We start from the raw sequence: 72,089 nt of genomic DNA on the forward strand, positions 1-72,089 counted from the left end.
AATTTGTCCTCAATGTCCGTATTGTGGGAACTCTATTTTTGTACTAATATTGTGTTTTTATGTATTTTTAGAAAATAAACATTTTTGGAAAATTCGACTTGAAAAGTTGATTTTGGCACCCGGAGGACAAGTGTTATTCGGACTCTCGCTTTTGGATAAGGGGTAACCTAATTACTAAGGGGCACCCCAGGTCACCCCCAAGGCAGCTGCTATTCGCACCCCTACTCTGGATAGGGGGCTACCAGTTTCTTCCCCATTTGAAACGATTTTGGCGGGAATATTGCATGCAGACGTTGCAGATTTTGGAGTTGAATTCTCTGGCTGTTTTAACGAGATTCAATCGCTGTAAATGATTGGGTTGGACTTGTGTTGATCAAACAAAGTTAGTTTGGGCAGTTTAACTAATCAAAATGGGCTGGATAATCTGTTGGAGGAAGACAGCGTCAACAGCAGGAGCGTGAACATATTTCGAAGATATGGTGATTAATCAGCAGAAGATATCATAAGATTTGCTTCTATCATATCTTAACAAAGTTTGGAAAGTTATTAAAAACCAAATATATGCTATTAACGAGAAATCAGAGTCCACAGGGAAAGAAATAACGGAAGAGGCCGTGAAGAATGATAGAAGATATTCGGGATTAAACCAAGAGATTTTTGGGCCTGTCGAGTATAAAAAGTCCTGTGGGAGTTCAGAGAAGCTTTATCAAGAGTTTGGGGAAGGTTTGGGACGCAGAGGAGCGAAGAAGAAGGATTAGCAGCAATTCCCGCCTGCTGCTGCTGCTGCCATTAGAGGACCTTGAAGATCACGAAGAACAGACTGCACAGAGCAGTCTTATTTTCCGCAGCATCAACAGCAGCAGCGGAGTATCGTTACTTTACTGCAGTTCCCTGGTATCGTTCTTCTCTGGACGCTTATAGAGGGTCGTAGTTTCACTGTTTTATATTTTTCACTCTTTTAATCATATTTTGAGCATCAAGTATGTATTTTGAGAACATGATTATTATGAGTAGCTAAACCCCAATACTGGGATGATGGAGGAAGCTGTTTTTCAGCCATGTGGTTATTTAAATAATTCTTAATTCACTTTTTGCACCGATTTTAATTGATTTATGATTTCAATTAATTACTTATGATTTTGTTTGATGGAACATGCTTAGTCCTAGGGATTATTGATGTGCCATGCTTATAATATACAAGTAATATTTTCTGGAATCTAATTTGGCAAAGATAGAGTTAATATTTGTTTTATTTTGAGCTATAATCGCCTAGGATTATTTTCTGAGCCACTTGAATATGAAACACATTGGAATCCTGAGTCCTGGTTCCTCTTGATCTTGTGACATATTTTCTGTATATATCTTTATTTTTAAATCTTTACAAGTCCGAGCAACGAACTCTTATTTACCGCATTAAAACTACTATAACAGTAGGCTTCCGTACGATCTTGCCCAGGCGAACCTTGGTTGTCCTGAGAGTCTTGAGAGTAATCACATTAGAAGACGCTCCTGTGTCGATAAGGGCCCTCTTGAACTCTGAATCCTTGATGCGTGCGGTAACATGTAGGGCGCGGTTGTGACCTTTCTCTGGTTGATTGCAGCAAACGTCTCCGCCCGCTGATTCTTCGAGAGGTGTAAAAGTTCGCATAAACTTTCCACTGAAGTCACTTCCTGATCTACCGGCCTCTGGTTCATAGTGAAACTATTGACTTGAGGAGGATCGTTGTGAGGATCAGTCCCCAGTGTAGGAGTCTCCATGACAGGACCACTCATATATGATGTCATCTTGATTAGGAGATCGAGTATGCCGTTTATCTCTTCTTTGATCAGGTTCATGTAGGCCCGCGCCGCTGAAGTACCTTCTCCGGGTGCGTTGAATGCGTTTCTTGTTGGCTCCAGCGGATGTCGCGGCTCTTGTGGCAATCGATCAGTTAATGTCTTAACAAAAGTGAGTACCTCTTTCTGAGTTGTAGCCATGTCTGCTTGGTCCCTAGCGAGAACTTGTTGTCTCTCCATCAAATCCACCATGGTAATAGGGGGTTGTCCTCCTCTGGCTCCTCTAGATCCTCGTCCCGATGGAGGAGTGGCAGTTGCTCTGGTGACGGCTGGAGGCGTTACACTTGAAGAGATGCCATGGTTTGCGGCTGCTCTGGCTCTGGTGATAGGAGGTGTCACACCCAATGAAATATATCCTCCTGCTCCGCTGGTGATGGTAGTAGAAGAAGTAATTCCACGAGATACATTGATGGTATTGACTGGATGCACGGTGACACCACTGATTGGGATATCAACACCGAGAGTGTTGTCAGCGCTAGTCCCGTCAGGATTGGTTGCTGATCCAGACCTAAGATACACCATTTTCTAAATCAGTAAAATTGAATTGGTATTGAAGAAATTGACTTCACAACCGAGAGATTAATCTCCCATTGTGGTCGCCAATTGTTTATGGGTGAAAAATGTTTCTGCGGTTTTTGGTAAATTTGGGTTTGTGTGGATGAGAAATGAATATAAACCCTAAACAAATGCACTGCACGGGAGTGCTTTCTGATTCGAGAGATCAATCTGTACAATTCTGGCGTAAACCAAGAAATGGCCATTCCAGACTTGCTTCGGTCATAAAGTGAAGGAGATGGGTTGATCTTAGGGAGGGAAGCGAAGAAAGTGCTGAGATTGTGAAGGTGTTGGTTGTTTATGACTTGTATCAGAATATCGAACTGGCTTGCAATAATGTAAGCAATCATCTCTGGGTGTTTGAATACGTTGTATCAACACTTGATTTCTGTCTATTCTGGAAATAGAGAGGAGAACCTATTTATACAAGTCATTTAGCCTAACACTCGTCTCTCGTGGGAAGTGGAGGAAGTGGAGTGATGGAGTAGTGGAGTCGTGTTAGTGTCTCACGATCAGTCTTGGCCCACTTCTCCCATCATCACTAATTGTCCATGTCTTCCTGACACGTTCTTGTGTTGGCGCGTTGCGCGCTGCACGCCGTAAACCTCCAGACTAATATCCTAGTAAATATCCCCCAGTTTGTAACATGCTTGATGTCTCGATTGTTTGGATCGTGGGACCCACAGAAGTTAGCATACGGTGCTAGGTTAAATAACTAAGTTATTTGGGAAATCGATATTTATGAAATATCGTGTACATTTGATGTATGTAATGCATCGCAAATAATCAGCATGCATGAAGCGTTGATGTCTCGAAGTCTGTCTGGATAAGTCGCGGACTAAGCGTCTTAGAATAGGATCATGTCCAACCATCTTCGAGTGATCGTTTGGAGGCTGCGCAGGCAAGCCCTCCCTTGGCCGATCACTCCATGTGGTAGGGTGACAGATGGTGATTACCACAACATCTTATTGGCCACTTAACTCCTAGGTTGGGCTGTCCGACCAAGCTGGTAGAGTTGGACGGACGAGATGATCTATGACGCTCATCTGCGACCGTTGATAGTGTTTTAGGGTTTTGAAGAAGTGCGCAAGCATCACTCTTCATCTTGGTCGAAACCAAGTAAGGGAGGCGGCAAGACCGACTGGGCATGCGTGTAGACGGCTTGCCGGTGTACACGTCCGTACCTCGTTGTCTCATGAAGGTGCGATCTAGGCACTCAATTTGACCGGTAAAGAGGAGTGATCGAGATCAAATTTCGAAAGGAATCCTATGCCGCAAAGGGTTCATAAAGGGGCGCGACATACCACCTTCAAGGCACACGAATAGAGGCATCCATCCATGACTTGTCTTGGTCGGTCGGACTTAGAGATAGACGGGCCCACAGTGATCATGTAGATACTCTATGGACTTGCTTAGTCTATTCCTGCACCCTTCATCCAAGATGGCAAAGATGGACGCTCGTGATTGATTAACGACAAATGTAACATGCCGCATACCCTAATTAGGGTTTTGGATCGGTCGTGCGCGTGCAACTTTATCCAAACGGTTTGGCAAGCTATGTTCCTCCCTTGAGGAGGTCGATCGTGTGGGGTCCACATTGGGCCGGCGGTGAGCATGTGCGTACTTGTTCCATGGTCTTAGGGGTGATCTAAGACGTCCAACCATGCTTGCGAAGTTGGATGGTCGTGATCAATTTAAGATACTATTGGGGTTTCCACATCTTTTAAAGCATCACGCCAGCCATTTTTTGAGCAAACGTTTATTGATCCATGGCTTGGTAGTGAGGGAGTCGATCATGTAGGTGAAAAGTGGGCCCGCCAATGTGCGTACCAACACTTCACCGATCGATCGCGGGATGATCCAAGCCATCCAACTTGGCTTGCGAAGTTGGATGGTCGCGACTTCTTTGAGACTGTTTTTAACAGCCTTGCGCATACGAGCCACTCCATACCAGCTCGACCATCCTTCTTCAGGGATGGCGTTTGGTGGTTGTTTGGGGGCATAGCATATGTTCGACCGGCCAGGACATAAACGGGCCCGCTGGTGGTCATTGCGGTGATAGCCTGCTCCTGCTGAGGATCGTTTAGGCTGGTTAAATCATGCAGCCAACCTGCGTGGCCGTGATCGTTTCTGAGACTGACATGGACAGTCCAGATTTGCCTTAGGAAATATGCTCAATCGGGCTAGTATAACACACCGAGAGATGTAGCTTGTATGGGTATTTCGTGCATGCCTCACTATTGACACTTGGAGATTCGTGTTACTCTGATGAGAGCAATACTCAGTCGTCATGCCGCACCAATAATGAGAGTTATGTTGGAACAACACAGGAAATACAAGGATAATCATGCATTAATTAATAATGTTATTAATTCACAGAATATCGGGATTGTTGCTACATGCTCCGTTCTAGGTGAATTTTGTGTATTTAATTCATAAAATATTTGGATTGTTGCCACATGATCCATTCTAGGTGAATCAATAAAGCGAAAAAGTATTCATCACTTATCAAATAACTTTATCTTTTGCAAGATGTCAGCGTATTAAATTTGGCTTTTACAATTTTAGCCCTGAACTAAAATCCACCACCAACAGGAGTATACAACACTCAGAAATCACTCGTTAGCTTTCCCATCTGTTAGCTTTCACTTTCTGATGCAAGTCAAACAACTACTCTTCCAGAATCAACTATTTTGGTCTCAACACTCTCTTCGCTTCCCTCCCAAAAACCAACCCTTCTCCTTCACTTTGTGACCGAAGCAAGTCTGGAACGACCATTTCTTGGTTTAGTCCGGATTTGTACAGATTGATCTCTCGAATCTAAAGTACTCCCTTGCAGTACATTGTTTAGGGTTTAAGCTCGTTTCTCACCCACAACACACAAAATTACCAAAACCAGCAAAAACTGTTTTCACCCTCAAACAATTGGCGACCATAGTGGGAAATTGATCTTTCGGTTACAATGTAAATTTTCAATCCTCGATCTCATATTTCGACCCAGACGTCAGGACGGTAGTGGCAAACGATCCGCTCAGGGATCGACGACCCAGCTACCAGACGGCCAGATACGATCCGCTCAGGGATCGACGACTCAGTTACCAGACGACCTGATTACCAGTCATGACACTGCAAGGGGTGACTGGGGACTTCCCAGAGGTTAAAAGCAAACGATCCGCCCGGGGATCGACGATTCGATTATCAAGTGACTCAGGGACGACTGGGGACTTTCCACAATCGCGGTGCTTCCCACAAAACTCGGACTTGCACCTGACTCATTTTTCGTTAGCAGATCCAAAAAATCGAGTAAGTCTTGCCTAGACAAAATACATGGTTTACTATTTCAAGTTTTCACGGGAATGATAAAATCGATAGCCATGTTATGTTTCATCCCATGTCATCTACCGACACGCAACGTTCACGGTTCCATATCTTCCCTGGGATGTTTGTGTCAGTTACAATCATAACAAAAAACGACATCATCCTAAAACAGTTCATCCCGAATAATAATCCAAAACCTTCATAGGTAACACTTGTCTATCAACCCAAAAATACAGAAAATCAAACCATAAACCAAGCGCTTTGTTTGACTTACAAAAAAAAAAAAAAGAGGAATACCCTAACACCCGGTTCTTCGTGGAGTCAATCACCTACCCGTACGTACCCACTTTGCATAATAATGATTACCCGTCACTATTCATGAGGTAGCCGACGCTACTACGGTGATATTCGAAGATGAATTGTTTACGATGAATTATTTCTACAAGTTTATGAAAGGCATCCCTACGGCTAGGGTTTACACCAATTGAGAAGAACAATATTTCTACAGATTTATGGAAGGCATACCTATGGCTAAGGTTTGCACCAACACAAGAAAAACGAGAAAACAAATTGAAAGAGAAACGCTGGAGTACATACCTGGAATATGCTTTCCCTTTTTATTGCTACCGCGCCACGCCAAGCCAGCGCCATGCCAAGTTAGCGCCTTGCCAAGCCAGTGCCCACGCCAAGCCAGCGCCCATTCCAAGCCGATCTAGCGCTAACAGCTTGCATCCATCCAGCGCTAACAACTTTCATCTTTCCAGCGCCAACAACTTGCATCTCTTTCAGCGCTGACAGCTTGCATCCTTCCAGCGCTAACAACTTGCATCTTCCCAGCGCCAGCAGCTTACATCCTTCCAGCGTTGCTCTTGAACGCTCAGTAAAAGGGAATCAGCAATCCAATTTCATCACACGTAGAGATCAGGAACGACTTTTCCAAAATCGAGGCAAGGAGATCAGCAACCCCCCTGAGTTTACAAAGACTCTCTTCCCGTCAGGAGATGCATGATTTCGGGGGACTTCGCCCACAAAATTGTGCAGTCTATGGTGGAACATTTATGAGAAATTTCATATTTTACCAAGGCGCAACGACAAGACATATTTTCAGCCCTCAAAGCGCTGTGCCAGGAAAACATCTATTTCCATCCAAGAAGTCGTTCCCAAAAAACATCTATTTCCAGCCAAGAAGTCGTTCCCAAACCCCTACCTCTCTTGGAAAGCACGATAGATGGAACTGGGGACTCCTAACCACTGTTCGCTTGAAGGGTGTCCAGTTTGACAGCACGCTGATTGACGCAGCCTCTCCGCTTCAACGTCCTCCAGCAGCGGCTCCGCTTCAACGTTCACTTCAGCAGCCGCTCCGCTTCAGCATTCTCTCCATAAGCTGCTCCAGGATCGAAGCTGAAGCTTCAGCGTTTGTCTTCTTAAGTTTCAACATCCTCTCCAAGAGCCGAAGCCGCCTCAACGCTGCTTCCTCCTGCCAAGGATCGTACCGGGGCCGCCACTCCTTCCTGCAAAGGGTCGTACATCCACGCTCCCCATGTCAAGGATCATGATCGCAGCCAGCCAATCTTCGTAGTCATGACCGCCTTTTGATACATCCCGCCAAAACTCATGATCATGGAAAGTTTGCTCGCTTATGCATCCAGCCAATCCTTTTACTTCCATGGATGCCCATACAATTCCAGCTAACCTACTTTGTTACCACGACAATGTAGTCTCTTCTGATTACATCTGGTACCAAGAACTGTTACCACTCATTTGTTGATACCATCCAGAGCTTCACCACAGCAACAATCGCTACAAAGATGAAAACATGTAAACCATACTTGGGGACTGAGGATATATACATAATCCCTTCACTGTCAAAGCTCAGAAGACACAATCAACCAAAAGGCTATAGCCACAACAAGGTCATCTACTCTTCAAGGGTGCAGCGCAAGAATATCATCACCTCTATGTCTAGAAGACGCCTTCAACACTTTGCGAGGCCGCGGAGGATCCCAAGCCTGCTTAGAGGAAAACAACTTCATAAACTAAAGAAAAATGCGACTGGGGATTGCTCATCGCACTCGAAGACCATCAAAAACTCATGAGATAACTCCAGAGACGCGGCTGAAACATTTTCTTGAAGAAATAGAGGAAGCCACGATAAACAACATAACTCTCTCATTTCTACCTCTTTGCTATCCAGAATATTTCGTCCATGTAATATTCTGAGCATCCCAACGTCGCATCCAAAAGAATACAATAAGCTTGTATCAAATCCCGTGGACGTGGAGTCAAGACGATGCAATGAAAGTATGCTACACATGGGAACTACCAGCATGGGACGCTTTCACTCCCCTCAACCAGGTTATTTCTGATTTCAACATCATCACTGTCGAAGTTTTACGAGCCACGGGAATTTCTCAACACAAAGCCGTACATGTGCATTGAAGACTCCAAAAGCACGCCACAGAGATACATTCACATGTTCGGCCGTGCCATCGGATCTAACAGAAGTATAACTGGGGACTGCTCACCGCATCTCATTCCATACGATAGTCCAAGATTCAGAAGATGGTTCGAAGGATGTCTCTTGGAACAAAGTCCTTGAAGACTTGATAGAAGCACGTCGGTAACGAAAAAGTCTCCCAACTCATCTATTTCATCCAGTGGCTCCAGAAGATTTCGACCATACAAGCATCCACAACATACTGTCATCGATCAGAAGGTCCAGGACTGAACAACCTAAAATCAAGAACGGACCGACAATGCAACCACATCCATCCTTCCAAAGAATGCAATGGAGTTTGGTAAATTTTGGAATCCACTGGAGAGACACTGCAGACGAAAGCACGGATCCGGACGAGTGACAGAAAAAAGAAGAAGGTCAATACCTCTTTTCATATGGACGGCGTTTCTAGAGTTTGCATAGAATAAAGTTTCCTTCTTGCTCCATGAACGGGAATAGATGACTCGGCGCGACTATGTTACCCCGGGCCCGCAACATCCCTCCTGAATTCTTCATGAGTTTCACTGTCGGGACGTTTTCACCTCCTAAACAAGATCAAAACCTAAATATTCGCGCGTTAGGAGATAGGAAATTCTGTTCCGGTTAGATGGAGGGGCGGACCGTCAATATACGAGTTCGTACGAGAATTCTACAACGATTTTAGTAAGGAGCGCTAATTAGGGTTTCGGCATCCCAAACCCTGATTTCGACAAAGTTTCCAGGCGTCATCACCACCGTTTGGTGGCCGAAGTTCCAGCGCCATCACCACTATTTGGTATCCGAAGTTCCAAAACCAGTTCCCATCCTTCCACGGAATTGAAGCCAGTCGTCATCCTTTCACGAAACTGAAGCCAGTCGACATCATTCCACGGGCCCGCAACATCCCTCCTGAATTCTCCCTGAGTTTCACGGTCGGGCCGTTTTCACCTCCTAAACGAGCTCAAAACCTAAATATTCCCTCGTAGGAGATAGGAAATTCTTTTCCAGTAAATGGAGGGGCGGACCGTCAAAATCCGAGTTCGTACAAGAATTCTACAACGATTCTAGTAAGGGGCGCTAATTAGGGTTTCGGCATGCCAAACCTTAATTTAGACAAAGTTGTCAGGCGCCATCACTACCATTTGATAACCGAAGTTCCAGCGTCATCACCATCGTTTGATAGCCGAAGTTCTGAAACCAGTTTCCACCATTCCGCGGACCGAAGAAAGTTTCCTCCCATTCCAAGCCGATCGACGCCTACGGCTCCCATTCCAAGCCGACCGACCTGCGGCTCCCATTCCAAGCCGACCAATGCGTACGGATCCCATTCCAAGCCAACCAACGCGTGCGGCTCCCATTCCAAGCCGACCGACGCGTGCGGCTCCCATTCCAAGCCGACCGACGCGTGCGGCTCCCATTCCAAGCCGACCAACGCCTGCGACTCCCATTCCAATCCCACCAACGCGTGCGGCTCCCATACTAAGCCGACCAACATCTGCGGCTCCCATTCTAAGCCGACCAACGCCTGCGGCTCCCTTTCCAAGCTGATAATCTACATCTCACCACTTCACGGTCTAGCCAGCAACACCATAAGTAAAATCTATGCAAGGCCTCCAACACGAGAATCATGAACTCTCCTTACCTCTCGAAAAAGGTTAGCGGGGTCTTCTTGACCATCTTTTCACGACTTGTCATTTCGATTTTGTCCTCGCCTGTCACCATCTTATGCTTACCTCGCAACAATGCTCCTGTTCCGAGATAAGCAGTGGACTTAATGTTGATGGTGGTTTTTAGCTTAGGGTTAAAATCGTAAAACCATACATCTGACATGACGTCACTATGACCATTAGCGCATTTATTGAATCAATCAGCATGCCTACGTAAGAATTACCAGGGTACCTTTTTTTATACATGTGTCATGTTCCACGGCAGAACCCTTAGTATTGACCGACATCATCTTCGTACATACCAAACCCTAATTATCACGCCACCGTGCCAATGACAAACCATGCCAGCCACGTCTCCGCGCCAAGGAATGCCAACCATGCCAGCCACACCACCTTGCCAATTGCAAACCATGCCAGCCACGTCTCCGCGCCAAGGCATGCCAATCATGCCAGCCGCACCATCGTGCCAATGGAAAACCCAAGGAATGCCAACCATGCCAGCCGCACCACTGTGCCAATGGTATGCCATGCCAGCCACGTCTCCGTGCCAAGGCATGCCAACCATGCCATCCACGTCTCCATGCCAAGGCATGCCAACCATGCCAGCCGCACCATCGTGCCAATGGAAAACCATGCCAGCCACGTCTCCGCGCCAAGGCATGCCAACCATGCCAGCTGCACCACCGTGCCAATGGAAAACCATGCCAGCCATGTCTCCGCGCCAAGGAATGCCAACCATGCCATCCGCACCACTGTGCCAATGGTATGCCATGCCAACCACGTCTCCGCGCCAAGGCATGCCAACCATGCCAGCCGCACCACCGTGCCAATGGCAAACCATTCCAGCCACGTCTTCGCGTCAAGGCATGACAACCATGAAAGCCGCACCACTGTGCCAATGCATGCCATGCCAGCTACGTCTCCGCACCAAGGCATGCCAACCATGCCAGCCGCACCACCGTGCCAATGGCAAACCATGCCAGCCACGTCTCCGCGCCAAGGCATGCCAACCATGATAGCCGCACCACTGTGCCAATGGCATGCCATGCCAGCCACGTCTCCGCGCCATGGCATGCCAACCATGATAGACGCACCACTGTGCCAATGGCATGCCATGCCAGCCACGTCTCCACGCCGAAACCGCGCCAAGGCATGCCGACCATGCCACATGTGCCAATGGCATGTCGTGCCGCCACCTTGCCACGCCTAAGCCATGCCATGCCGGCCTTCCCTTCACGGCTGCTAAAAACGAAGGCGTGGGACGATCAATGGCCACCCTTCCATCTTAGATGCAAATCTTAGCCGTCCAAGGTCGCCAAACAACGCACGGTAACCTTTGGCCCAAAACCCTAGTTTTGTCCACGCCAAACCGCGCCAAGGCATGCCATATCACATGTGCCAATGGCATGCCAACCACTTTCCCGCGACATATCATGCCGGCCTTCCCTATGCGGCTACCAAAACGAAGGCGTGCGACGATCAACGACCACCCTTCCATCTTAGATGCAAATCTTAGCCGTCCAAGGTCTCCAAACAACGCATGGTAACCTTTGGCCAAACCCTAATTTTGGCCACGCCAAGGCATGCCGGCCATGCCACATGTGCCAATGGCATGCCAGCCACCTTGCCACGCCATGCCATGCCGGCCTTCCCTATGCGGATACCAAAACGAAGGCCTGCAACAATCAATGACCACTTTTTCATCTAAGATGCAGATCTTAGATGTCCAAGGTTACCAGCTAACGCATGGAAACCTTTGGCCCTAGTTTGGTCGCGCCTAAACAAAGCCAAAACCCTAACTTTTGGCCGCGCCTAAACTAGGCCATATTAAATCCATACAGATCATGTTTTCATGCCACTGGCTAACAAACGAAGGGTTGCAATAATCAACGGCTACCTTTCCTCTCAAGATGCAAAATCTCGACCGTCGAAGGTCATCACCGAGCCGGAAAGTCTCCCAAGCTCAACTTGCCAGACAACAACAACATGTTATACGTTTTCCACAAAAACACTCGAGACATCAACATATGTCACAAACTGGAGGATGTTCATTGGGTATTGGTTTGGCGGTTTACAGCGTGCGACGTACACTGCACCCGTTATAAGACAGTGTCATAAGGATGAGGCGGTTAGTAAATACATGGAGTAATGGTGAAACACTTTCTTTTATGGAACATCAATTCCAGGCGTTACCGGTTACCACCTCCTCCCATTTACTCACCCATTTTCCATTTCTTAATGAGACGAGAGTACGTTTCACTTCGATTTGTATAAATAGGCATTACCTATTTCCACCGAACAACAAGTTTTTGGTCAGGAGTATACAACACTCAGAAATCACTTGTTAGCTTTCCCATCTGTTAGATTTCACTTTTTGATACAAGTCAAACAACTACTCTTCCAGAATCAACTATTCTGGTCTCAACACTCTCTTCGCTTCCCTCCCCAAAACCAACCCTTCTCCTTCACTTTGTGACCGAAGCAAGTATGGAACGGCCATTTCTTGGTTTAGGCCGGATTTATACAGATTGATCTCTTGAATCTAAAGTACTCTCTTGAGTACATTGTTTAGGGTTTAAGCTCGTTTCTCACCCACAACACACGAAATTACCGAAACCAGCAGAAACTGTTTTCACCCTCAAACACCTGTATCCAAGAATACTATGTGACTAATCATATTAAATCACATACATGGGTTCAATCGGTTATACCAATCACTAGGATCGGTTATACCTATATATGGAAATACTTGTGACCGGTCACACTAGTCATTAGGATCGGTTACACTAGTTAGAAGGACCGGTTTCATCTACACATGGTATTACTTGTGATCGGTCACACCAGCTACCAGGATCGGTTACACCAGTTACCAGGATCGATCACAAACATTTATGGCTGGTCCCACTAATTACTAGGATCGATCACCAATTACACGGATCGATCATACCATCACATGGTGATTACTTAGGATCGGTTACACCAATTATCAAAGAAGGTCATACCAAATCATAAGTCAGGCACTTTGATTAGTTATACCAAGATATATAACCTGAGTTAAGATCGGTTCTACCAACTCACACATATTGGTCATCCAAAGATATGCAATGAATATCCGGACCAATAGCTCTATTTATTTCCCTTTCGATTCATGAAACAAATTCATGAATGTATTTCCTTTAAAAAAATGTAAAACATTGTTTTCTAGGATGAAATCTTCACCATAACCCATTCACATAATCATAACAATATATACAAGATTATGTTGATGTCATATCTATGAAGTTTAAAAGATAAGCGTTATACTTGGTAGTCTAATTCCTTAATACTATGATCATACTATTATGATCATGTCACATCACTAGAGTATCATATAAAATATGTACAGTATATACAACTTCACAGTTATGTTTTCAATATAGCACGACTTGAAAGATATGTTAGGAATGAAACAGTTCAAGTCAATATTACTAACCTCAAGTGGAAGGATGATGTCGTCGTTGTAGTTCGTTACTTCTTCACATTCTTCAGGTCTTCAGAGTAATACTTGTATGTCTCAACATTCCTAGACTTTCTAGTCTAACCTAAACGAAGTTGACTCTAGTATTTAATCAAGCGACTCTAGATGAGTTTTGATACTAAAATATGACAACCAAACTTGACATACCAACGTTTGATGAGTTCAACCGAGCTATGCTCTAACAGATATGTAATTTGTATCTCGTAACCAATTTTGTGGAGAACTTTCTTGAACCAAAAGAAGGCCATTATCTTGCATCTTGTTGAACTGGCATGACTTTTGGATTGCTTATCGTGTTGAATAACTGAGTTATTCATTATTTTTCTTCCCTTTTAAAACAATTAGTAGTTACAGGAGTTGTGGAAGCACTTTTAATACAGGCATGTATTACATGGGTACATTTTCAGTTATCTTAGCTAAATTTCGGAAGTTTATTTTACTTTGGGTAACTGTGTACCTATATTGAGCTAATTGTAATGGTTTTATCATGAAAGTCATGTTCATATAATCAATAAAGAAGATTGGTTCTATATTTTTACTTTAAAGGGTTCGTAGTAGGATCAACAAAAAATAACAATTTATTTTTGGTTATCATGGAAATATAATAACAAATTGTTATTTTATTCTCAGATAACACAGTATTTAGCAACAAGTCAGGAAAGTTACCGAACCAAGTAGTTTGCTTCTGAAAAAGATATACGCATTCAACTTGTTGGGATAATTTATCTGTCCATACATATTTTGTTACAGAAATATATTTGAAACCTAAAGACAATAGTACTGAAAAATCATATTCCTGCTTGAATGCAGGCTCCTACTGGACCCCTTAGAAATTCATAAAATTCAAAGTTTTGATAAATATGCTATTAAAATAGCTAACTCCCCTGAATTAGTTTCTACCGTGACTCCAAATAATTCCACGTCGGCTTAGTCCATGTTGATTTACGTGGTACTCCCAGATGGTTTTACAATAACTAAGTGCATTATATTATTGCACCATATGAAAAACTTGAACCACTATGATTTTGTTATGCATATCTTATCAAATTTCTTAGTTCATTAAACAATTAAGCCTCTCACCTCATATTTGTATTCTCGTGTACCTTTTTTCTATAGTTTTTTTCCAAATGTGGCTTTTTTCATTTATCGGTGATCTTAATTCCTTTGATTTACAAATTTTGTTTAATTTGCATTCACAAACTTTAGCCAACCCCATGCAACATTTTTCTCAATTATATCCTCATATAAAGTTTTAGAAATATTTTCTGTCATTTTAGGCTCGCAGCTACATCCACTATATTTGTTGGGCACATAACAAAAAATAAATATATTTAGAAGGCTGCTAGAGTATCGCTACGATATCATTTTTTTCTTCACAGAAGAAAACAAATAAGAAAATCGGATTTCTTAGGTATAAACCACTTTCTTATACCTAAATTTTACATTATTATGTGAACACCATCTATACCCTAGTTTTACAGATGATGAATCCATTTAAGAGTGGTGAATCCCATGCTCACAACTTAATTTTATGGGCCACATAAATGACTGACACGTGTAAAATTTTAGAGGCAATAGCGTTACATGTCAGTTTAGCAAAATAAATTGCAAAATCTACCGAGGGAAAACCCGACGGAATTCTTACACAAGCCTCACTTGCTCATTACCTATTCCAATAATAGATGACATCCCAACCTAACCCAACCTAGACGACCTCCTTTTCTCAAGAATTCCTTCGGCGGGTTGGCCATTTTGGTAGAAAATGGTATCAGTCGTAGAAGGTTGTTACACGACTTACGGAGATCAAAAGAAAGGAGAGCTCTTTCTTTTTCCCCCTCTAACCCGATCAGAGAAACCCTCTCCTACTAAACTTTCTCCTGCCCAGATCTCTTCTTTTTGGAGCTGATATGGGCAGGTAATCTTTAAATCTCTCATCTCCAATCTTTAGATTACTTACCAATTTTCTGTCTTTTTTTGTTTCTGCATTAAGTATTTGGTTAGGATTTGATTTCTTCTTTGCTTTTTTAGATCTAATCTTAAACCTTTTGAAGATGATTAAGAACACCAGTAGCAACATCAAACGATCTCTAACACCAGCAGCAAAAGCTTCTCCTAAGACACTTGCAGCAACAACAACACTAAAGACACTAACAACACAGAGATTCAAAAGACCGAGTTCGATGAATTTTCAGACTGATCCAGACCAATTCAGCCCAAGGATAGTAGATTTTGGTTATTTGTGTTACCTTTACAACTGTATGTTTGGAAGAGAGGTTGATTATTGGTGGGATCTATGGATCCTTTTTCTCCAGTACCAAGTGTGTTACTATAGCTTTGAAGAAAACTTTGAGGAATGGTTGGATCTTTGGATCCTAACATCTCTACATGATGTAGATTTGTTTAATAATTTGGACGTGATTCTCTTAATCCAGATCTGGCCATTCAAACTACTCTTGTTAATTATGAATCGAAATGGGATGGTTGGATGTATTCTTGAAATCAGTTTATGTATCATTGTAAGATGTGTTGATTGTCTGCTTGATGAATCTAGATCTGCTTTTAATTTCCTGGTCAGTCCTGTAACCGAGTTAACTCATTGTATCATCAGTATTATTGTCAATATACGAGGCTCCGACTTTTTTCCTAGAAAAAGAAAAAAAAATTGGAAAAAGAAAGGAAAAAAAAAAAGTTTCCAGAGACTCCGGACTATAGACGATGGGACTATAGAAGTCTGAAACACGCCCGCGCTCCACGAGTTCTTTTCTTTATAATAAATCTTTAATAACTCTGCTGCTGTTGCTTCAAAAAAAAAAAAGAAAAAAAAAACTCTGCTGCTGCTGCATATCAGTAGATCAAGAGAAATCTTGTAAAACTTCAACAAAGATAAAGATATAGACATGAGAGGTGTTGGAGGACCATTACTATGCATTGGAGATCTACTCAGTGATGTAACTGAAGCTTCGGAAATTGGGGATCACAATGAAACCTGTTCTTCTTCCTTATCACCCACGCCCTCACTTCCTACAGATTCTCTTCTCCCCCCATCAAAACTACCCCAATTGTTTCAGGTGATTGAATTTTTAAACCCCTTTCTTTATTTCAATTTTCTTCGTCATTTTCTGGTCAAACCCTAAAACTTGATTTTGATTTCTTTGTCTCATAAATCTGTATACATTTGAATCTCTGTTGTTTGGTTTGCATACCAGGAAAACTATAGCCAGTTGAGTGAAGCATTGGATGGGACTGATCACTCATGGACAGCATTGACTCTTAAGGTGGTGCAAAATCTCGGCTCAAATTATATTTGTATTTGAATTTGGTTGGGAAGAACAATCTCGTATCTGTATGTAGAAATCTCTGTTGTGTTCGTCGTATATTGGAGTAAGATGTAAATGCCCTTTACTCACCAGAGTATCCGATTTTCCTTCTAGCCTGATATTTATCCCGGAATTGACATTTGCATTAGTAATTCCTGACCGACACTGAACAAAGTTGTTTAAAGTAAGTTAGGTTACAGTACTCTATGAAGTTGGCTCATTGCAATGACTCATGTAATGCTTTTGTGCCATTATGTCAGTTATGTTCTGCGCTGGAGACTGCTGATAAGTTAGTGCAATCAAACAACTCTAACGTCAGATTTCTGTCGGAGAAAGTTGAAGTTCTTGAGAGTATTGTGAAGAGAGGAGATTCTGCAGTTAAGTCAGCTAAATTCATACATGATAAACATAGCAATGAAAGTTCTTCCGTCGGGAATTAGATACAAGTATGATTTCGGTCTTAAGAAATGATGAATATCCTACCTTATTTGAAGCACAATTTTTGGCTGTGTGGTTGATTCTTTGTGCCGATAAAAGACAAACACTGAAGAAAGATCTGCAAATGCGGGATAGCTTTAAGTGGTAAGTTGTTTTTTTTTTCCTTATTTCGCTTGATTATACGACCAGGAAAACTTATGCTTAGAACAGTTTGTATTTCTCTTGAATACTCCTTAACATCAAACAGAGTATGAACATATCTGTAGTTTGTGATTGTGTATTCACTTGTTTTTACAAGGGAATATCTTTAGTTTGCATTTGTATATATACTTGTTTTTACTGGGGAAATATAGGTCAGGTTATTTTTAAGGTGTAGATTCTCACAATAGGCGTGTGAGAAAATGGCAAGAGTATTAGCCACCAATGAGCTAAGGAAAGGTTGTACTGTTCTAAGTAGAAACTCCACGACTGTCGATATCAAGTAGATAATTAGTTCATCTGTTTATTCATAACATTCCCACAAAAAACATTTAACAGGTATCTAGTATACACTCCAGCAGGTCTTTAGAAGATCAATTGAACAACATATAAACTGAGGAGTTAATTCAAAATCCTCACCCTATCAAACTTTACTGACCCAATACTGACACATTCGCAAAATAGCTCTTTTACAACAGTAAGTTGTTTATTGATCAGAAATTATGTTCTACACTACCACACTAGTGGTATAACTGAATCTGCAGCATCCAAAGAGATATTGCTATGAGTATGAATTCTTGTTGTGAATCTATCACCTTCAATTCCTTTCCTATCAAAACACTTCCAAGTACCTAAACGTAGATTGTAAATATATGATTGCTTATATCTATCCCAGGAATGATATGCTATGAGTTCTCCTTTCATCTTGATGTATTCAATTTCGTCGAAGTATGAGTAGAAATTCCAATGGTCCTTGTAGTCTGCTTTTTGACCCAACATTCGGGATTACAGTTAAACACCCACATGACCGCATCAGTTTTTGACGAAGGATCGAAGAGGCTCAATTCGCCTTCCACCTCAAAAAGATGAAACTGATATTCATGGTATCTTCTATACAATGGAGAAACGTTAGTTCTATGGTGCGAAACTCCTCGGTTTCTATATTAGCTTCTATGGTGCGAAACTCCTCGGTTTCTATATTGAATGACAATATCGAGTCTGATAGACTACGATGAACTTTATTCAGAAACGAATACAAGTGACGATCAACTATCCAGTAAAAAGTCCCATTAATTTATTGGTCCGCGAGTTATAACCCCAAAGGTGTCACATCCATGCACAAAAACTCCACCAAAACAAAATGTTCACAAAAACCCCATTTAACATAAACTGTCTACATTACCCTTCTATTATTTAAATCACCCCAACAAAAACAAAAATCAACCCAACCTTTAAATTTTATTATATTATCACCACGCACAACAACCCACCACCAGCAACACCACCACCGCCCGTCGTCGTCGCCGCCACCGACCACCTTCGCCGGCTCCACCGACCACCACCGCGCCACCACCAGAAAAATGAGAAACCAAAAATTGGTTTCACCAAAATAAGATGAAACCAAATTTTGGTTTCATCATAAAAGAAAGGAGAAAGAAGAAGAAGAAAAAATGAAACACAATAAGATGAAACCTTCCACCACCGTCAACTGCACCGCCCCCATCGCCACCACAACCATAATCACCACAACCACCACTACCATTACCTCCTTAACTAAGACTACTTTCAACAAAAAACAATCCACAATAAGATGAAACCTACCACCACCGTCAACTGCACCACCCCCATCGCTGCCACAACCACCACTACCATTACCCCCTCAACTACAACCAGTTTCAACAAAAAATAATCCACCTGTATCCCACCATCAAAAATTGGCTTCACAGATATTAATATTCAACAAAATGAAAAAAATACGATGAAACCTAATTAGGTTTCATCAACTTCAGCCAATTCATTACACTTTTAACAATGCAGACATACACCTCTTTAATTGTAACCCATATCAGTCCTTTATGCAACACCTGAAGCTCAACTACAACTCTCATTGCATTAGCACCACCCTTACTCAGTTAATCGATTCTTTATCACTTCCATAACTTCAATTAAGGCCACCACTACCAACAAAACTTCTTCATCAATACCTGGAGTACCAGTACCAGACCCTGCTATACACATTCTACCAATTCATACACACGTATAATCAAAACCACCATTGTACATACAATCGAAATCACATATTGTCATTTCACCAACATAACTTCAATGATGAAACCAAACATGCCGTCTTCCAAGTCAGACTGAATAAACTAGACAAAAATCAGGTGAAACCAAAATTTGGTTTCATCATAAACTTAATTTTCATCATTAAAATCTTTGGTTTCATGACATAAAATAGGCAAGTTTATGATGAAACCAAATTTGGTTTCATCATTAGTTTACTGTTTTCACCAACCAAAACTGTCAGAATTTGATGAAACCAATTTTGGTTTCATCATAAATATGTCATTTCCCAATACAATATTGATTTCGACTTTGAAGATGTATCATCATTTGGTGGTGATGAAAACATCATAAGGTGGTGGTGGTGATTGTAGAAGATTGAACGAGGAGGCAGAGGTGATGTTGGGAGCGGATATGCAAGTACTGGTGTTGATTGTAGATGAGGTGTTGTTGGTGGCCGATTTGAAGGTATTGGTGGTGGTTTTAGATGATAAAAGGAGGAGGTAGAATTAGTGTTGGTGGTGGATCTGATGTACTGGTGGGAAAAACAAAAATAAGAGGAGGCGGTGTTGTTGATGGAAAATCTGTAGACGGAGAAGAAGAAGGTGATGATGGTGTTAATGGAGGAGAAGGAGGTGATGATGGTGTTAATAAGAGGAGACGGAGGTTCTGTTGGTGGCGGATCTGGACACATCGGTTGGTTTGATGGTGACGGAGGTTCTGTTGGTGGCGGATCTGGACACATCGGTTGGTTTGATGGTGGCGGAGCTACTGTTGGTGATAGATCTGAATAGAAATAGAAGAAAAAGAGACGAAGGTTTCGTGGAGGAGACGAAGGTGTTGCTGCTGGTGGTGACGGAGGTGTTGTTGTTGGTGGTGACAGGAGGTGTTGCGATGGTGTTCATGGAGAGATATTTGTTGCTGCTGGTGTTAATGGTGGTGGGGAGATGAAGACCGCATAAATAGAGAAAAGAATGGAGAGAAGAAGAAGATAAGATAAAAAGGGTATGTTTGACTTTTTTTAAAGTAATAAAAACTAAATTTGCACATTATTATTTGACCTGGTGTTTTTGTGTCACTTTTTAGTTAAATGGTCTTCATTTATTAAAAATAATATGACTGGATTTTTTGTATCACATGTTTGGTCATCTTGGTTTTATTTAACTAATTTTGTTAACTTATTGATCGCTATTGGGAATGCTAAATTTAGTATTTAGCTGTAACATACAGGCTGTAACTTCGCTTTAACAAGGATCAGTTTGAACAAAATTATATAACATACAAGTATATTTTGGCAACATTGTGGATGGTCTTCAGAATTAAAATGCAAGAAATGCCGATTATTGAACAGAGGCTGACTCCACAATCTACGTGTCTAATCCGACAAGCAACGTAAATTAGTGAAAGGATTTACCGTCATCCGAGCTCTTGATTATAAAAGCCAAGGATTAATTTCTAACGTCCCACGTGGGTTCTTCCCTCTCTAAACTAATGGCTACTACCTACCTAATCTATGTATCTAACTCTAGAATACCATGTTGTTGAACTCTGATGAGATGTTACTCCTCATGTGGCCCCACAAATCTCCCAAAATCATATCATGACTGCAAATGTCATTGTAAATCTGAAACATCGTCATGCTTAATACCATACCCAAAGTGTAGCTATGCAGGTCTTGCCTTGGAAGTTGAAACTTTGAACCAGCCATATATTACACGAATGAAGAAAAACTTTCCTACATGCCGTAGTGTTTAAATATTTCTTATGCATCTAAATATAGGATTGTAATTAAAACACTTGCTGAGTCAGACTGCACCAAGCTGCAAAATGTAATGCAAAATGCCAAAAGGCCTGGACAAGGAAGCCAAAAGTAGGACAAAAAGAGAGCGGAAGAATAAGTTTTTCAAAGCCAATAAACCACAAAGCCCGGCTATATATGGCAATTTCAACTGGCTACTGTTCTGTTCTCTCAGAGTAGATGCAGTAAAATAAATAAATAAAAATTTACTTCTACATCCTTCCTAGCTAAACCCACTTTCTCACCCACCTTCATTTTCTACTCTCACTAGAACAGAGAAATTCAGAAAGTAGTGGAGATTGGGTTTGGTAGTACTAGTTGTGAGAGACTGAGTTGAAATGTTAGAGAAGAAGATGATCTTGAGTTCTAATCCTATGAAGCGTCTAAAGACCAACAACACTGATCATAATGAAGACACTAGTACGGGTGACTCCAGCAAAGATTCATCAAGTTTTTCGGGGTTGTGGGAAGGTTTAAGTCCAGAAATTCTGTCTCTAATCTTTGTGAGAATCCAACAAGATGAGTTGGTAAAGATAGTTCCATTTGTTTGTCAACCATGGAGGGAAGTTGTAGCTGGTCCATATTGTTGGTCTGATATTGATATTGAACAATGGTGTCGTCGCTGTAATGATTCTTCAAAGATCGATTTGGTTGTTCGTAAACTAATTCGTCGGAGCAGAGGCCATTTTCACCGACTTTCTGTTTACAAGCTCAGTAACTTTGGGTTTACTTTTGTTGCTAACTGGTAAGAACAACACCCATGTTTGACTTCTGCAACTCTGTTTTTCTTGTGTTGTTTTAAGCGGTTTTAACAGCTAGATTTTGCGAGTTGAAAGATGGGTTTTTGTTGGTTATGATTATAATGATCTTTTCTAGTCAGTTGTTGTAATGGGTTTTTAGTTTGAGTGAAAGCTTTTGTTGTTGTTCTGTTTTTTAAGGTTATGTTGGAGTTGCCCAATTGCATGCAACTTCTTTTTACCGGCGTTTCATTTTCTTATGTTTTTTTGGTTTGGGGAGAGGTTTATGAACATTAAATGCTTCTTTTGGGGACTAGATTATTTTAAGGGAGGTTGTTAATGGAGGAATTGAGTAGGTGAACAGAGTTAAATGAGCTAACCCGTTCAATTAGATCCATTAGAAGATGGGTTTCTTTGTTCTGAAGAGATGAATACTGATCTTTTTGTTGAGTACTATTGTTATTTGTTATAATTGGTTTTGTTGAAATGAAGGGTCAGAACTAGTACTCAGTCAGGGTAAATGGGTTTTGGTGTTGCTTTGGATTTTCGTATTCTTTGCTAAGGCAATGTGGCTATCGCAATCTTCTGTTATTTCATTTTGAAATTTCTGTCATCTAATGGTAGGGATTTATGTTTCAGTTTTGATAGAAATGTTTAGATCTTTTGGTTATTTGTTTTCTGGTATTGACTATGGCAAGTCAATTGAGTTGATTCAGTGCTAGTTGAAGGATGAATATTGAGTTTGTGGTTACTCTACTCTAACTAGCTTGGTTTAGCAGTCTAAATAACATTACGGGTTTGTTTGAGTTCAAAATTTGAGTCCTCAAATTATCATATTTCAAGGGAGAATGATTGTTTGCTTAGTTATTGAGGTCAATGTAAGTGTTCAATCTTGTTTGTCGAAGTTTCATTTTTCATCCACCAGTATGAGCTCTGTTGTTATGTTGTAGATCTTTTCGAAATGAGTTCATGATTATAGTTTATGGAGTTGATTTAGTACTTACTGAATTATGGCTGCATTGTCCAAGTTTTATATTCTATGATTGGATGTATCTTGAACTCCTTAGAATTTTTTTGCATGTTGATTGACACTCTCTAGCATACTTTAGACAAGGCAAGGGAGTCTGGTGAGCTATGTTATGAGACTTCAGTGTTTTGAGCTGCCACTGTTCTGTTTTACAAAATTTATATCTAACTTTATGTCAATTTTTTTTAGGGAGAGGAAAAAGATGTGATTTGAATCAGTAGTTATCGATAGTTTAGTGTGTAGGGAAATTGTTGCTAAGGTAATCTGGTAATCCAATTCTTTTGGTTTGGTTTTTTTGGGCAATTGTTGCTATGGCAATTGTCCCTAACTTTTTCTAGAACTATCAACAACGTATCACGATGCTTACTGTTATTTGGACTTTAAAGCTTTTCTAGGTTCTATTTTTGTGTATTAAAGAACTGAATTGATGATTCGAGCTAATCAAACTTAAAACAAGTAATCGACTTTGCCCTCATGTTTAAACTTCGCATTCTTGTTTTTCCTTCAGTGCCAAGTTTACTTACTAATTAAGTTTTCCAAAATGTTTGTATGTCTTTTGAGATTACCAAAGAAGTTTGTCACTTGTTGTCAAAATGACAATGCGTAGATACTGATATTTAGTTACTATTATGCTTGTCAAATGGCATTATCTTGGACTATTTAGTCAGCGGTCAAGGTAAAAACACCGATTTTATTTTGAAAGATTTATACTGATTTTTCTGAACTAATTCTTGTTCTTTGGTTACTTTCTTGCAGTGCTGAACACCTCAAGGCATTACAGATCCCAATGAGTGGAGTAACTGATAAGACGGTCAAGAAGTATGTCACGTCCTTTGCAAAGTTGACATTCTTAGACATCAGCAACTGCTTACAAATTACTTGCAAAGGACTTGAGATTCTAGGAAATAACTGCAAGTCGCTGACTTCCTTGAGGAGGAACATGCCACCACCGGAGTGGGAAAAGGATGGAAAACTACCTGCTGCAAAGAGTAATGATGGAGAAGCAATGGTTATAGCTAATACAATGACAAGTCTTTGCCAACTCGAGCTTGCTTATGGTCGATTTGGTGATTTAGGGCTTGATGCATTGGTTACTAAGTGCAAAAACCTTACCCATCTTGACATACTTGGGTCTGTTTGTGTACGGCTTGATGGTGATCTTTTGGACAAATGTGAACGTCTTATGGTGTTTAGGGGGCCTTGGGATCATTATGATGCCTTTTCAGACAATGATGGCGATGATAATGAAGCTGCATCTGGGTCATCAGACTCAGATTACGATCAATGAGGTACTCTAGTTTCTTGGTGTGTTTTTTGGGAGTCCCGCCTGTGCATTGGTGTTTCCAGTGGTTAATAGTAGGTGGCTTTGAAGTTATACTGGATGCTTTATATTTTGGTTATCGCCACATCTTTTGATTTTACCTCTTGAGGATGGGATTTAGACTAAACTATGCTAAAGAAATACTGCAAATAACTAACTTATACATGATTGCTGGTCCGGTGCTGAACAGACAAACCTAGCCCTTTTCTTTCTTTCTCCAGTTTAGGTAGAGGGTTTATATGAAGTCCCTAGATGGAAACTCCATATGATTATATTTATGTTAGTTTAAGTTTGTTAGATTTCCTCAGCTTTATATGAGCACTCTTCGTTTACCAACAACTGTGAACAATACAACACTCTTTGATATGAATGGTTAATATGATGCTGTTATTTACTGCTTGTCATCTCAATTTACGCCATGTTGAGATGACAAGGCACAGTGTTGTTCTCTTGCATTTTTTGGTTATCTTCGATCTTTGCGTAATTTAGTGCATGATACATGATGCAGTACTATGTAACTGAATGCTTTTGCCACTGGACTGAGACCTTTACTTCTTCAATGCCGGAGGAATTTGTTTATTTGTTCTTCCATATTATTTTCCACTAGGTTGAGTATAGAGACTGCTATGGCAGTTCGCTCATCAGTATTCTCGATTCATTTAGCTCAGCTTTTACACTTTCTTCAGGTCAATGCAGCCCCGTGAGGCACTGTAAATACTCTAGCTTCCTTTACTAGTGCACAGCACAAGTGTTCTAATAGAACAACACAAAACTAGAAAGTGAAGTGAACACTTTTTACAGTCCTTCGTGACACTGACACCTCCCTGGATGGATTCATAAGCTCCATTAGGAATCTTACCAGGGTTCTGCTATTCTTATGTATATGCACCCCATCCAACAAAATATGCATCCAGACATAGCCCAGCATACACCTGTCTTCCAGCGGTTGTATCATAGGAAGCTCTGAATTCATGCATTCTTGTACCTGTAGAGCTTAGAAGAGTAACATACAATCCCATATAGCTAGTCTTCCTCTCTGCTCTTGACCACATTTTTCAGGGCTCGAACTCCTGTGTATTCTTTCTACACTCTAGTGGCTCACACACCCTCTCAACCCTTTAAAGTAATTGGATTACATAGATAATAGATTCATACTGATACTGAACTTAATAACGGTGCTTCACCTCATTTTTTCCTGGCTAGTTAGTATTCGTGGCTCTACTTTCAATCACCTCATGTCGGGACGCGTAAAGTTGAACAGTATGTCATAGGAGGGGAGACATTGCTCAATTTTAACTGTCTTAACCGTACAGATGGTGTCTGTGAACTGTGAAATGTTTCATCCACCAAGGAAAAACATGCGAATTACCAGAAATTGCAAATGGAATTAGCCCTTCATAAATGGGAAAATCCTGACATATTCAGTATGAGGAACTAGCTTCAGTTGTGGCACATATCGTAGCAAGTTTACAAGGTCCTCTAGCGCCATGTCAGGCGAGCCTATGAGCATCAACTTAGAACTTAGGATGTTCAAAGTAAGAAAAAACTTACAAAACCAAACCATACTAGTAATCCATGCCCAACCTAATAATGCAAGAGTGAAAGTCCACTTATAGTCAAAGCAGTCCAGTGTGATTATTATTAGCAAACCATGAAATGCAGGCAGCGGCAGTATAGTTTGTGGGATGTTGCACAAGTCCAATTGTGGGCTCTCTTTTTTTTTCCGATTACTCCAAACTTATCAAGACACACTATTTTCACTTTGAACTCACAAATATCAAAACTTACAAATATCAAATTGTTGCGCACCCAAACCAACAGAGCAAGTAAGATTTTGCACCTCCCTAAGATGTTTTTGTTTATGCAGCTGTGAACTTCTTAGTGAGCACTGAGCAGTAAGCGCAAGCATGGGCCAGTGTCTCTACCTAGCAAAAAATCAATGTAACCGGAAACAGGTTGACGAAAGAAAGAAAACGCTGCATTTCAAATAAACAAGTGCAAAAAATTAACTTTGTAACAAGTGGATAGGAGAAGGAATTTTTTTTAAAAGGGTCTGTAGATAAAGGAAGATCAATCCTCAATGACAAAAAGTATATTTCTAGACTATTTGATGCCCTATGACAAGATTTTTTGGTGTTCACCTCTAAGTTTCAAGAAAATAAAAGATTTGTGTTCCTCTCTACACTGATTGGTGATGCAAAGCTAACAAACGTCATTAGAACTTTTCAAAACTACAAGAGGGGCGTTCAAATAGGTCTTTTTGTGGTCTATTTTCTAGTGAAGTACTTCATCCGTTCCTAATTAATACGCTGGTTTTGTTTCTAGGGAAAATTAAGGAAATTAAGAGAATTAATCATTGAAAGCAGTCTCATAACACTTGTCAATAAAAGAAGTGAAATGAAATGGTCTCATGACACTTGTCAGCAAAAAAAGTAAAGTGAAATGGTCCCATGACACTTGTCATCAAAAAAAATTAAGAGAACAGTGATCCCACAAAACTAAAGTAACACTTGACTTTTCCAATTAGAAAACCAGACTATTTTTTTGAAACATTCATTTTAGGAAACCAGCCTATTAAAAGGGAACGGAGTGAGCACACAAGATGCCTTTTGCAAGGCTCAATGGTAGAGTTGGACATCTTAATCCTAAACAGTGACCCATTGAACTGCCAAGATGATTTGTTCTTAAGTACCTTATTAAACCATCAAAATGATTGATTAATGAAACTTGAGCTATGACATAACTAACCACTGCTCCCTTTGTGGAGTATTTTGGTCTCTATCGAGTCACAGCCGGCTGGAGAAAGGATCATCCTTGGTACATTCCGAAAGTCAAAAACTTATATTCTCCTTTAATTGTTTTTTAATTCGAGGGAAAAGCTTTTTCTTGGACGTATTCACTAATAATTTTATAGCTCTAAATTTGTATTATTAAAGCTGTGACGTTTTGAGGAAATTTGAATGGATTTTTTAGTCAATGGTAGGCGAATGGGAACATAAATTCTAATGGGAGGAAGTTGTTTAATCTAAATGATGATTTAATCATGGATTAAGGTGGTGTGTCAATTATTGAACAAGTCCAAAAATATTAGGGAAGCCCTATTGGACGAATTGGTGGCCGAAATTTCATATGGAAGTATTTGATGTATACTAATAGCTTGTTTTTAATTTGGGTTTTGGTTAAATTGTTTTGCAGGAGTCGGTGAGGTATCGTCATCTCCATGCCATAGATAAGCAGTAATCTTTTACTATTGCAAGAGAAAAGGTGTTTTTTGGACGTACTGCCGAAATTAAAATTTCTCAAGTCATCGTGAGCCAGGTTGAAATATTTGATTAATCTCTTGGTATTTGGTAGAACAACTGGGTTGAAAGAAAACTCATTTTGGCACTTTAATCCAACAAGAATGCGTATTTGGGGGGGACGGCAAAAAAAAATTAGGGGCGACTTTTTTATTTCCATCCTATAGGTGTGGCTATGGGACGTCCTAATAGTTAGAAAATACCTAAATACCTTTTTATAAACAGTAATTTAGTATTGGTTTTATCAACCGATTATGACTGTGTTTTCTTCTTTGCTTTGTTTCGAAAATTTTGAAATTGGGGCTACTAGTACAATCGGTAGATAATAAATATCACGAGTTTACCGAATGTGAAAACAGAAAAATACAAAATTCCACTAGTTTTTGAAAATTTTGAATTTGGAGCTACTAGCACAATCGGTAGATAATGAACATCACGAGACTACCGATTGTACAACCGGTAGATAATAAATATCACAAGTCTACCGATTGTGAAAATAGAAAAATGCAAAATTCCACTAGTTTTTGAATTTTTTTAATTTGGGGCTACTAGCACAATCGGTAGATAATGAACATCATGAGAGTACAATCGGTAGATAATAAATATCACGAGTCTACCGATTGTGAAAATAGAAAAATGCAAAATTCCACTAGTTTTTGAAAATTTTGAATTTGGGGCTACTAGCACAATCGGTAGATAATGAACATCACAAGACTACCGATTGTACAATCGGTAGATAATAAGTATCACGAGTCTACTGATTGTGAAAATACGAAAATGCAAAATCCCACTAGTTTTTGCAAATTTTGAATTTGGGGCTACTAGCACAATCGGTAGATAATGAACATCACGAGACTACCGATTGTGAAAATAAAGAAACTCAAAATTCCATTGATTTTTGAAAATTTTGAATTTGGGGCTACTACCACAATCGGTAGATAATGAACATCACGAGACTACCGATTGTACAATTGGTAGATAATAAACATCATGAAACTATCGATTGTGCGTATTTATTTGAACAAAAAGGTATAATCGGTTGATAAAGTACTTTATTATCTACCGATTCTGAGACGGTAATGGTGTTGAATAATCGTCTCTTTAATCAGTATTAAGCCTTGAACATGATATTCTTCATGATGTTTCTCACCTTCTTCTTCATACCCATCCATGTTTGTTGTTGATTTAAGAAAAAATGATATTCTCCACCATTTTTTATTTCTTTCTTCTACTCTAAAAATCTTAAAACTACAAAACTAAAACAATTTTCCTTTATATAATCTAAACTACCGATTGTTAAGGGTAGAATCGACATTATGAAAAATGAGAGATCAGGGTGGCTTCATTTTAGTTTTGGATGACCCTATTTTATCTTATTAGTCGCCTCTAATCCTTTCAGGGTCTCCCCTAAAGACGTCAGGCTTTTTAACGGAGCTTTGACAAAGTCTTTTTCAAAAATTGCAGTACTCATCATTGTTATTTCTAAGATAGTTTTCACCTTAACAATTGGTGGATGTTCGTAGGCCATAGTCATATATACCTTTTTTCAAATATTACAATACTCATTGTCATGGTTTTTTTCCTTTCTTTTTTCCTGAAAAGTTTACGATTTTATTAATTAACCATTCGTGGTAAGAACCTCCCAAGTAGTCATGAGTTACAACATCAATTACTTCTAGTTGAATCTGTAACCCAACCGTGAATTTGGCGAGTCCATCTGCAACTTGGTTTGCTTTTTTTTTTTTATGCGTGTGTGATTTTTATTTGGTCTAAATTGCCGAGATGTTGTCGTATTTCTTTGAGCATATTCTTGATGTACCAAGGCACTTGTTGTTGATTGTTTGCAATAATGAAGTGTACCAGAGTAGTGAACCTGTTTCGTACCATAATTTCTTCCGGTTATGTATGTTTGCTATTCTTGTCGATAGTAAGACAACTCAAGATTCTGCTGTCAGGGCTGTCGTGATTCCAATTGGTGATGCAGTTGCGATAATAGTTCTGCCATCGTGGTTTCTAGCAATGAAACCTGCTCCTGCTGGTCCCGATAACCCTTGAACTCTTTTTCGTTCTCAGACTGTATTGATTTAGATTCATTCCCTCTCTGGTAGTATCCACTTGACTAGTATCATCTCCCTATTGATGTGGAAGGTGATGGATACTCTTTGATGTGGTTGGAGCTGATATTTTAATGATTTTGATTTACTTGGTGATGTTGTGTCCATATCAAAGGTAGATATTGTTGGGCCCATTGAAGTTCCTGAGAGAGTAATAAGGCAATGTGAAATATTTTCTCTGGAGAGTTATTCGTATTCTTGTACACCTTTGAGTTCTCGTCAATCTACATGTGCTACATAGAGAACCAACATATTGTTAGTGTTTTTTTTGACATTTTTAAAAGTAGAATTTGTTGAAGATTTGCTGGTGTGGCTTCTCTGTTTGATGTTGTTGTTGTTGTTGGTTGTTGCCTTTATTGTTGTTGTATCTTTTGATGTTTCCTCCATTGTTGTTGGTGTTGATAGAAACCTTGTCTCCACTGTTGTTGGTGCTGGTGTTGTTATTGTTGGTGTCGTTGTGATGTAAACCAGTCAATAGCTCATGATGTGTTGAAAGAGTTGTGGTTGGTTGTGTTGTTGATGTTAGGGGGAAGACATGTTAACTGGTGGGTCTGAGTGTAGAGGAAGGATAGAGTGGGTGGGATGGTTGGATAATGTAAGCTATTGGTAGTGTTTTGTGTGTTTCTGGCAATATGAGACAACACTAAGGTCCATATTTGTTTGGCATGATGCATTCGAAAAGCAGATGTTGTGCTAATTCTGGTTGGGTGCTACATCTTGGACATATGTTGGTACTTGTAATGTTTCTGTGGTGCAGGGCGCTTAAAGATTGGCAGTGCTTCATGGTGGACTTTCCAAAGGAAAAAGTCTGATTTTTGGAGGGCAGTCTAGCTGCCAAATATTAGAGGGGTTGAAAGTGGGTATTGAAGATTGTGGGGATGATTGTGTTTGGTTTGTCGGGTTTGGTAAAGTGGTTTCATTTTGCTTTGCAAGAATCACATAGCCTGTCTTTACTGAATATTGTCCTGATTTGGTGTATGGCCAGATTATGGAATCTGGTGGGTTTGGTAGGTTCATGCTTTTAACTGTTATGTATATGAGTAACACTTTATTACATGAAGTATCTATTATTAATACTCATGTGTATCAGTAAATTATAAAACATAATAACTAAAGAGGAATGATCTGTGGACACTTTTATATGCACACTATCACACATGATTTGCATCATTTTCTCCAAAACCTCAAATATTAATGAATTCAATTCTAATATTTCAGTGATATATTCCTCTTATAAGACTCTCCATTCCTACCAAAATTGAACATGATCCAAGATACCAAACCTCACTTTCTACAGATCTTAATTTCCACAATTAGTTTTTAAATGTTGATTTTCAAAGGGGTGGATCATGGGGTTATACATTTCGAATTGTGCTCATTTTTGATAGTAATATATAATCTTATGAGAGGAATGTATCATAAAATATTAGATTTAAATTCATTGTCGTTTGAGTTTTTTGGACAAGATGGCACAAATCATGTATGATTGTGTGCATATAAGAGTGTCCTTGGATCCTTCCTCATAATTAAATTAAAATTCTTTCTTTTCAGAATCAAGTGTTGTGGAACAAATGGTTAAGACTGTAACACCTTATACCTGTTCTGCGGTCAAACCTTTCCCTCCTTTGACCAGACATTGGTTGATTTTAGATTTAAACCATTATCTAAGGTTGTTCGACATTGACTGAGATTGGGCTTAAACCTGCTTTTAAGTTTGTTCCTTTCGACCTTATTTATCGTCTTTCATATCCAAAATATTGTTGTTTGACTAAAATTAGTCTGAACTATGTTCTCAGTTGGTTCGAATATTAAACCTTACTTTTCCAACATGGCTAATAAGAGTACTAAGTTATTTGGGAGTGCACCAAATCCATAAAATACATAATATTTTCTACCTTGTTTTATATGGAATCTGGTACGCTGCTTAGTAATTGTTACCCCTAGTAGCAGCCATGTACTTGTCGTTTTATATTTCCAAAATATTGACATTATTTGTATGAGTCTAAAAGTCATGTTTATCATTGCCATTTCTGGTGAATGAGATATATGATAAATTCTTCAAACCTTCTAGAGGGCTTAAACAAGGACACCCTTTATCTCCTTATTTATTCCTCTTGTGCATGGAAGCTCAAGAGCTCTTTCTTATGCCGAAGACCTAGGTCTAATTATTGGTATTTCTGTCTGCAAAGATGCTCGCTTTATATCTCATCTTCTTTTTATTGACGACTGCATAGTTTTCTACCAAACAAACATGCATGATTGCAATAACCTGTTGGAGCTATTCAAATGCTTCAGCACTACCTCTATTCAACTCATTAATTTCAAAAAGACTGGAATCTTCTTCAGTAAAAATACTTAGGAACAACAAAGTATCAACATAAGAACCACTATGGGAGTTCAGATGATTGACTCTAGAGACAAATACCTTGGCTCTCCACTTTTTCACTACCAGAAGCAAAATTGTTTCTTTCAAACCTTGTGAGGATAAATTGAAGCACATATTGGATGGTTGGAAAACTACTTACCGGAATCCCGCTGGCATACAAATCCTCACCAGCTCTGTCACTTCCACATCTTGTATTTGTCAGTAGAACTACTTCAAAATGCCCAAGCAAACTTGCCAGGACATCAACAAGCTTCAGAGGGACTTCTTCAGGGGAAAAGACTTTGAGAACCCTAAAGAATATTATCCAAAAGCCTGGTTTGCAAACCAAAAGATTTAGGAGGTTTTGGATTCATGAACATGGAAGCATTTAACAATGTTATGATCACTAAAATGGGGTAGAGAATCACCCAGGAAAGAGAGTCTCTTTTGTCCCTCATCATGTCTGCCAAATACATAAAAATAAGAATATACTTAATATGGATTCCAAAGCTCATGATAAGGACTCCTGGAACTGGAAGGGATTATTAGTAGGGATTGAAAACATTTAGAAGTATAGTTCTTGGCAGGTTGGAGATGGGACTGACATCAACATCTGGCGTGACAAGTGGATTACTAACCCCAATATCCATCTCACCCAACCAAACAACTGTCCGGAAAAATATATTCCTGTGAATAACTTCAACACTAGTGATGAAATATGGGATGATATAAATTACATAAATACTTTAACCAGAGGTAAATGCAGGCTAACAAAGAAACTAAGAGTCACTATGGAGAGGGACCACATTAGCTGGGATTTAATTGAGAATGAAAATTTCTTTGTCAAATCACTTTACCCTCACTGCTAAGATGAGAGGAAAAATATAATCAGGATTCAAACCTTGTTGATTGGAGTGAGATCTGGAATATGAACACATCACCATCTATAAAACTCTTTATCTGGAAATGTGCTCATAGGATCCTCCCTACAAATGCTAAGACATCCAGTATTTTACATTACACTGATCCCATATGCAATTCTTGCGAAAGTGGGAATAGACTGTGATGCATCTCTTCCTAGATTGACCTTTTTCTCTTCAAGTGAGGTGGGGATTATTGGGTTACAATCTTGATACCGGAAGCAATCATGCTACTTTCACTGACATACTGAATTCCTGAATAGGAGAAAATAAACAATAAACTGCTACTACTTGTTGGTTCATCTAGAAATCTAGATGCGCGTTTACATTGGAATCAGTTACTTTGGATGCTAATCAAACTGTCAAAAAAAATATCATCAGCCATCTGAGTGACTTTAACAGAGTGCATAGTTACCTTAATCACATTCTAAACATCATTATTATAGGAACTCTGACAGTTTTCATCCAGTTAGCTATAACTCAGCTAACATGGGACAGTATGGGGTCAACATAAAGATATGCACTCTTCATCTCAGTGATACTCAGACTAACTTCATTGCTCTCACTGCTTTTGACTTTGAAGGAAAACTCAATCGGATTAGAGGATATCCAACATACTATGGTACATATGGAACAACCAGAGGAGCTTAATTAACGTTTGATTGGGCCAAGGAAATGCATAGAATAAATGTAATCATTAGAGCTGAAGAGAAGAAATTCTTAATATCTTCAATCACTTATATCAAGATGCAGTCCAGGGGCGTTTTTTGGTATGTTACCATGCCATCTACCAAGGAAACAATAATGTCCAAGTATATCTGGTATCTTTTGTTCTTATAAAACTTAAGCTTATACATATAATTGAAAATGGGGATACGGTAATTTTAGGAAAATACTTGTAAGGATACGATAAACCCTATTCTCGGATTCTTTTCAACTACCTAGCAATGGCAGAGACTCTATACCCGACCATAGTATTGAGTTGGGGCATGACACTTTGATTGCATTCATGATGTAATTCCGGCTTGTTGGCATTTCTTATAAAAAAAAAAACTAATATCCACGGAAAATCCTAAACCATAAATCAAAACGAAAAAGAAATAAAAACACAAGCAGATTGCCCCTTATAAAATTCAAGGACCCTTGATTAAACAATTTTTATCCTTACACTGAGGGGTTAACAAGGCAACTTCGCTAAAACTATTAAAAATACAAAACTACCGATTACCGAAGTTGGTATATTAATGAATTTTCTTTTTCATTTTTGCATCAATATTATTTATTTATTTTGGAAAAAGAAGGCTATATTAAAGAAAAAAAGTATTTACAGCCAAGGAAGTGCTATGCAGTACATTATGTATGCACAACAGAGTTCCAATGAAAAGTATTTGCATCAATATTATTACTTTCAATTTGATATTCTGGTTGGGCTGGTTTTTTTTTTTTTGATTGTACTTTGTTTATTTTCTCTAAGCATTGTTATGATATTTTTTATATTTACCAATTAAACAAATAAATTGTTATTATTTATTAATCGCAAAGTTGAAGAGCTCATGTTTAACATTTTTTCGCTCTCCAAAGTTATTAGTCTTATAGCTTTAATAATAAAAAAAAAAAAAAAATTTCTTGTATATGTAAACACTAAACACTTCAGACTGTGCATTATCGACACTTCATGCACAAGTTAAAACTTTACTAAAAGTAATTAAATGAATAGAAAAAAATATTATATCTAGTTTTAATAGTTAAAGATGGCAAAATCTTAGAAGAAACAGTAAAAAATAAAGGAGCAAATATATCTTGGATAATGGGAACTACTATTAAAGAATCTATTTCAATTCTATAAAAACTCCCACAAACTCCAGTTCGATACCTTTTTCATCCTCCCTAAAAGCAATTGCAGTGGTGCGAGTATAACCAAAGACCAAAGAATAAAAAAAAGACCAAATTGGGTTTAGTCTGGTGTGTGACCCTACGATGGAAAAACTAAATTTGGTCAGATAGACATTATACCAACGCCTGGTGTAGGGCGTAGAATATACCAATGCCTGGTGTGGGGCGGGGAGTTACGTTCGCCCGGTGTAGAAAAATAAATAAAAAGAAAAAAAGAAAAAAAAGTGGGACGGAGGTATTATGCCCGCCCCGTGCATTTGAAGTTTGTAAAGAGTGGGGCGGAGGTATTAAGCCCGTCCCACACAAAAGATTAAGAAAAAAAAAGGACGGGCGTGCATTATACGTTCGCCTGGTGTGGGACGTGGACTATACGTCCGCCTGGGGTGCGACGTGGACTATACGTCCGCCTGGTTATAGGGCATGGACTATATAAACGCCCGGCTATATTTATGTTTGGTCTTGGTCGCAGACCAAATTTGGTCTGGATTTTAATCTTTGATCAAATTTTGATCCATGGTCCGTCCCACCACGCCTATCAACTGGACACTATATTTGGGTTTAGTCGTCCATTGTGGACGCACTAATCAGTCAAATATATACTGCCTATGTTTGGTCAAAAACCACTATTCATTATCCAATACCACCTTATCTCATCTCAAAAACCTCTCCAGATCTCTCGGTATTTCTTGGTTTTCTATCAAATCTCTGTTTTCTGTCTAATTTTCTTACTGTTTTCTCCATAGCTATCTCGTTTTCCTCTCCTTTTGTTTTTTCTCAAGCTTTTGTTTATTGGTATTCTTGTAATCACGGTGAAAGTTTGAAGCTAGCTCTTACTTTGTTTTTTCTCTTTCAGTCTGAATCTTTGGATATCGATAATTTGTTTGTTAATTTCTTTGTGAGGTTTTACCAGATCTAGTTATGTTTTTCTTTCTCGTGTATTTATTTACTAGAACAAGTCTATGGAGGTTGTTCTGACCAGTCGGATGTTAAATCATCTTGATCTTAATTTTGTTCCTCAAAACCCCTCTGTTGATTCCTCTTCTGAGATTAATTTCCTTTGTGATCTCTTCATGGATCTTTGCATCACCAGTGATGATCTCAACATTGGTCTGGCTAAGCATCATAGTAGTTCTTCTTTGTATCTTACAGAATTTCAAGAGATTTATAACTGTTTTCCGGTAACTGGCTCCAATATTTCCGGTGACCTAGTTCAATGTCAAATCTGTGGTGGGTCTCCTATAGTCAATAGCGGGTCGGGTCAGAGTCAAGTTCCGGATTCAGTCAACATACGGTCAGGTCAAAATATATTGATGGGTCAAGTCAACACCCGAACTGGTCAAAACAATTGGATGCTCAATTTAATAGCAGGAGAGGCTAATAATGCCTCATGATCTTCAGAGAACAACATTTATCTTTCCTCTATCTCCTTCTGTGGAATGTGTATTCTTATTTCAATGGATGTCATGGCGGTCTACTTCTTCATAATCCTAAGTCTAGCCGAACTTGACTTTTACTTTGTAAAGACTGATGAAAAAGATTAGGCCAAGCATTTATTTATGATAATATCTCTGAGTTTAACTATCTTGCTCATCTTTATGAGGTAGAAAAGGCTAATGATCTGCTTGAGATAGACTATTGCTTAGTCTGCTGTTGTTTTGGCCGGAGTCTTAAAGTTGGATTTGTTTATCAGGGTTTCCGTAAAGTTTATCATTTTCTTACAGTTAAAAAGGTTGATGCCTCTAGACATATTCGTCTTGATTTCTACTTGTTTTCTCGAGAGTGGAAGTGCCTAAGTAAATTGGCTTCTAGAAACTATGATGCAAGTTGTATTATGTTGGCGGATGATTGTGGTCTGTGGCCTTCTTATTCTGAATGTTTGCTGAGTTTTTGTTTTAATTTGGATGAGAATTACCATTGGCTAGTTATATTTATGAGACATAGCTACTTTGTGCTCTTTTGTGGGGATGATAAACTAAATGAATAACATGTTAAAGTTAGTTGTGACCTGGATGTAGAAAGGGATTGTCAACTGGTTGGGACAATTTCTCTGAGGTCGAATTATTTAGTGCATTCTTGTAAGTAGGGAAAGATAATACTGCCCGGGAGAGAATGTAAGTAATGTTTGTGTTCTTAAAGGTATTGATGGAGCTTACAAGCGGCTTATAGTCACGACAACTGAAGATATTCATGGTTTTTTCTACCTCACTGACACTGTTGCTTTTGTTCTTATCATCATAAGACAAATTTATCTGGATTTATACCTCTTCGACATCAAGGAAAAGGTCCGCAAGTTTCATTTTTCTTTAAATCTTGAGCTAGGGAATAACTGCTCAGTACATCCTTTCATTTTTCTATAAGATTGGTGAGCAGCACTATCAGGACTGTCTCTACGCAGGTTTGAGTTTGTTGGCTGTCATGGTATACTTTCAGGTGGAGTTTGTTTGGTGGTATCATCTCATGAGCTTGTTTGATTTTTGTCCTAGTAAGGATAGTAACCTTTTATATTTAATCCAGTACTGTAATTTTGCTTTTACTTCTAAAATAAATCTTGTAGGATATAATGTTGTTTCCTGTCGGCATGTCAACGGGGTTATTCTGCTTAGGTTTGTGGCTGGTCTCGACTCTTGTCGTAGTTCATTGGTTTTTGTGCTGCTTTTTTGTGGCTTTTGAGGATCTTTTAACTTGTTTCTTCCATTCCAATCAGTCTCTGTTATCTTAATCACTCGGGATGCTTTATTGATTCCATTTTGCACATACGTTGGGTATACCTCAACGTAAGGCCTTTAGGCCAATTTATAACTTCGGGGGTTTGGGCAATAAGTACATATATCTGGTACACATGTGGGTTGTATTCTGTTCATGGTCACAAGGGGATTGCTTGGTTGTGGAAAGAGCATGTGTTTGAAGATTTTCTGGGATTTTCTCTAGGATATTTGATATCAGATAATTGCAACTTTGTGATTTTCTCTTCAATTTCTCTTGGGGCTGATTCTACTACTACTTCTTATGTTTGTTGCTGGAATTCTTTGGTTATTCTGTTCAATTATTCATCTTCTGAGAAGCGTGACAATTTTCCCTTAAGCCAGTACTCCTCAGACTCTCGGAGGGCTTGGGACCGATGTGCTGTAAGTCGATGTTCCTGTTGATTGCAAGTTTTGTTTCCTCCAAGTCGTCCGGGAATTTAACTATCTTGATAGATTTATCGTGTGATGTTGGTTTGTTCTCATGCAAATTATCTGTGTTGGCATCCTTTCTAGTCGTGGATGAAGCCTCTTTAGTCTTTGATAATTTTCTCACTTGTTACGTTGCAGTCTCTAGAAACAACCTCTTTGTAGTTTTTTCTCTAATTTGCTTCTTATCTGTACTCTTAAATTTACATTTCAATAGTTGTAATTGCTATTTTAGCATGAATGTTTGTTCTTCGTGGTGTTCTCCTGTTTGGCTATCCCATCAGTCGAGACAAACCCTTGACGTTTTCTAGGCCTTCGCTTACAAAAAGAGAAGAAAACAACAAATGCAGTGGCAAAAGAAGCAAGGGTCAAAAGTCTTCCGCATACGTCGAACATGTGAACCAACGTGTTAAGAAATTTAGGATTTTATCTAATGCTTTTGATAAAAATGAAACTGTAAATTTACTGTTTCATCAATAAGAAAATAAAAATGCTAAACACCCAATATCTCATCGCATTTTTTTTAAATGAATGATCAAACCACGACCTATATACTATATATTATTAAGATAGAGCAATCACACTACTAGAGACTTTCCCATCTGTGTATGTCTCATCTTGGGGTCATAGCCGGCTCGAAAGGAACATCGCCTGAAAATACCAACCGGCAAAAAGAATATATTCTCTTTTTATTTTGGTTTTAGTTGAGGCATAAAGTTGTATTTTGGACGCATTCTATAAATTTTTATTAATTTGCCGTTCATCGTTTCTTTAATTTTTATGCATACTATAAACCAATTGGTGAATGGCTATAAGAGTACGAATTAGAGTGTGAAATGGTCAATTCGTACTTTCATTCTGAAACTTCGCTTCATACTCCTTAACAGTACGAGAATTACAAATTACAACCATTATCCCTAACATGAATATTACTCGTACGTAATGCAATGATGAAGAAGAATTTCTTATGCACCACTTTCTCCGTTTGCAATTTTCTTTAAACACGTATGAATGCGTCTTAATTTTTTTTATTTTTTCTTTGAAAAGAGAAGAATATATTGAGAAGAAAAAGTATTTACAAGCTATTTACAATGGACAAGAGGCCATGCAGCAAGAAGAAAAAAGAGATTTACAAGACCATTACATCCTTCCAATGATGAATAATTTGGTTCATATCAAAATTTCTAAAGACCTCAGTATCTATGCTCCAAAGATGAATGTCTAACTTGATATTATGAATAACTTCATCCTTCGATCTAGCCCTGCCACCATGCACTCTTCTATTACGTTCCAACCACAACTCCCAGCAGATTGCAAAAGGAATTAGGTGCCAAACCTGCTTAACTCTTCTCAGTCTTGTCTGCAACTTCCATCCCAGCATAAGTGTTCTAAAGTTCTCAGGCATAACCCACATAGTGTGAAGAGAAGAGACAAAGTAATCCCACAGACTTCTGACCCAGTCACAGTGAATGAAAAGATGATCCAAAGTCTCCACATTAAGATTGCAGAACAAACATAAATTAGAAGAAATCTCTACCCCCTTTCCTGCAAGATGCTTCTTGTAGGGACTGAATTATGCATAGCATCCCAAAAAAGGAATAAAACTTTAGGAGGTGCACACTTACTGAATAACATGCCTGAGTACTCCCAATCTGGTTCAACATCTGTCAAATTAGCGTAAATTGCCTTAGAAGACCAGTCTCCCTGTATTTCATCGTCTGCATCAGCAACCAATATGACATTTCTAATGTCATACTTCAACTCTAAGAAGTCTATACGTTCATCTGCATTTAACTCTCTCGAGAACACAACATTCCAGTCATCTGCCTTCATCTGTGCCACTGAAAAACGTTTTTGCCTGCTTACTCTAAATAGTCTTGGGTATTTCTCTTCTGGAGACTTCTTCTCAAGCCACTAGTCATCCCAAAACTTTATAGAAGCACCATTATTAACCTGTATAGATACTGCGTCAAAAAAATCCACATTAGCCCTTAAAATATCATACCACAAACTTTTTCCAACTGATTCACTAACTTGTGTAGGAACCAAATCAGATTCATCAACTTTTGTCTTCTCACACATTAATTTCCTCCACCAAGCATCTTTTTCCTTGCAGAATCTTCCATGCCACTTAGCCCTCAAAGACCTATTAACAAGTCTTAAATTCCTAATTCCCAGTCCTCCTTTTCTCTTTGGAGTGCAAATTCTTTTAAAATTAACCCAACTCATTTTCCTAGCATTCTCATATTCTCCCCACAAGAACTTCCTCATGATTGTGTTGAATCTATTTTCTACAGAGACTGGAAGGTAGAGCAAAGACATAAAATACACGACCAAGCTTTCTAAAGTAGTTCTGATTAAAGTCACCCTGCCAGCTTTATTTAGATATCTTATTTTCCATGGTGCAAGTTTTTTCTGCATTCTTTGAATGACAATCTCCCAAATTGCAGCATTTCTCCTTCCAGCTCCAATAGGCAAACCTAAGTAGGTAATAGGGAGAAATTCAGTTTTACACCCCATCTCCAAAGCCAACTCCTGTACCAACTCATCATCTCCTATACTGGTCAAAGAACTCTTTTCCAAATTGATTTTAAGGCCTATAAGGACTTCAAAAACCAACAGAATGATAGGCATCTTCTTAACCTCCTCCTTAGTTGCATTGAGGAAGATGATTGTATCATCAACAAATTGTAAATGGGAAATACGAATACCTCCCTCCACCAACTAAAACCCTTCAAGTCTATTCTTCTCCACAACTTCATTGATCAAGATAAAGAGAACTTCCACAACAAGAAGAAAAAGAAAGGGAGACAAAGGATCCCCTTGTCTTATGCCTTTTGAAGGCTTAATTCTATCCGTTGCTTCACTATTAACAAGAATAGAGAACTGAGCACCCGCGACACACCATTTTATCCACTGGATACATTTTTATCCAAAGTCATTCTTGCTCAAAATAGAGAATAATGAACTCCAATTAACATTGTCAAAAGCCTTCTCTATATCTAGATTGAAAACATCTGACCCTGCTATCTCCAGTTTAGAAATAAAATTCCTCTTCCTTTTTGCATTTTCTATCTGGTGAAAGTATATTGTATTCTTATCTCCCTCCCTAAAACCTCTCACTTTACCTCTTTGAAAGGCACTTCTGGCTCTAGAAACGAAACTTTGACATTGAAGCTAATATCTTCTATGGATGGTCGAATTCTTGGTTTGAAATAAATAAACGTGGCTATACTTTGGCTTGTCCACAGTTATACAGTGTTATAGTATGGGGACACATTTGAAAGCAAAGTGCAATGCCGTGACACAGAAGACAAAATAGTTATGTGAGAACACTGTTAAGATCATCAACCGTTTTATGAATATTTGGAAACCAAGCTATAACATATCGTAAACCTTATGTCACATCCCAATGCAAGTTGTAACATAATGCAATTCCTTTACTAGATCCCAGTCAGGGATGGTACTTTTGGAATCCTCAAAATAGAACCAGAAAAAAACAAGAGTTTCGCGATTATAAGGCCGATTCCTATGGGCACGGCAAAGCCATGAGTTTCCCACTTTTGGGCATGGAAAAGTGGCAAACATGCCTGGCTAAGTGGCAAAGTTTCCACTTAGCCATGCAAGGTCAAAGTCTCTACCGGGCGGTCGAGTCTCGATCGCTCGGTCAAGACTACACCGAACGATCTAGTTTAGACCGGTAGCGACTGAGACTCGATCGCTCGGTGGAAACTAGACCGTCCACTAGATATAATCCAACGAACATAAATTCAAACGTCTATAAATACCCAATTCTAATTTCATTTCAACTCATGCCTTCTTATTAATTATTTTGTTAGATTTTCCAGTTTCTCAAAATATGAACATGGCTCAGTTCATAGAAGAGCAACATGTTGCCGAAAATCAAAGAGTTGAACATCGAGATAATGTGCAAAATGAAATAATAAGAGCAAGAAGTGCAAGAGCTACACATCAACACAAACTTAGTATGTTAGAAGATGAATGCATCTGCAGGAATTATGTTTTCTTCACTAATCATCCAATCGTTGATAGCGCATTACAGGCCATTCGTTTTGGTGACGCGTTTTACTAAAATTTGAAGAATAAACAACGAACCTCAACAGTTGTGATTCCATGGTGTTGAGTGCTCGGTTCTCCATAATTTCTAAGAATGTTAACAAGTATATTGCTATGATAAAGGAAGCGGCTCGAAACATGAGAAGTGGTGAAACCCTGTTGGACATTGATCAAAGGTATCATGCAGAGTGGCTCCGTGACAACGGAAAGGAGTTCTGATATGGAAGTTGTTATGAAATCTTAAAAGTGTTGCCCAAATTTAATCTAATTTGTATGTTTTAAATTCTTAATTTTAACTTGAGTAGAAAACATTAAAAGAAAATTATTATTTATCAAACAAAAGTGCAATTACATTAAAAAAAAGAGGGTGCAATTACATTAAACCACGATTCAAACTAACGAGTTCCAAATATATATTTCCCTATGCCTGTTTGATCCTCCGAAAACTCACTAGTTTGAGTCTGAGATGGTGGTTGAGTAGCATCAGGCGATTCATAACCTTGATATGGTACCGGAGATGGTTGAATTGGATGAAGGTGCTTGAAATCGGTGAAATGCTGAAGTACTTGTTGGGGTATAAATTGCAGATTTCCTAAATGCATCCATGTTTACGCCACCACAAGGAGTAAATACAGGACCTTGGGCATGAAACCAATAGGAGACATGAACTGAATGTTCGTCATCTCCATGTTTCCTGCTGTTGTTGGTAGATGAGTCTCTTCCACCATAGTTGGAGTAGAATGATGACTTCTTCGACCTCCACGACTTCTTACACTGCTATCACCAAGGGAAATTCCATAACAACCTAAACTTATTTGAGAACTTGACCCTAACTGAGTCTCGGGAATTTCGAAACTCAAATTCTCCCTCTGTATCTGCATCTGTCTCAAGTGAAAACTTTGGAATTCGTCGAAAACAAATATTAAAGTGTTCAACTGGTTCTGATACTCTTCTGGTAAAGCCACCACACCTTAGTATGGATATCTCTGTTGCATACCTTTATTACTAAGTGGAACTATAGCAATATGTCTAACGGGTGATAAAGTCTAGACTTCCCAAGATATTTGAAGCATATTTGACAACCCCATTTGACTGCTAGGATACGTATATGCTTCGCCCTCAGTGGTGGAGGTTGGGATGGAAAATCTGTAAGTGGAAAATTGCCAATTGCTGGAAAGTCAACACTACCTTAAGTTTTGTGGATGGACAACAATATTTAGCTTAAATTACCTTTTGAAACCAACTGTAGTAATCAAATTCACCATCTGGGGTTTGGATCAAATCTTCAGCTTCTTCTCAAGGTTGTCCATTATTTATCAACATGATCCAGTCATCCTGTGAGAATATTGAAGTTGGAAACAGGTTGATTGCTTTTACCTTTCTGCCTTATAGCTGAAACATATGTCTTTCTCCGTAGTACCAAATACCATGACCCGTAATAGGATCGTAAATCACAAATCGCTTACGGCTTAACTTTAGTAAGCTTTGTGCTATTGGTTCATGGTACTCGTCAATAGAAGTATACGACATTGTCATAATATTGATACTAGTTCTGCAAACTTGTTATATCCTTTGCAAAGAAGCGACATTTCGACCATCATTAATTTGACGAACCCAATTATCAGCTTTGTACTTGTACACGATTGCAAAAAATAATTGTGTATCATGAAGCTCAGGTTCGCAAACCTTGAAGTAAGTATATCACTAATACTGAAAAATAACATCGACGAACATTGTTGTGTTAGTACGTTAACTACCAGTTTAACAATTAACTCGATAACGAATCAAAATAATAGAAAAAGATTGCGGTTCTTACCTCCAGTACAACCCAAAATCCATTCAAGCTATCTGTATCCCTGTGTAGATGGTGGATTTTCAACAAAGGGCAAAACCGTAAAATCATGAGGCATGTTTTTGACACGTCTTTCAAGCATGCAACGATTCATATTTTACGAAGCCATGACGAATATGTTTTCGAAAAGCCTCCACTAGCTGAGCGTTCGATCCCTGGCATTTCGTCGTGCCCTCTATGCAGAATAACATATTTGGGCGGTTCTCCGTAGATTGAGAACTTAAACACCTTCAGGACGTCAGTGACACTCACCGTTCCCTGATTATGTGGAGAGAGTGCATAGATTCAGGCGATTCTCAGTAGATTGAGAACACTAACGCCTTCAGGTCGTAAACAACGTCGTGACTCCCTGACTGTGCACCATTCAGAATGGATGTGACGCTTTAACTGGCTAATATCTTTTCTGAAATAGATTACTTATGCCGTGACATTCACTACTGAATTCCCAGAATAATCTATCATTGCTCCTATTCCATGGTCGAATCCACGGCCTGATCCCACGTAATGGCAATAACATTGCTCATATTCCATGGTCGAATCCACGGCCTGATCCCATGGAATGGCAATAAAAATTGCTCCGATTCTATGATCGAATCCACGGCTTGATCTCATAGAATGGCAATAAAACACAACTGTGTTATCTCATTACTCTGATTTCATGATCGAATCCACTGATCTCATGAAATGGTAATGGATAATTTTAATTACTCTGATTCTATGGTCAAATCCACAATCCCATAGGGTGGTAATGCTCATTTTATTATTCTGAATTCGTAGTCGAATCCATAGCTGATTCTATGAATTAATAATGAACAATTATTCATTTTTTATTACTCAGTTTCATGAACTATTCTCCACTGAATTTCATAAATTAGTAATAAATATTCGGCAATAGGGCATCTGTACCATCACTAAGTAAGCCCCACAAAAATGGTGCGAGTGTACTCGACAATGATGCACGACTGAGCACCCGGATGCACGAACGAGCGTCCAAAAACATGAAATAATGAGGAATCCTACACAAAAATAGGAGAGAAAAAATAATAATAAAATAATGGAGAAGCGCCGATGGTCCAAGCCCATCGGCCGGCTGGCCGTGCCTTAGCCGTGGCCGGTCCCATGCTTCCTCCATTATTTTTCCTTATTTTATTTTCATAAACTCATGAAGGTTTCTCCATCTTAGCAAAATTCCTTATTTTGTGCAAAACTTGTGAATTCTCCATGACATGGTGGATTCACCAAATAATATTATAAAATAAGGAAAGGTGTGCAGGACCGGGCAACGTAGCCGGCCGACCATGCCCATGGCGGTCCCATACCTCACAATCCTTAGCTTTTTATAATTATTATTCCCAATCTCACGAAACTCCTCTGTTTCAACAAAAACTCATGGATTCTCCATATCTTAAAGGATTCTCCATAACTTCAAAGATTCACGAAAAAATAATAGTATAAAATAGGGAAAGGTGTGCGGGACCGAGCGACATGGCCGGCCGGCCATGACCTAGACTTGGACGGTCCCACACCTTGCAATCCCTAATCTTTCATAATTATTATTTTTCTCAACTCGTGAAACTCCAGGGTTTGAGCAAAATTCATGATTTCTTCATATTTTCTCAAATATTGCTCGAATCACGAAAAACCAAAAGCCAACATGGTCACACTACTGGCTAGCCTCTCACGGCAATTTTAAATATTAAAATACTTTTATTTTAATATTTTCAAAATGTTGATGAATTGGGCATACATGCTCATTCCAACAAAAATCGAGAATTCTCAGTCAAGATGAAACTCTTCTGAAAATTCACGATGTTGCTCGAACGCACATCAGAAAATATTGAAACTCTCAGTATGGAGACACGGACACCATGGAAACACGTGCATGCCTTCATGACCGACCAGAGTCATTCCTAGGGCTTGCACAAAGCCGATCCCACATGTTTTCATAATTCTGACCTAATTTGCTCAATTGCTCATACTGGGCCCGAACTTTCTCCAACCAACTGGGGATTCTCCGAATGGCCAACAACTGGTCCCGTGACCACCAAGAGCCGGTCCCATGCCCCTTGGTCGGTCCCATCTCTCATACTTAGGTTTTACCACCTAATGATGAATCCATGAATATTTTTAGTAAATGGTGAAACCACCATTTAATCATCATTCTTTCACCAACTCTCAAACTGAGAACCCTGGTGGCATCACATGGGCGTTCATCATCCCATGTGGTCGGTCCCTCTTCATTCATGACTAATTTTCAACAATTCGCCAATTGATGGAGGATTGATCGAAAATCAGGGTTTCGAATAAACGCTCTGTGAAACCATCATTCTGAGCCATTTCAAACACTAATAAATTTATGTTGATCCACCAATCATCATAAAAATTAATTATACAATATTCAGTAATCTATCAATATTTTAATTAATATTTTATTGGGTCACGTCACCAGTAAATAATTCGCCAAATCGAGCAATACTTGCTCAATTGCTCGAATATTGATCAATATTCAGCAACTCATCAGTAATTTGTCGAATTGAGCAATATTTGCTCAGTTGCACGACAGACTATCAAAAATCACTAATTTGGTGAATTAAGCAATGTTTGCTCAGTTGCTCATCAAATCCTCAATATTCAGTAATTCGCAGAATTGAGCAATACTTGCTCAGTCGCTCGTCAATAATTCATCAATGAATCAACAATACTGTCATCCCTTCAGAGAACTACATGTTCAACCCGTGAATCGTTGAGCATTCATCATTCATGCTCGATTCAACGAAACTCAACAATTGACTAATCAAAACACATCTGCCCTGCAGACTCCACGACTTGTGAGACATCAATCACGTCATAAATGGGGGGATATCACGTAGGGTTTTGGTCTGGCGGTCGACGACACGTGGATTCATCCACAACGAGAAATGTGTGTAATTCGTGTAAACGGTTGAAGGAGTTAGCAAAGTAGTAGGTGCACGATCAGAAGTCTCCACACGACATGGAACTGACTTTACCACGATCTCCCACTTTCCCACTCTTTCACTCAAGAAGCCGTCACACTTACATGGATTAAGGTGTTCACGACTCTGACAATATAAATAAGTCTCTGAAACTATGATTGAACAGATAGACTCTCGTCTACGTAGAATTTCTCGAGCTATCACTCTCAGGAATTCATTAATCCATCAGAACTTATTAGAACTTATCAGTTCACCATTATTGCAGAAACCTTCAACACACCCACAATCCTCGATCATCACTGATCCCACACAATTCTCAGCTTCATCTCCCTCTTTGCGACCGAATTGACTCTGGAACGCCGATTGTCTTGGTTTAGGCCGGAGTCATACAGATTGACTTCCCGAATCTAAGCACCCCCTTTGCAGCGGTGCATCTATGTGAGGATTAACATTTTGCCTTGTCGAGGAGTCTCGACATCACGCTCGACTCTCCACTTTCCCGAAAAACCGGCGACCCGTTTTTCTCCATCCACAGATTGGCGACCACAGTGGGAGATTAATCTCTCGGTTGCAATCTCTCATTTTTCACAAGATGGTTGATCTTAGGTCAGGTTCAGTTAAAAATCCCAACACCAACAACACTAGCACCAGCAACAACAGTGGTGGTACTCCTGAACCATTCCTGCTTCTAATAATGGTGGTGACATTACTCCTCCTCACACCAATGTCGAAAATTATCCTCTCTTTGGGCGGCATCCAGAAGAAATCAGAGAAAATCCGCCTACCATAGGCGATCTCATGAAGGTCCAAGAAGTTCTCGCCAAGAATCAAACTGATATGGCTTCTACTCAGAAGGAACTATTTAACTATCTCAAAACTCTCACTGACAGGATGTCAGACAAAATTCAAGAGAAAGGAAAAGACAAGGAAACATCTCCAACTGCTGATCCCGAAGTTATTTCAGTCCCTGACGATGATGAAACCCGCAAAGCTGCAGAACCTGAACCTGCCAGTTTCATCACCCGTGAAGACCTCGAACGTTTTATGGAAAATCGAGGAAGAGGCCATGCACCGTCTGTGCACCGTCACCAACCTCCATATCCCGCTGCTACGCAAAGAATCCCTATCCCAAAGGGTTACACTTATCCAACGTTCACACTCTACAATGGAACGAGGAATGCTCGAGAACACGTTTCTCGGTTCCTGGAAGCATTAGGAGAGCATGAACATAACCATGTTGTCCGTTTGAAGGAGTTTTCAAAATCCCTGACAGGTCGAGCGTATACTTGGTACAACAACATTGCACCAAGGATCATAGCTAATTGGGGAGAAATGATGATTAATGCTTTCTACATGAAGTATTTCTTTGTTTCTGAGAAAATTACTCTTTCTGACTTGGGAAGGATGGCTCAGAAAGCTGCCGAAAATCCGAATGATTATGTGAAGAGGTTCCGAGTTCAAGCTTTTTACTGTCATGATCCCAACGTTACTGAACAACAATTGGTGGACTTGTGCATCAATGGGATGTCCCAGTCTACAGAGCTTTGCTGGAAAATCTTCGTTTCCTGACCTTCTCAGAACTTCATGAAGCGGCCAAGCGATCGGCGACTACTGCTCCGGCCTTACTGGAAAGAACTAAAACTGTCAAAGTAGAGGAATCGAAAGAAAATCGAAGCAGCACCTCCCGGGGTATGATCAACAAGCAGTACAATGTTGAAACTTCCATGAATGTTGATGAAAGGAGCAAGAGAAAATCCAAGGCACAACAACATAAGAATTTTGCTCCGACGTCTCACCCTCCGAAAGCTCTAAGGAAGGACAACCAGACTATAAATGCACAACCTCAGCAGAATGATCAAAAAGTTCATGACTTCTCTTTTCCCATTGAAGAAGTGATCGAACTATTAGAAGTCTGGATCCAAGATGGTGCAATCAAACTACCTCCTGTCAAAAAGGAACCAACTGCGGAACAAATGGAAAAAGCACGATACTGTCATTTCCATACGAATGTCAGTCATCCAACAAGTGATTGCATAAATTTGAAGCGCATTTTCAAAAAGAAGGCCGACTCAGTAGAACTGGGGACTGAAGGGGTGCACATAAATCCTCTCCAATCAGAACGTTCGCAATCTCCGAGCAGCCAGTTAAAGAAGCAGTTCAATCCTTAATTGAGCACGTCTGCGAGTTGCTGTACTTGTCAAAGGCTCAAAGAAATGATATGTTTGCTGCATTGAACCATATTGTGTCAGGCAAACGACTGACAATTCAGGAGACACTCCCTGAACCGCCAGTGACGGACAAAGAGATGTACGACTGGGGACTTCTCACTATGGTGCATATCAATGAAAATGAATTCAAACGAGCATTGATCGATGTTGGCACTGCTGTTAACATCATCCCTTTGAAAACCATCAGAGCTGCTGTAATTACTCGACAAGAAGCAACTAATGCCCCCATTTCAATCCGAAATCATGAGGGAACCTCCAGGGAGGCTTATGGTTACATCATTCTCAACATAGAAATGATTCAGCCTGGACCGAAACTAAATTCTTCATAATTAAGGAGGATCCGGGATATGACATGGTTCTGGGGCGTGCATGGATTCATGATGGAAAAGTTGCTGCGATATCTTCATCATCTTCAGTTGCGCAATTCTCCATCGAAGAAAGCTCTGACTCGGAAGACAATCAACCTTTCGAGCATTTGGAAAAATTCAAAGCCTTGATGGAGCTCACACAAAAACCCGGGGAGAACCCCAACGAGTTTTTCGGAAGGTTTCGCAATCAGGCAAGTCTTATTGCTCATGATGCATATGTGTTACCAACTTTCAAATATGCTACTCTGATCCGGGGACTCGCTCAAAACCTAGCCATCACCAAACGCTATGAGTGGTTAGTCTCACCTCAGCAATACTTCACCAAATGGTTAGACGCAGAGCCCCTCCAAATTCATCATCTCACTAACACGGTCATTGCTAGGATAATGACTGAATTTCACAATCAATATCCTAAGTATTCTCCTTTGCATGAGTGTCCACATGTGCCGCAAAACTGGAAAGCTCCACCAAATCCACGAGGAATCTAAACCAGCAGAAGATATTCAAATCACATACAACCAAGCCTAACAAATTTCATGAAGGAGATTTGGTTCTTAATGCAACCAGACGCAATTTGCACTCACAAAGAGTTCTAACTGGGAAGGACCTTTTATGATTACTAAGACAGTTGCTGGAGGATACTACAAATTGGCTGACATCAAAGGCAAAACAAGTATACCAGTGATTCATGAGAATTTGCTCAAGATTTTCGACGCATGAAGCATTCAACATTGGATGTTTTATATCCAAGGAAAACGCTCAAAGTATATGGCGTTCACACCTTAGGATTTTCTTTTAATTGTATTTTTCAATTCCTCCAAAACGTGTGCATACTTGCACTCAAATTCAGTAATCTATTAAAGTCTTTTATTTAAGAAAATCTCTATCAAATCCAAAATCCAAAAGAAAATCCTCAACTACTCATAAATTCAGAACCTATCAATAAAACCTCACGTCTCTCAGAAGATTGTCAACGGAAAACTAAAGGAAGTCAGCAAAGAAAGATTTCTGCTCTTCTGCCTCCTCCAAGACTTTCAAGGCTGCCTTTTCCGCCTCCAGCTTCTTGGTTAGTTCAGCAACTTCGTTCATCTTCTTCAACACAACATCACTAGTGGGGAAAGGAGCATCACCCTCTACCGCTTTCCTGATAGCATCAAACTTTTGACGAAGCCACTTCATATTGAAGCCAAGTTCTTCAACATTCTTCAAGTTGTACTCCCAATCAAAGAGTACATCTCGGGTAACAACATTTCTGGCTGTGATCCGGAATCATTTATAACACGCAATATGGCTTATACTTGCCTCGTCAAGAAATAACTGCGTCCTGGATCCTGAGTAACAACGATGTGTCCATACATTTCTCACAGTTTCTCGTATATGGCAGCATATCCGATGGGAACGCTAAATCCGCCAACAAACTGGTGATATGGGAGCAACTCACCAAATTGAGGAGAAAAAGAAATCCCTGCAGTGGGATACTCGTGTACTATCATACGGTTCTCAGTTACTGGAGCAGTGTCAACAATCATGGGGACAACTTCAGTTGGAGTAGCTTCTACCATTCTCGATTCGGATTCCACAGTCTCAGGAACAATTGGGGTTTCCGCCACTTCCGCGGCATCAACAACCAGAACTTCATGACCCTGAGGTGCAGGGATGGAATTCTCATCACTGACAGCTCCAGGATTGCCCAAACCATCACCATTGGATCAGTTACTCCCAACTTCGGCATTTGACACCTAATGTGAAGATTGCATGGGATTAGAATGGTTCGAGCATGGAAACCCAATACGACCATAAAATTAAGAAAGTAAGTGAACTAACATCATCTAAGTTCCTTATTATGCATCTAAGACATGCACAAGTAGTGCGAAAGTTATGAAACACGTTTTCAAAACAAGCTCAGCTGGAAAACGTTTACACTGCCTTGTGTTCAATGACGAACTGGGAGAAATTAGTAAGGAATCTAGAGTTGCGTTATACACCATTCTCTTCGTATGGAAGTCCTCTAAAACATGTAAAACTTTCATATTAATCGGAGGAACGAGCGAAGAGATGTGTCCAAAACATTGGGAAACATGCAATTTGGGAAAATCCTGAAAGTCCCCTGGAACTTTACTGTTTCGCCTTTTTCAGGCCCTAAACATGCTCAAAAGTCAAAAATCTTCTTTGATAAAGCTTGAAAATTTCCTGGGCTTGAATATGAATATGAAAATATCGAAAATAGACTCCAAACGAGGATTCTACATCATTTTTACTAAAAGACTGAAGTCTGAAATTTTCTGGTGACGTATTTCGGCAAAATTACTCGTATATTCACATGGATTTTCACTCATTCATTCATAAATCAGCAATATCATATATCTATGAAGAGGTCATAGGAGGTATACTTACTAGGGGAGTTTCTAAACCATTTGAAGGCTCGGCAACGTTGAAATCTCCGTTGGCAACTCCGTTATCTTCATTCGGCCCGGGATTTCGGGAACTCTCCATATCTCCATGACTCAAAGAAGAGTGTGCTTCATCAATATGCTGCTTGTCCTCAATGATTTCCTCCTGAATACATCAACAACAATCATCACTAATTCGTCCAAAATCATGTTACAATGATTAACGCGAAAAGAGAATACTTACGTCGACTTCTTCAGTGTTGGATCCATGAATTATTCGACCAGGAGCAAAACGAAGACCATCAATAACCGATGGAGCAAAATTTTGGAACGAATTGACAATATTCTTTCAAGATCCTAATTATATGGACGAGAAAGTCACAATGGCAAAGAAGGCGCTAACAACTCACCAAAGAAGCGGCAGGGGATTGTATATTATTCGGTATCATCCTATGAGATGCCCTGCTCCTGCCTTCTCCTCCTTGAGGACTTTCTTGAAGGTTTGGAGAGTTTACATCAATTCGAGGTCTCACAGCACGACCATCCTATCACAAGGTCAACAATACAATTAAAAGTGTGATTGACATACTTTGGATGAAATCCCAAAAAAGGAATTTACATGTGTCGAACTTGGAGACGTTTTCCTCTTGTCGCCACTAGAAAGGTATCTCAGCCTGGGTCGATCAGAAATCATGTCAGAGGAAGGGAATTCTCGAACTGGGGACTGAACATCCATTGCAAACTGGTACACACGCTCAAGTTGCTGACGCCAAAAGTCTATGTAACCAGGGGTTACGAAAGTATCTCGGTCAGAACATGGAAACAAATAATCGCTTCCTTCCACACGTGTGCAGTCTAAGTGAGCCTTCAGGTACTCAATCTCTGGCTTATTTGTCAGATGACCCGGAATACACTGATCAAGACCCATCTGTCTAGCTGCTCTATCAATGTTGTATTCTTCTACCTGGAATTCTCCATTCATTACTGATATCAAGAAACCAGGAGTACAAGTTGATTAAAGATTTTTGATGGGGTTGTAGTAAATAGGATTCGTTTCAGACTTGTGAAGGAAATGAAATTTTTAGATTTAATAAAAATATATATACAAAAAATATTAACAATGGTGAGAGGTACTGGGACTAAGAATTTCACCAAATTCCATTCATGTGATTCAAATAATAATTCCATGCAATTATAGCTCAAATATTAAAAATATGGACTCTTATTCTTTGCCAATATAGATTCTCAAAATATTAGTTATAAATCGTAAGCATGGAACATCGAACATTTAAGCAAGCATGACCTATCAAATAAAATGATAACTAATTAATTCGAACCATAAATCAATTAAAAACAAGTGCAAAAGTCATAAAAAGAATTATTAAAATTACCACATGCGTGAAATAGGGCTCCATCCGTCGTCCCAGTGTTGGGATTTAGCTTCTCATATTAATCACTTGCTCAAAATACATGTTTGTTGCTCAAAAGTTGATTAAAATGATAAAATTGAGTAAAACAGTGAATGTACGACCCACAGAAGGCGTCACAAAAAGAACGATAAGAGACAGGTGCTGCTGATGTTGAGATTGCACTGCGACCCTCCAGTGTGCGTCTTAGATACTGTTGATTAACGACTGACTACGCCAGTCTGTTCTTCGTGTTCTTGGTGTTCTTCATCAGCAGCAGCAGAAACAAAGTTTGATCAACTCGTGATTTCTTGCTCCTGAGCTATCCTATCGACCTCCAACTCTCGACACCCCTTCTCTGTGATACCAGAAATCTATTTATACTCCTCAGCCTCATTTAATCACGCCATAACTCAAGATAATTCTCTCTTTACTCGGCTTAAAGAGAAAATATTTTTTGGATATTTTCTTCCTTTAATTAGCTCTCCACGCGCTGAAATGATGTATAAACAATCCAAACATCATCTTACATGCTGTAGAATTGATTCAACACTCTCCAAACACATGAGTACACGTCTAAATTTGATGTGATCGTGTGATATTCATTTCTTGAACGTGCTTCCTGATTTCTTGATTGCGATGATTCCAGCCAATTATGATCGATCCTAACACCCAAAATGTCTTCCTCTATCCATATCACAAATACCCATTGAAAATCAGAGGTTTAATCGAACTCTAACCCCTCCAAAAATCGATCGACCCAACTGCCAGTGAGAAGAAATATTTTCCCGCCTTTTTCCAAAATTTGAATTATGAGAAGAAAAGTGTCCTCCCCCTAATCCTGTGCGGGTGTCCCTTTAGCAATTGGGTGGAAATAGTAATTTTGGGGTGGAAATAGTAATTTTTCTGGGTTCCTCCGGTACATTTCTGGGACGCTTCCGGTGCATTTCTGAGGTGTCTCCAGTACATTATCCTGGGGTGTAAAACACTACTTTTCGAGCTCATTTCGCCGCAAAGGCTTGTTTCTCTAAAAACATCTACAAAAACAAAAAATAACACAATAAGTACTTAATCGAGTCTAACAATACAGAATATTGAGAACAAAATAGACACATAAATGCGTCTATCAAATACCCGCAAACTTATTATTTGCTAGTCCTCGAGCAAAACTAATAAAAAAATAAATAAAACCGAGTTAATCTCGGGAGGGTTTACCAGAGGTGTTCCCACAAAACCATTACTCCTAATTGGTCACAAGTATCCAAAGAGATATGAGGACATACATACTCTCAACCCATCTCCAAGTAAGTAGAATGCCAGAGAAATTAAAGGTGTCAGCTCTAAAGCTGACTGAAGAAAAGGGGAGACACATCCACACGACTGCTAGATAAAGAGATATCCGCTACACAGCTAGATAAACATTGTAAGATGCGTCCGCTGCTTTACAGCTGGATAAGATTAGGAGAGAGATAAAAATGAGAGGGACATCTGCTACACAGCTGGACTAATTACGTGTGATGAGTTAAACCAGTGCTAGAAAGATCTTGTGCCAGATTGAAAGCAGACTAACAAAGCAACTAAAATGCATGTTTCTTCGGCTCTCTCACAGTGCTCAGTAGAAATAACGTCTTCTTCGGTCTTCAACTGTTGATGATAAACTCTCGAACCTCATAGAACCTTGACAATTAACTCTTCTCTTCGATTTCTTGCTTGACTTATAAATTTCTTCTTCCCTATGGCCTTACTGAACAAAAAGAACGTAATGATGTTTCATTTTTTTTTTTGATGAACAAAAAATTACAAGACAAAAATTTACATGGCCATGAGAGAAGGACTTTCAAAACTTGGATCTTCGCAACTTGTGATGTCTTGGTATCATGGATTCTAACAACTTATATCATTTGCTCTTATAACTTCAACTTTGATTTTTGAATTATTCTCTTGTATTGTTGCTTCTAAACCTAAAACGTCTTCACTTTCTTCATAGATTTTGATGTCGCTCCGCTTGTTGATGATGATAAGTTTCTACTGAGAGAGAGTCGCAATCCAGTAACTAAGACTATTTTGTGAGGTTGCTTTGTCTTTCTGTCATTTCCCTGACCTACTTGCCTTTCCATCATGTATGGTTAGGTCCATCACGGTTACCCTCTAAAAGGAACAAGTTCTCTCCTGAATTTCAAGGATCTCAATGTCTTTTTCTCTAATGTCTCAATAAGTTGTTATCTCTAGCATTCCAATTTCTATCTTTTCGGTGAGAAACAGTATGTAAACTTAGCTAACCGGGTACTATGTGACGCTAGAAGTTTCAAAAATGCGACTAAAATTGTTTCTCCCATAACCCCAAACTTAAATCTATCATTGTCCTCAATGTTCTAAAGATAAAATTAAAAGCCTGAACAAGGAGAAACTGTTACCACTTGAAGCAAAAGAGATAAGGAAAGATATTACCGTGTCGCAAGAATATTGGGTTACCTCCCAAGAAGTGCTAACTTTAAAGTCTTCAGCCAGACATCGGAAGGAATTAGTCACCTCATAGAATCATATAGAAGTAGTCGGAATAACTTTGGGTCATCTGGATCAAAAAGTATTACCCAAAAGAAGAGGAAACTGCAACAGACCAAAAAGATGCCGAACATACCCTTGTTTAAGACAACTACATCTAGTTGTGGCTCAGGTTCAGGTTCTATAACTGGGTATAGATAACAGGTTTTCATCGGTTGGATTTCCTCAAAGCTAAGATCCGGTTCAGGTATTAGAGTCTGGAAAAACTCAACTAAGAACTTATAAGCACATAACAACAACCTGAATAACTGGGGATCCTCTAAGTCAATCAGATTTGACTCACACAACTGACCACAATGAAAGAGGTGGTCTTCCTTAAGAAAATGTGTCGACCCTAATATCCTAAAGTGATTAGGTTTAGTCTCAAAACTTAATAACCGACACATCTTAAAATCAAAAGTTCCCACAATTGGTTGAAAAGTTTTTGGTGGGAAAACAAAGTCAATCTTGGTATCATAGCCTGGGTTAACCACATCAACCATAGGATGGGTTTCTAACAACTGAGCTTCTTTCCGGACATCATTAGGTTCGGGAAAACGTGTATGAAGATAATCTTGTAAGATGGTTGAGGCACAAATGTCAAGTCCTACAGGAGGGTACTTAAGAGTTAAAGCACACGGAGAATGATAATCACCCCCAAACTTAGAGTTTTCTGTGTCTCTAGAAAGACTAGTCACAACTTTCCTAATTTCTAGGTCATCGGATTCCTGGAAATGGTCAATAGATTCTTCTAAGTTGGGTTCATCCTCACTCATTTCTACGAGTTTATCATCTTCTAAGACGAGTGTTTCTAAATCATTAGATTCTAAAACAATATTCTCAGGGTATACTCTTTCCTCTAAACCATCATCACAATCATATAAAGGATTATCAGAGAAAGTTTCATATAAAGGCTCATCAACTAAGGTTTTAATCATAGTTACCTCCTCCGATTCACTGATAGGCACATCAAATAATGGATTATCCAACATACTGCAGACTAAAGGATCATGAACTACATCGTCTAAAACGGTGGTATCTCTAGTCAAATCCTCATCCTTTTGAATAGGTGAATAATTATTAAAATTATTTGGATTTGTACTAGAAACAACACTATCATTATAAAGCTCAACCGGAGTAACAAATTCCTGATCACTATGCCTACATATTTCATGTTCTTCATCAAAACTATCCTCATCATAATCATCACTATAATAACATGAAAATAATCAAACCTTATCAAAACAAGTAGTGTTAACAATTCTAACCTCGTCATCTTGATTATGTGAATAAAAACTATCCTTATTTTCGAGGGTGGTATTGGGAAAACTACACTGGAAATAGGACTATCCTGAGCAAGTTTTTCCACAATCCTATTTGTATTCTCAGTAAATTGCTTGAGGGTCTCTTTTAGAGATATCTTAGTTGACCGCTCTACGGACTCTTCTGGGAGAAGAATATTATAAGTTTCTTCCATAAATAACTTCCGTGCTGACTCATTGAAACTCTTGAGAGACTCTTCTAGAGAAATAGAAGGATTGTTTTGCTCGTATGACCTGTGGGTATGTGGATAGTAATTGGGCTCAAAATGGTATGGACCATAACCTTCAAAGGTTTCGCGTTCCCAATCACTATTCACACTATGGTCATAAAGAGGATAATGTCTAAGCTGCTCAGTCGGATACTCATTGTATTGGATATTATAATACCAGTTCGACATCCTAACTGCAAGGGAATTCTAAACAAACACAAAGAAGGCTGACTCGACCACAACAAGCCTATTTTATCTAGCAAACAAAAAGCATGATGGCTCCACTTAGATTGTTTTCTAGACCAGCTTTTATTCCTTCAAAAAGGAATTCGTTACAATTTGAGCACACCCTTCTGGAATCAATCCGAGCTAATGTAAGTTGAATCGAGGCGAGGGAAGCTCAGTGGAGCTTTGATACCCAAAGCCTCACCACTATCACAAGGCGGCGCAGTCACGCATTCAACTCACAGAAACCATTATGAACTTCAAAGTATGCTAAAAGAGTAACCAATATTTTTCGAACGACTTTCCTACTAAGCTCGTTACCCTATCAGTCTCGTTCTAGTCAAAATTTTAAGCTTAGGTTCGCGTTTGGTTTCGTTTTCCTAAAGCGGGCAAGAAAGGAGCGGTGATGAAATCCGAACCCTTATCTTGTATTGGCCAGGCCTTGCCCTTTACTAGGAATTTAAAAACAGTCCAAATTCGTCCTCAATCAATGAATCACCTTAAGGAATACAGTAACTCGCTTACAGGAGATTCGCGAGTGTTTCGATGGACTTACCTCCCGTACCAGACGGGGGATGAACCGTTGAAGTCGACTCGGGCCACGACTCCTATGTCATGTACGAACCCGAGGGGCCGAGACGATATAGTAATCGTCGTCCTTCCCTGCACACAGTTTATATATAATTTTTTTTTTTTTTGTAATTATTATTATTATTACAAAATAGACAAAAGATAAATGCGTCTATCACAAGTCAAGACAAAAGATCTCTCTCCTTTGCTCAGACCAGCACCAGTACTCAACGTGATATTCTCTTCAGCAGTATTAAAAGTGATCAGCTGTGAGAAGAAAGAAGGAACCGACACCCAGGGGCGAAAGTTGAACTCGGATTCAATTTCCAAAACGCCAGTAATGCATATCTTATATTGAGGATTCTTTCTAGACCAGCGCATGATCCTGGCATTGTTCTTCTCAAGGAAGGTATGACGAGTGTCGACCTTGGGACCTTGCAAGATACTACGGGGAATGGGGTCATAACTCTCAAGATGCTCCCACATCAAGGCTTGGAGGAACATGGTAGTTGCATATGTCTCGACTTTCATGAAGCCATCATAAATACTGGAGTCTATAACTAAAGAGTCTAAATTGGCGAACAATCAACCAAGAATAGACTGCCAATGGGAATTTTCTCACCTTTGGTCATCTTTATGGCAAAGCGAATCACAAACGGCTTCAGCAAGTGTCCACAATCTTCAAGGATATCCCTGGAGAGCCACAGACATAAGAAAGCAGCAATTGTTAAAGTGCCATCAACTGGTTCTTCAGGAATTATATCTCTCGGCCACCAATGCGATAACCATTGAGTATAGCAGGATATGGGTGACTCATTGAATTCGTGCATCTTGGCCTCCAATACATTAGATATCTATTTCTCCTCTGTTGAAAGCTCTTCAGTAAAATTACCGGTAATTGGAAGGTACAACAAAGCAACTACATCCTCTAAAGTAATATTAAATTCTCTCCATCTGCATATGAACGTGTGAGTAGGAACACACCAACGGGCGAGCAAAGCTACCATACCTGGTATATCATGATTGATGATCAAATCTCCAGCAGCTTGAATGGCTCGTGTCACCTGAGCACGATCCAACACGGTCCTCACACGACTATGACCCAGCATGTGTCTTGCCCATCCAGAGAAATGCATCAGAGGTTTTCGTGAAAGCTTAAAACCGAATTACTGCTTGAGGAGATACCAACTTATTCTGAGTAGTGCTCCTGGGATTTATCAGCAACCGAAATGAGGAGCCTAAGGGACGCTTTTCAGGTCTATACAGATACACACAGAATTTGTCCTCAGCAGTTGGAATGTTCTTAGTCCTGGGGCTCTCTGCTTTCTCCTTAGAAATCTCAGAATCATCATTTCTGGAGGAACCATCATCTCTCGAAGATGCGTCTGTGGAAGCATCCTCTCTAGAGGAAACATCATCTTCAGAAACGCTACGAGACTGAGTCATCTCTGCAAAGTTGCTGTGACATCCATACACGAATTTCATCAACATAATGGAATTAAAGCAACGAGACAATTATGATGCTCATATTGACGTCTACAAAAATGGTAATCTTCAACTCTTACCTATTTACGATTTCACGAACTTAGTGATAGCAACGTAAAACCCCAAATTTGCTCGTTCTATCAAACCTGCAAAATCGAGCATAAAACATATTATTCAATAGTCAACACTGACTTTTCGAGAAACTATGAGTAATTCAAATAACCCTCTATGTGGGCAATCGCTGATTTTTACTTGTACATACGCTATAAAATCACTGGATTCACACATACACTGTGAATTCACCAATTCATAAATTGCGTGTTCTCAAAACTCGATTTCTATTTAATAAGATGTGAATAAGTCACGCGCATAAAAAAAAATTCGTGAGTTAATGACTCAAGTAAATAAATAAAATTTTTGTGAGTTAACAACTCACGTAAAAAACAAAAAACTTTTTTTTCTCAATCGAGCATTCGCAGACGAATAAAAACATTTAATGCATACTGCGGAACATGACTGTTCCTCACTAAGCAGGGGACTTAATGTAGATGGTGGATTTTCAACAAAGGGCAAAACCATAAAATCATGAGGCATGTTTTTTGACACGGCTTTCAAGCATGTAACGATTCATATTTTACGAATCCATGACGAATATGTTTTCGAAAAGCCTCCACTAGCTGAGCGTTCGATCCCTGGCATTTCGTCGTGCCCTCTATGCAGAATAACGTATTTGGGCGGTTCTCCGTAGATTGAGAACTTAAACGCCTTCAGGACGTCGGTGATACTCACTGTTCCCTGACTGCAGGAGAGAGACCCACCTCCACATAGAAGAATAGTTGGGCGGCAGACGCCTTCAGGACGTCGGTGACACTCACCATTCCCTGATTATGTGGAGAGAGTGCATAGATTCAGGCGGTTCTCCGTATATTGAGAACACTAACGCCTTCAGGTCGTAAACAACGCCGTGAATCCCTGACTGTACACCATTCAGAATGGATGTGACGCTTTAACTGGCTAATATCTTTTCTGAAATAGATTACTTATGCCGTGACATTCACTACTGAATTCCCAGAATAATCTATCATTGCTCCTATTCTATGGTCGAATCCATGACCTAATCCCACGGAATGACAATAACATTGCTCATATTCCATGGTCCAATCCACGGCCTGATCCCATGGAATGGCAATAACAATTGCTCCGATTCTATGATCGAATCCACGGCTTGATCTCATAGAATGGCAATAAAACACAACTGTGTTATCTCATTACTCTGATTTCATGATCGAATCCACTGATCTCATGAAATGGTAATGGATAATTTTAATTACTCCGATTCTATGGTTGAATCCACGATCCCATAGGGTGGTAATGCTCATTTTATTATTATGAATTCGTAGTCGAATCCATAGATGAATCTATGAATTAATAATGAGCAATTATTCATTTTTTATTACTCAGTTTCATGAACTATTCTCCACTGAATTTCATAAATTAGTAATAAATATTCAGCAATCGGGCATCTGGACCATCACTGAGTAAGCCCCACAAAAATGGTGCGAGTGTACTCGACAATGATGAACGACTGAGCACCCGGATGCACGAACGAGCGTCCAAAAACATGAAATAATGAGGAATCCTACACAAAAATAGGAGAGAAAAAATAATAATAAAATAATGGAGAAGCGCCCACGGGCTGGCCCCATCGGCCGGCCAGCCGTGCCCTAGCCGTGGCCGGTCCCATGCTTTCTCCATTATTTTTCCTTATTTTATTTTCATAAACTCATGAAGGTTTCTCTATCTTAGCAAAATTCCTTATTTTGTGCAAAACTTGTGAATTCTCCATGACATGGTGGCTTCACCAAATAATATTATAAAATAAGGAAAGGTGTGCGGGATCGGGCAACGTAGCCGGCCGGCCATGACCATGGCCGGTACAACACCTTACAATCCTTAGCTTTTTATAATTATTATTCCCAATCTCACGAAATTTCTCCGTTTCAACAAAAACTCATGGATTCTCCATAACTTCAAAGATTCACGAAAAAATAATAGTATAAAATAGGGAAAGGTGGGCGGGACCGGGTGACATGGCCGGACGACCATGCCCTAGCCTTGGCCGGTCCCACACCTTGCAATCCCTAATCTTTCATAATTATTATTTTTCTCAACTCGTGAAACTCCTGGGTTTGAGCAAAATTCATGATTTCTTCATATTTTCTCAAATATTGCTCGAATCACGAAAAACCAAAAACCAACATGGTCACACGACTGGCTAGCCTCTCACGGCAATTTTAAATATTAAAACACTTTTATTTTAATATTTTCAAAATATTGATGAATTGAGCATACATGCTCATTCCAACAAAAACCGAGAATTCTCAGTCAAGATGAAACTCTTCTGAAAATTCACGATGTTGCTCGAACGCACATCAGAAAATACTGAAACTCTAAGTATGGAGACACGGACACAATGGAAACACGTGCATGCCTTCATGACCGACCAGAGTCATTCCTAGGGCTTGCACAAAGCCGGTCCCACATGTTTTCATAATTCTGACCTAATTTGCTCAATTGCTCATACTGGGCCCGAACTTTCTCCAACCAACTGGGGATTCTCCGAATGACCAACAACTGGTCCCGTGACCACCAAGAGACGGTCCCACGCCCCTTGATCGGTCCCATCTCTCATACTTAGATTTTACTACCTAATGATGAATTCATGAATATTTTCAGTAAATGGTGAAACCACCATTTAATCATCAATCTTTCACCAACTCTCAAACTGAGAACCCTGGTGGAATCACATGGGAGTTCATCATCCTATGTGGTCAGTCCCTCTTCATTCATGACTAATTTTCAACAATTCGCCAATTGATGGAGGATTGATCGAAAATTAGGGTTTCGAATAAACGTTTTGTGAAACCATCATTCTGAGCAATTTCAAACACTAATAAATATATGTTGATCCACCAATAAACATAAAAATTAATTATACAATATTCGGTAATCTACCAATATTTTAATTAATATTTTATCGGGTCACGTCACCAGTAAATAATTCGCCAAATCGAGCAATACTTGCTCAATTGCTCGAATATTGATCAATATTCAGCAACTCATCAGTAATTTGTCGAATTGAGCAATAATTGCTCAGTTGCACGACAGACTATCAAAAATTACTAAGTTGGTGAATTGAGCAATGCTTGCTCAGTTGCTCATCAAATCCTCAATATTCAGTAATTCGCAGAATTGAGCAATACTTGCTTAGTCGCTCGTCAGTAATTCATCAGTGAATCAACAAGACTGACATCCCTTCAGAGAACTACATGTTCAACCCGTGAATCGCTGAGCATTCATCATTCATGCTCGATTCAACGAAACTCAGACTCATTGTCAACAATTGACTAATCAAAACACGTCTGCCCTGCAGACTCCACGACTTGTGAGACATCAATCACGTCACAAATGGGGGGATATCATGTAGGTTTTTGGCTACGGCACGTGGATTCATCCACAACGAGAAATGTGTGTAAGTCGTGTAAACGGTTGAAGGAGTTAGCAAAGTAGTGGGTGCACGATCAGAAGTCTCCACACTATATGGAACTGACTTTACCACGATCTCCCACTTTCCCACTCTTTCACTCAAGAAACCGTCACACTTACAGGAATCAAGGTGTTCACGACTCTGATAATATAAATAAGTCTCTGAAACCATGATTGAACAGACAGACTCTCGTCTACGTAGAATTTCTCGATCTATCACTCTCAGGAATTCATTAATCCATCAGAACTTATTAGAACTTATCAGTTCACCATTATTGCAGAAACCTTCAGCACACCCACAATCCTCGATCATCACTGATCCCACACAATTCTCAGCTTCATCCCCCTCTTTGCGACCGATTTCGGAGTTTGTGAAAGTTAAGTTAGAAAGTCTAAGTACCATGAAATGTGAACTTGATTATAAAATTCTAATTTATTATTCTTGAGATTCATTCTTTTGGTACTCAAGGCTAGAGGATCTACATGGCTTACCTTGTCATTCTTGGATAGTGTAGAAATTGTTAGAATTGGTCATACTTTCATCCAAGAAGATGTTTATATTAATCACATCATACTAACATCTTGTATGGATCTTGATTATGTCAAGTATGTAACCTTGGAAAGTTGTTGAGAATATATTAAGGTTATGGTTGTCATTTGCTAACTTAGGATATTTGAGATTGATGTTTGTTAGTATACTTAATATCGAATTTAATATGATTTCCTTTCCCAGTGGATTGCACATAATTAATTTACTTATAGCCACTAATCCTAGTGGGATATCTCAACTATTAATATGTATATTATAGAATATTAATTTTATACTTATGAATATTTGTCTCAAATGAAAATCAGTTATTTGCAAGAATGCCAAGATAAAGCATTTTTCTTGTATGCATTAATGTGTATCTTTTACTGTCGGAATTGATTTATCTTGTTACCATAACAATCCTTGGTTTTAAAACTATAATTAGTGGAATCTAGTATTTTTTACAAACTCATCCTAGAACACACCTAAGTTGTTTGCAAGTTATTGTCGAGTGTCATAATTAGATTAATTTCAGGTGAGACGCGATTAACTTGTTTGAAGGTTTCTTTGGGATTAAGAAGCGTTAAAAATACTGCTGGCGCGGAATTATATTGTTATTTAGTTTTCTCTTTTTAACTGTACTTGTGACTAACAAATAGTTCTCTTCTGTGATAAGTTTTTTTTTTATTCCATGGTCATTCTCTTCTGCAGTAAGGTCACTCAACTTTGAAGTTTAGCTATATAGATTCAAGTGATTAACAATTTGTGGAAAGAAATTTTAATTAAGTTAACATTAACTGACTTCATTATGTGCGGATTGCAAAAATGGAATCAAGTTGTTTGCAACGTTACAACTGAAGATTTGAAGATTGAAACCATTGAAGTATGGAAGATTTGAGATATGGAATCAAGGAGTTCATCATCTGAACATAACCCTTGTGGATTCAAATGGCTCATAGAATATGAGTCTCTAATATGGGTTTATTATTTAGTTTCTACGTGCTAGAGTATTACTCGGTCGAACTCGCAAGTTTTGTTATATCAAGCTTGTTGTCAATGTTAGTTGCACAAAACTATATCTTGATTTCTATTCAACTAAAGTCAATTATCATACTAGATTAGAGTATGGTAGTTGAGTACCATACATCACTGAATAACCCTCGAAGATTCAAGACTAACGAACAAACAAAGACATTTGGAGAACTTCATCGACAAAGAGGTATTTGAAGTCTAAACTATCCTATTTACTTACGAAATTTATCATTCTATCTTATGATACTATGTTGTATGATTTTTAATGGATTTAATATTGCAAATAAAAAATTTCGAGTCAAGCTTGTTCTGATAAATCTCTCGAAATATGATTCAAGCAATGGATGTTAATAGATCATTAACAATCTTGGTTAAGAACAATTTATTGTTCATGAACTATTTTTGTTTCAGTTTGATCATTTGGAAATTCTCAAGCAATGGTATTTGTTATTTATGGATATTGAGAATGTTTCAAATTTCTTAATGAGAGTTTTCAAAATATACTGAATTCTGGACACATGGTGGGTACGAATACCTAGTATACGTACCCTAGTGGTATGAATTCTGAAAAGTGGGATAGGTACGCATACCCAGTACGCGTACCCCATGGTTATGAGTTCGTGAATGAGAGAGAGGTACCCCTGGGATATGAGTTTATGAATGACTAAGGGTACACATACCCGGTACGCGTACCCGAACAAACTGAATTCTCGGATCGCCCATAGGTATGCTTACCCCTATGCATAAAGGACAACTCTAGCTTAGCAAGTATGACATAATAGTGTCAAAGAATGTCAGGGATTAAGAAATCATGTTGCAAGATTCCATCTATTTTAAAGATTTAAAATCTCAGGGTATCTTTTAATTAAAGATAAGATTGCTTCGAATTCAAGCAAACACTTTCTCAGTTTGGATGAAATTTGAAAAGACGAAGGTACCAAGTACACCATAAATCTTTTGAATCCAATGCCCTTCAAGCATACGATTAGGGAAAATGCTTTTATAATTAAATAACTTTAATGCGGAAAACCATAAGCAGACAAACACAACAGTTTTGTTAACGAGGAAACCGCAAATGCAGAAAAACCCAAAGACCTAATCCAGTTTTGGATACTCTCAGAACTAAACTGCTACACAAAGACCACTACCAACTTCGTATAGTTGAGACCAAGTAATCTACCCCTAGTTACCTAGTTTCCTCACTATTCTTGCGCCTATAACCAATCTGGCCAACACACGTGATTCCTAAGATGGGTTCCACTATCTTAAGTTGCTTCACCATCCATGAAGACTTCTTGTACTCAACTCCTTTGGATCGTATTTCGAAACAATAAAGGTCTAAACTGTATTTGGTAACTGCTCTCTCAATTTCAAGAAGTAAATCAGAGATTTTATGTTGAATTACACAAAGGATCTTTCGTTTAATCTAATAAACTCCTTTGTTTTTTTAGATCAACCAAGATATAGATCAAGATAACCATATGTAGGTATGTAAGCTATCAGATTAAGATACTGAAGAATACCACCAAATGATGGTTTACCGATCTAATACGACTAGTATTAGGATATCTATCAAAAGATAAACAACGCTAAATCAGATCCTAACCGATCAAGTATGTACACGAAGTGAATTACAAAGATAGGAAACCAATAATAAATCTTCTTATCTTCAAATCTTCAATGTCTCAAAGTACCTGCACAAATAAACTTGATTCCACTTATGATCGATCAAACAAAAAACAAAATATATTAAGAATGGATGATCACAAGTCTAAAATCATATCTAAAGACAGATCTGAACCATGTTTATCTCTTGATCTAGTTTGAGTGACCTTATGTCAGAATAGAATGACCTCAAAAAAATCAAATTAGGTGCAATCAAGGTTTAAAAACCGTTAGTCAATCAAATCAATAATCGAAAACTAAAATAACAATGCAAATTCTAGTTTCCAATCAACGGTACTATCTAGACGTTTCTTGATCCCACAAAAGTATTTAAACTAGCGCACGTAAGAGATTTCTCCTAATTAGGTTAGTATTACAAGTAATACTATTATTTGGCTACAACAGTGACTACAAAATGAACTGACATCCTTAAGATAAGTTTGCAAGAAGAACAAACTTCATTATTTATAGATCAAGGTAGTTTAGACACCAAGAAATTTCCATAACTGAAAATATTCTCAAGATATACAATATACACCAATTTTCATTTTGTCTAATTCCAACCAATATCCAACTGTAATACCGATATCCCTCGTGGATTACAACTTAATATTACCTAGCATATAAGTATACTTTACTAATATATGTTCCAGATATATGTTTTACTAGCTGGAAAAATAAAACATATATACTCGAAAATCTCAATAGAATATTCTCAAACATTTAGGTTTGGGATCTCACGTTGAGTATCAAGGAATATATTTGAACAATAAAAGAATAAGATTTACACATGTTCAAATTACTCACTATGTAGACATCTTGAACTTTCCTATTTAGCAAACCAACATTCTGAAAATCACACAAACCTTAGAGAATACGTGAAATCGGAAATATGATTTTTCTATGGGGATCGGTTTTACTAGAGATCTCAATAGGGATCAGTCTTGTTATAGATCCTAATAGGTAGAGATCGGTCTTGATATAGATTCTGCAAAAGCGGGGGTATAACAACCACACCCAGTATTTCATTCGGCAATCTGTATGGACTAAAATCTAATATAATTCCTAGAGCACCAACTTAAAAGTGAGACTCAATCAAGAAATAAGTCAAAGAGTTTTATCTCTTTCTCAATAATATCAGTAAATCAACTAGATAGAATTCCGTGAAACTAATTCATATGAGAAATAACTTGGACGGTACCAAAGACCAATACCCAAGTGTCAATCAAGTTTTATCCAACAATCAAGGTCGGATTTATCAACTGATTAAACTACGCAAAACCTGTGATATTTTAATTATATAAACAAATATAATGCGGAAAAGAAATAACACAGACACCAGAAATTTTGTTAACGTGAAAACCGAAAATGCAGAAAAACCTCGGGACCTAGTCTATATTTGAACACCACACTGTATTAAGCCGCTACAGACTCTAGCCTACTACAAGTTAACTTCGGACTGGAATGTAGTTGAGCTCTAACCAAGTCTCACACTGATTAAGGTACATTCGCATTTCTTACGCCTCTAGAACCACGCCTGATTCTGCGCACTTGATTCCCTTAGATGATCTCACCCACAACTAAGAATTGCTACTACCCAAAGTCAAAGACTTATAAACAAATATGTCTCCCACAAATATGTCTATCCTTTATTCTGTTTGTTACGTCTTTTCATACAAAGATCAAGATGAATAAGAACCAACTAATAATCCGGTCTTATACTCTCGAAGAGCAGCCTAGAAATATTAGTCACCTTACAATAACCTAACTGATTAACAAAAGAAGTTATTGCGGAATCACAAGAGTCTGAGACGAATAACTATTGTGATTACTTTTTATATCTTACCTATCTGAGATGAATCTCGAGTAAATCTTAGAGAAGATAAAACTCAATATGATAGAAAAAGTAAGATCAGAATACGCAACTACAGGGAAAATAGTTGGATCTGGCTTCACGAATCCCAAATGAAGTCTTCAAGTCGCTAACCTAATAACGGTTTTGGAAAACGTAGGTTAAAGGAGAATCGACTCTAGAGTTCTCCCTTATATAGCCTTTCAAATCAGGGTTGCTTACAATCAAAGCTAAGATATCTTAGTAACAAAACGTTCAATATTCACCTTTAGATGAACTCCTGATTTAAGATTCGAGAAGTCTGCTTAGAAACTAAGCAATCAATCTCCATTGTTAGATGATCTTAGCTTGTTACACACAAACGAAATATACTTATATTTAAATATGGGTAACCGTACCTAAACGTGTATATTGGGTTGGTTCAATAACAGTTAACCGAACTTAGCCATATGAACACTTTTGACTTGGACATTTTCATCTAACACTTTTGAATAAAATATGATGATCAATCAATCATGATAGATAATTAAATGAATCTAATTATGTTTCAAATAGATTTGTTCAATTGCTCACTATCTCATAGAAATATTCATGAACAAATTGAAACGAAATCGGTTTGATTCGTAATTGTACAAAGTACTTATACAAGAATCAGTTCATGAACATTAAGCCATTGTTTGCAAAGTTAATTTGCATTCCTTAAATCATAAATGTTTTAGTTCATGAGTACGAGAATCATACATCACAAATTTTAGAACTTAACCACTATGTTCGCAAACTGGATACGCGAATAGCAGCTTCGGACCTTGGCCGAATCAAGCCGTTCGCAAACCCGGTTCGCGAAAAACCGTTCCGGACCCAACTCAGGTAAACCCATTCGCATACTAGGTACGCAAACAAAATTTCCGGACCTTATGAGGTAAATCCGTTCGCATACTAGGTACGTTAACAAGAGTTCCGGACCTGAATCATCACAATACAGTTCGCATACTGGGTATGCACACCGTGTTGTATCCAGACATGGGTAATCGTTCTAAACTCCCATTTTAATAATTGAAACATCCTTAGAAGATGACAATGGTAATCTCACACATAGCATTAGCTTCAAGTAATTTTCAAGTGATCGAATGATCAATACGAAACTTCCCGAACTAACATCAAATGACTGTCTCACACAAATCATATAATATGTTCAAGGTAATTTCACGTGGTCATATTTTGACTTAATATTTAGTTTCCAAAAAATAAATTATTTCCAACTAAACTCGTCAAGAATACGATGAACATAGCTAACGCAAATAGCTTCCAACACGTATTTCAAGAAATTGATAAGCGAGATAAACTCAGCTCGAAATATCAAATGTGTATAATGTAAAAGTCTATATATCTATACGACTTAGTATCATTAGAAGACAAACAAGCTTGAGATAGCAACGCTTACGAGTTCGACCGAGCAGTGTTCTAACAATCTCCCCCTTTGTCAATTGTAGTGAGAAAACTATAAATACATATGGATTACAAAATAAGTAAATTTTGTAGCTTCTCATCCATCATTCTTGATTTCCTTGGCTCTTCAACTTTCCTTGAATTCTTCGTTACTCCAAATACTCCAGCGATTCTGAACGTGTTCAACTCAGCATCATTGTTATTGAAGATCCGTAGCCATAACAATAAGAAAATAGATGTTCTTAATCATTGTTATACAATGTCATAGTATTATTATATAGAATCAAATTCCAATTGTATCACAACTTTGAAATAACACTATGCTGATACGTATCACTCCCCCTTGGTCAATACTTCCATATTACAATGAAAACCACTCCCCCTTACATAATGATCCGTAAACCATATGTATGTAGTGTGAACTACCAAATAATTCTCCCCCTTTTTGTCAATATAAATTGGCAAAGGTACGAAAACTACAGGATCATAATGAAATTTCCAAAAAAGATGATTCATTACTAAAAGAGAACATATCAACTTAGTGTATTATCAAGGAGTTTATAAAGATACAAGATAACTCCTACAATGTTCCACAGCCGCACTCCCCATAAAGATATGGCAATTAAGCACAAGTTCATTTAAGAACTCTCTCCCATTTGATGTCATTCCCAAGAGAACAACATGAGCGACCTTACTTTTACAAGAAAAGAAGGATTTCTTTGGACATTAACAAATCACATGAATTTCTATCCAGAAAACTTGAATAAATTAACCACAAGAAGACCTTATTGATTAATTTTATCGGAAACACTCAACATAAGAAAACTTACAGAGCCATACAGTACTTTCACATACAAGTGGATCAGGGAAAGGTCAATACTGCGGAATTTTTCAAAAGTTCATTATATCTTTTATCAATATTTGCATAAAGACATAATAAATGAGCATATATGAGATAATCATAGTTCACGAACGTAAACACATATATATCTCATAAGAAATTTGCAATATATCAAACCAAAAGATTAAATACTTCAAAAATCATCTTCCAAATAACTTTAGAATTTAAATAAATAAATCTAAAAACATTGCAAGATGAAAAATCGTCGAAATAGATATGTGTAATCACAATAATTATTATTCCAAACCCTAGTTCTCCTTCTTAAACAAGAGAATAAATTCTCATAAGAAGTTTCCTAGACATTAAGATTCTTGAAAAATTATTTATCGTCCCCGAACTCCTTGTCGTCAACAAACATTGGAACATAAGGTTCATGAAGAAAGGAGCCAAAATCCAACAAACCTTCTTGATTGTTGCCGAATCAGGGCCTTTTGAATTTCAAGAGATCTTAGAACAATAGCCTTTATTTGCTGAATCCCCATCCTTGTTTCTTTTAACTCTTCAAGAACAACAGAAAACTTTTGAAGATTTGAAGTGTTAGCCCTTGGTTTCTTCATATTCTTATTTTTTTCTCTTCAAAGTTGCAGAAGAATGGGATTTGTATTTTTCCTTCATGACTGATGGCTTAACAATCATATTAACATATTTTCCATCGAAAGAGATGATGCTTGGAGTCTCCATAAAATTAAAATATGGGATTTGTGAAAAGGAACACAAAAACAATAGCTCCACAAGCAACCTTTTGATGAAAAGAGTTTCAGATAAAGAAAAAGATGTTGAGTTACAAAAACTATATATAAAGCAGTGGGGTTCACGTACGATCAACACAAACAACCCTAATGAGGGTAAAAGTGTCGATTTTGAACCCCTTTTTTTATTCAAATAGGGAGAAATCTTTTCAATACTATTATTCGAAGATATGAAAAGAATAAACAGAAATTCCGAAAACAAACTAGAATAGTTTGACCCTAGAGTCCGACTGTGCACAACTCTTGTCTCTTTTCGAAATACGCGCACATGAGACAAGATGCACTTTCAACACAATTAGACTATGTTGGGGTGAACAATAATCTGTTCACCACATGGTTCCAGCACGGAATTTTCAACATCCCTTATTATACGTCGTTTAGACCTAGTTCTTTTATGTAGTGATCTAGCTTTTTCCTTAGAAATCAACTTCTTAGGAGATGAGTTAAAATAACATACCTCGGATGGATTTGACTATAGAACAAGTTTGAGCTTGTTTTCTAATCTATTAGCTCTCCATTGCAGTTTGTTGACATATCTTACTTTATGTTTGTACTTGAAACAATTAGATAGTACATGACCCTTAATAGTACAATAAGAACAAGTCAATGTGGAGGATGGTTCAGGCATCGTAGCTGAATATGCTACTAAACAAAGTGAAGTACCTGGAACATGCGAGATAGAATTTTCATTAGACAGAGTAAAATCCATTTC

The 72,089-nt window shown here is 38.8% G+C and overlaps 2 protein-coding genes across 2 annotated transcripts; both read left to right on the top strand.

Moving 5' to 3' along the window:
- The first annotated feature begins 16,147 nt into the window (after positions 1-16,147).
- Positions 16,148-17,449, top strand: LOC113361272. The gene is made up of 3 exons (XM_026604565.1): positions 16,148-16,437; positions 16,576-16,644; positions 16,947-17,449. Exons 1-3 carry the CDS (start codon positions 16,267-16,269, stop codon positions 17,124-17,126), a joined length of 420 nt encoding a protein of 139 aa, XP_026460350.1. The 5' UTR covers positions 16,148-16,266; the 3' UTR covers positions 17,127-17,449.
- Positions 17,450-21,457: 4,008 nt separating this feature from the next.
- LOC113361273 (F-box protein FBW2-like) lies at positions 21,458-24,610 on the top strand. The gene is made up of 2 exons (XM_026604566.1): positions 21,458-21,929; positions 23,705-24,610. Exons 1-2 carry the CDS (start codon positions 21,523-21,525, stop codon positions 24,234-24,236), a joined length of 939 nt encoding a protein of 312 aa, XP_026460351.1. The 5' UTR covers positions 21,458-21,522; the 3' UTR covers positions 24,237-24,610.
- The last annotated feature ends 47,479 nt before the right edge of the window (positions 24,611-72,089 follow it).

This window comes from Papaver somniferum, chromosome 3 (assembly GCF_003573695.1).
Source record: "Papaver somniferum cultivar HN1 chromosome 3, ASM357369v1, whole genome shotgun sequence".
NCBI classification, from domain to species: domain Eukaryota; kingdom Viridiplantae; phylum Streptophyta; class Magnoliopsida; order Ranunculales; family Papaveraceae; genus Papaver; species Papaver somniferum.

What these genes read in the sequence shown, in the direction of transcription:
- LOC113361272 (XM_026604565.1), top strand. Translation starts at nt 16,267, where the DNA reads ATGAGAGGTGTTGGAGGACCATTACTATGCATTGGAGATCTACTCAGT. An exon ending in AACTACCCCAATTGTTTCAG is followed by an intron (nt 16,438 to 16,575) that starts GTGATTGAATTT and finishes TTTGCATACCAG; the next exon opens with GAAAACTATAGCCAGTTGAG. An exon ending in GGACAGCATTGACTCTTAAG is followed by an intron (nt 16,645 to 16,946) that starts GTGGTGCAAAAT and finishes CCATTATGTCAG; the next exon opens with TTATGTTCTGCGCTGGAGAC.
- LOC113361273 (XM_026604566.1), top strand. Translation starts at nt 21,523, where the DNA reads ATGTTAGAGAAGAAGATGATCTTGAGTTCTAATCCTATGAAGCGTCTA. An exon ending in TTTACTTTTGTTGCTAACTG is followed by an intron (nt 21,930 to 23,704) that starts GTAAGAACAACA and finishes ACTTTCTTGCAG; the next exon opens with TGCTGAACACCTCAAGGCAT.